The following is a 72,089-nucleotide window of genomic DNA, read 5'->3' as shown; positions in this document are numbered from 1 at the left end:
TAAAAACCTTTTTCCTAATGTCCAGCCTGTATTTCCCTTGGTGCAGCTTGAGGCTGTGTCCTCTCCTTCTGTCAGCTGCTGCCTGGAGAAAGAGACCAACCCCACCTGAGCACAGCCACCTTTCAGGGAGTTGTGGAGAGTGATCAGGTCACCTCTGAGTCTCCTTTTCTCCAGGCTAAACAACCCCAACTCCCTCAGCTATTCCTCACGAGGTTTGTGTTCCAAGCCCCTCACCAGCCATGGCGTTTTCCTGCTGCCCCAACTCTTTCCACTCAGGAATTTCAGAGGAAACTGAGGAAAGCACCAATGACATTGTTTCATCAGCACTTTGTCACCTTCAGCATTCAGTTCTCTGATTCCCTGTTTAACCCAGAGTAAAAATAAGCCAATGACACCATTCCTCATCTTAAATATCACTGGATGGCAAAGCTCACACCTGAGCTGCAATAAGCTGGGAGATGCAAATTTTAATCATCCTGGAGAAAACTAGAAGAGGACAAGGTCGCTGTGCTCCAGAACTCATGCCCTAAGCAAAATTGTCTCTAGATCCTGAAATTGGTTACATGTCAGTAGCTACACTTAATGAGGAAAAAAGTTTCAAAAGCCCCAAAAAATCACTAGGAGAACCACTTTAAATGGACCATGTTGCATAAAAAGCAAATCAAAACTTATTCACAAAATGTAAACAAAAAATATTTTCCAAAAGGCCTCTAATTATGACAGCTACCATGACGAGTAAAAGTAAAGAACATTGCCAATTAAAATCTAATTTCTCTACAGTATCTCTACAGGGCCTCATTTTATAAGCCTTTTTAATATTGAAATAGTGGTGGTAATTTCATGTTTCCTTTTTTTGTTATTAAAGATAATCATAAATACAAGCTTTTTTCAGGAGTAGAATTTAAAGTTAGAAAATGCATGATAAAATTTAGGGCTGTCTCCACAGTACAAAGAGAAGAGTGTAATAACTCTTCACCTTCCACAGTCCACAATATTAAGGCAAGCTTTATGTAGGCTTTCAATTTCTTAAGCCAAGTCACTATCAAAGTGCCTTTGTAGCAAAAAGGGATGGATTTGAAGAAAATATTTTAAGTGCCAATGTGCATGAAAAGAAATCATTGATAACAGCAATGCTGCCAACCAAAAATTACTCAACTCAGTCTCTATGCACAAAGACCTCTATCTAAAAATAAAGTCAGAAGCAAAGCATAGGAGAAAGAATCACATTTCATGCTATACCAGTGCATGGCATATTTATCTTCCATGGCAGGTGTTAAAGCGTGGCTGAAACAATAGTGTTGAAAATATATTCCAATAAATCATCTCTACTGCATCACTGAGGCAGAAATTAAAATGAAAAAAGAGAGGCAAAATTAAAAAATTTGTCAGAAACACATTAAAAATAAAATCAAATCAGTGTTCTGTTTAATGTTCTTGCCCTGAGAAAATCTCCCAGTGGAGTCAATGAGAGATTATCTTGGGCAGGGAGTACTGAGCTGGCCTTAACACATTAAAAGATAAATCATATATAGCTGATGCAAGTCGGGGGGGGGGGGGGGGGGGAATGTTACGGGAAATGTTTATCTTTTCCAAATCTTTCTTGAGGGCAGTGTTAAAAAAAGGTTGATGCGATTGAAGCATAATGTCATTACTTGCCAGAGGAAATGCAGGATGTTAAGAGGCTGATCAACCTGCCTTCACAGCGCAAGCACGTGGCCCTAAATTTGTATCATATTAACTTTTTGTCTTCTGAAGTTCTCCAAGTGCAAACACACAGGTAAATTCAAAAGGTGCAGGTAGAGGGTGAGATGGGAGCTGTGGGGCACATTAAAACCAGAGCTCAGCTGAACTTCTTGCAAACACAAGAAGTGTTTTTCCTGGTCAGCTCCAGGAATTTAATTTAGATTCATGCTTAGCTAAAGGTAACTGAGGGCAAATTATGGCCCCTTCAGCCAGAGGAACTTCAGAGCAATATTGCTTTTGTCAGCATTGCTTGGGCTTGCACTGAACTTCTTGATGTGGAGAACAGAAGCTGATCTAAAACATGCACATTTATAATCTGCTCTCAATGAACTGTGTGTATAATTTCTTTATGCTCCAGGATAGACCTACTGCTAAATACCTTTTTCTGCTCTGTAACTAACACTTTTCTTTGTTTTACCAAAACAAAGTTCTCACCCTTGGTTGTCAGGGCTTTCTATTTCAGGCTGGGGCAGCACTCCTGGAATGCAGCAGAGCACGACTGGGTGCTGCACCTTTGCTCCATGCAGGGAAGAGTTTCCCAGGAGCAGCATCCAGAGGTTTGAGGAGAGCCCGACTGCTCCAGCACGAAGCACCAGAGGCAAATACATGCTTGCCAGCTCATGCCTCTTACAACTGTAAGAACAGGCTGTTCCAGACATATATCATGAGATTCCCAACCTTGCTGACACCTCAATGCCTGTTGGAACACCAATGAACAGCATTATTACTCTTAAATTCATTAATAAGGTCGTTTACTCTAGGTTACTGAAAAGCTGTGAGCTTACCCACCTGTATTAGAGAATCCATAATTTCTCCCAGTGCCAGGAGGAAACAACATTATGGCAAAATTATATCAAATTTTTAATTAATAAACGTTAAAAATATAAGTTTATGAAGTCAAATGCTCCAAAGCTGAGAAATAACAGAATTAGTGTTGCCTTGTTTTTCACATCTGATTTTTCCCACAGGATGTACTGTGAAAGTAAGAGCTGAAGTTACGCTTCTTGCCCCACCCCTCTCAGTTGGCAGGAGATGAGCTTTAAAGACTCATGTCTTAGAGACATTTACAGGCTCTCAGCTGTCTCAGTGTTCATACTTCTTAACTAACTACATTACAACATCCATGTGAGTTGAGGTGGTGCCTTTGCCTCAGCAGTGCAAGCTCAAACCCCACAGTCTGTTTGGATGGACGGATGAACAAACAGATTTTTCAGGGAAAGGAGGGACACATTTCTGGAGACTATCACACTGGGAGAGCATGGCTCCTGAGCCAGGTGACTCAGACTGCAGGGCACATTCAAATTTTATGTTACTTCTCCCAGTCCCCATGGCTATAACCCCTCCAAGGCAGCTGTCATTGACCCTAAAGGCTTCTCTGCCCTTTGGACATGCAGATTCTCACCACACCCATTTATAAACACCTGCCTGGGCACACCAATTAAATTGGGTCCTAATTAAGCTTTTTAAAGTTCTCCATTACAGAATCCCTGAGATCTGTCATGGAGAGGATAATTTACAAACAAACCTGATCCTCTTCATAGGGACCATGCAGAACAGAACAGCAGGGCCAGAGGATGATTAGCTAATTATGTCCCCAGCCTGAAAGATGATGGCTTTGACTCAATTTTCCTTCTTCATTACAGTTTTCTGCGTGATTTGGGGCAAATCCCCAAAGCCATCACCTGCCAAAGCATGCAAGTGCAAAAAGCAAGAGAAGAATAAAATGTAGGCACAGAAGTTTGACTCCTCAGGTCACAAATGCACCCATGTCTTCAACAGAGAGAAATCCTCAATGTTTTCAGCCCAGCACCACCCTCAGCCTCTGAGGGTTCAGTGCCCAGCACTAAAACTATGCCAAAACATGGGTGGCATTGCCTTTGACACTGAACATTCAGCAGCAGTTCTTGCAGCTTGAAGGCACCAAATATCATCACTGCATTAGAGAACTGAGCCCCTGCCTCCTGCCTTTGCCAGTTCTGTGCTTTCTGCAGTGCTGGAAAAGGTTTAGCCACAAAGTGGAGTGTCCTTGTGCCCAGGACTACAACAGCCAGTGGCAAAAGCCTCTTCCAGGGAAGCAGATGGTTTGGACCCCAATAGAGTCATGCAGAACAGGACAGAGAAGCTGAATTTCTTACAGCTTGGCCAAGGCTTCTAATCACTAATGTGGTTTTCATCCTCCTCACATTCCCCCATCCCTTCATTAAAATTAAATTTTAAAAAGGCCAATATAACTTCCATTTTAAAAAGGAACTACAGAATCATCTTAATTAGAGAAGAGAGTCTAGCTGCATTATTATTTTGTGTGTTTGTGTAATTATATGCAAAGTAGCAATACACACGCACATTATTTTGGCCAAATCAATCAAAATACCAGCTTCAACATCTCATACTGTCCTTAGATTCATTTGCATCAATGAACAGTCTGCAGTGTATTGCAAAAGCACTTCTCCCCATAAGCCAGTGAATGTAAGAAAACTCAATAACCACAAACAAACTGTGTGGTGCCAATTAAATATTTTTTAAGTGAATCTAGAGAAACAGAAGTGGTGTAATTTTTGTGCTACAGGGTGCATTTATGTTACATGATTATCAAACCCTTTATTCCATTTGCTGTAACAAAGGTTCCAAAATTGGAGTGCACCCACGGGAACACCGTTTACAAGATTCATTCAGAGATGTATCAACAGTTCAAGTCCACGAGGTACAGGAGAACATTGTGGAACATTCACAGTTCATAAACCCTAATACAACAACTGCCAAGCCCTATAATATCTTGCTTTCAGAAGAACAATTCTCTCCTTTATACATCAAACAGCAATTTTCCTAACTGCGGTAATTTTATATGCAATGATAAATTCGTGTGGAAATTAGCCCAATGATTTCTCAGGAAATGTAATGCAAAGAAACTCCCTAAACTTACTGCACCTTTTTCAATATGCATGTATTATTTAAATACTTAACTATAATTGCATTTCTTTGGAAAAACTGGGTACTTGTGCTCTTGACACCAGCACAGGTCTTTTTCTCCCAGGATTAGTCTCAGTGTGGTTTGCAGGATTTACCATGACTACTTATAATCACCGGTTGAAAAATTGACAGGCAAAGTATTTTTCCAAGAAAAGTACTTTGTAGGGCTTAAGAAATAGATATCTTGGTAATCGAATTCAGAAAGGGAAGGCTCATAAATGTAAAGAAAGGTCATTGTTGGCTGAAGTGAGACAGACCCAGTCTGTATTAATTTATACTGACTTGATGAAAATCCATGACTTCCCCGAATTTTGGACTGACTCCTGACAATCGCAGATCCCAGCCAAATATAACAAGCTTTTAGCACAGTGACTTTCAGGTTGACCCATTTGGGATAATAAACTCCACAAAAACCGAGAATGTAAAACTTAGGAGTTCTTCCTGACTTAAACAGCTCCAAGGAATGCGACCAGTAGCAGTTTGAGCGCTGGTTTGCATAAGACTTTCTGATATCTTGCAGCATCAAAATAAATCCTCAATTTTTTTAATTACTATAACCCTAAGTGCCCCAAGTCTTCCTTAGGAAAAAAAAATTAGTCCATCAAACCCCAATTAAATAGAATCCATTCCAGAAGGAGCCAATTTTTACTGGACTCCAACGATTAAGGAATCCCCCAAAAGCTGGGTTAGGTATCTTAAATTTCATATTCTTTGTTTTGTTTCCCACTTACTCATTATAAATTTGGATGAGTAACTAAAGTAATTTAAAAAGTTAGATTTTTAAAAAGTTTTTCAAAAATAGTTACATTTACTAAATTCATAATATTTTTTAAATTTTAAACTAGGAAATAGTCACAGCAGTGTTATTTAAACTTTGAGAAAAAAGTTAAGCTACTAAGTTATTTGAAGTCCTGGCTAAATATCTATATCAATTAGTCAAAGTCTAATCCACATTTTGACAACACTATACTTTTGTATTGTATAAAAATGCCTTCCTTTTACCTCCATTTATTCCACTAGTTCTGATTAGCAATTAGCTCATCCACAGCTGAGAAAAAAATCAAACAGGAATTGCAAAATGGAAGAGATATTATTTTCTTCTTTCTGTCTGTGTATAACAATACAGTGTAAGAGGGAGAGACTTATCATCTCTAAAATTATGACAGATAAGGATGAATGTAAGTAAATTGATTCAATTTTCTAATTAAATAAAATATTCCCTTTGTTTAATAATTGAATTTAGATGAATTTATATTGTTTTCTTATATATCTAGCCTACCCAGGATAATTTATTTCAGTACCTTAAAGATTAATTCCTAGATTTTATATCCACTGAAATTATTATTTATACATAAATGAGGATATAAACATAATCCAGCCCATAATAAATGCAAATAGAAACAAATCTATACAAGAGCCTAAATAATAAAAACAAGATAAAATGTGGCCTATATATAAGCAAGTTACTGCAGCCTTAAAGCTTGTTTATCGATATTATTTCAATTACTTTTTTATTATTTTGGTTTAAATCAACTCAACGTGGCTTGGTCTTTCCAGGCTGCATTGCAAGCCTCTAATAGCACATCTCCATTCTTACCACAAGTTTGGGCTGGAGGAGCCTCAGTGTTCCCAGTGTGCTGAACTCACTATTTTGCTTCTGTTCCTGTCGCAGAATTTTCCATTTTCCCCTCCTTAACCTCATTATCTATCATACTTCAACTATGCCATTCAGACCTTGTTAATGAGCATTTGTACATCAAACTTGGGGATTGGTTCATAAGAGTTCAATAATAATACTTCCATATGACTTTTATATGTCTATGGTTTTTGCCAGTCCGAGGAATGCATTGCCTATCTTACACCGCATCCAGAGCTTTAGGGGATACCAGAATATGATTGTCCAACTTGCCTCCTGAATTTGCCCATTCACTTGTGTTCAAATAGTTTTTAGTTCTGTCAGCCCAGCCCCCTTTGTGTCCTCCGACTCTTGGGTAAACACCAATTAAATGCTAACCTCACAACATTTAAAATTATTTCCCAAATTCCATATTATTATAATTCCTATCTCTCTAATATCAGTAAGTCAATCAATCAACTGAATATTCCATGTTGTATTCTACAACTAAATCTATTTATCGACCCTACGTGACTTTCAATTTCCTGTCTCTTATTGTAAATGAGAACTTCCTTTGACAGTATATGTAGATAAAGTTTTATCCTTTTTACAAGTTTCCCTTTCTAACCTGAACCTTGAAGAACACAGAATCATGCAGGATTGTGTTATTTTTTATAAACTTGTCTTTATTGCTAGAGTAATAATTTTGGTGTTAATATTGCTTGACTATTTTTCATAGGAATAAAAACATAAAACTCAATATTACCTATTTTTAGAGTCCACATTAGCTTTTATTAAAGTTTGCTCTTAGATTTCTGGAAGTAGTAGTCATTTTTAACCTCTGTATAGAGACAATACCTACTTTTACACATCTCTGGGAAGTTCTGCAAGGTTTGATTTGAGTTTATTATTGAGTTCATAATTATCAGCTGACTAGAAGATGACTTACTTTCATTCCCATTCCTGACAAACATAGTCCTGTTAACATAAACAGGTCATTGTAAAAGTATAATGGATTGCAAGAGGTTGTGGTTTTTTATGGTTTGTTTTTACATATTAAAAGATGTTACTGAGTGTGATTCTGCATTTTGAGATTAAAAAACCATGAGAGTTGATTATGTTCCTGTGAAGAAACTATTCAATTAGCACAGATTTCCTGGAAAGGTGATGTTGCCTGAGGGTATGGGAAGCTGGACTAGATGATCCAGTCTGAGGTCCCTTCCAGCCTGCATTATTCTGTGGTAGACATCCCATCCCTGTGAGTCACCAGATATTTTTAAAACTGACTGGGAGCTTCTTTCCCCGAGTGCTTTGGCCATGAAGAAATTATTCAGCTCTCTTGGTCAGACTTGCCAATGGCCCTGTTGCACAAACTGTCTTTTCTGCAGTGGACATGAAAAAGAGAGATGCTTAAATTCAGCTTTTTCTCCTGTTTAGGGCTGTGTCCTTGTCTTCCCAGGGGCAGCTTCCCCAAATGCCTCACCAGACTGACTCCACATGAGGCACAGGGGGTAGAGGGAAGAGCTTTTGACATGAAGGAAAAGCAAAGGGGAAGGAAAAGCTGCTGATGTAGGAACAGTTTAAACCAGAGTCCACATGAAAGCTGTGGAAAGCAGGGGAGATGTCTTGGGGCTAAACAACATCCAAAGATGACAGAAGATCCCAAAAAGGGTGACAGAAGGATTCAGGGTTTGAATTTACCTCCTTTGCCAATGATTCAGAGGAATTTAAGTGATATTCCCAAACACACTGTCCTTGCATAAGCAAAGGTAAGTGTTTGGTGCAGTAGAACTCTTGCAGAATTAACTGGACAGCAAATTCCCAGGCACTCAGCTGATTACACAGATGCACAAAACTTTCCTTCCAGGTGCCTCAGCCCTGCTTGGTAGGAAGCATCCCTGTCAAAAACACTTGAACAATTCCTGTAGCAAATTTGTCAGTTTTGAAGCTCAGCTTCTGGCTTTTTTGAAAGAGAAATGCTCTGCGAAAGCAACACATCAGGTTTTTATCTCATCCTTAAGATATTTACAATAACTTACTATTTGTTCAAATGGCAAAAATCCCTTTTAATTACATATATTTTCTGAAAAACTTCAGAGCTACACTAGTTTTACGAGTCATTTGATAGAAAAGACTGAGGTTTTCAAGAGGATCCAGCTGTAACTTGCCCTGAGCACTGTATAAATTCTTCAGTAAGTACTCGTGTCTGAGTGATTTAAAAAAAATACCCAGTAGTTTTGTTTATCAATGCAAAAACTTGTTTAAACATATCTAGAACTGTGTTTCTGCTTTTGTTGAACATAATCTCTCTGTTTCTCTTATTAAGGATGCTTTCATACAAATGATCAAAATTATGAAACCATACAACTCAGATTCACAGAGAACTGTGTAATGGAGAAAATGTAATGGTGGTAAATTTTGATGTCTTCTGAAGCAGGAAGACTACAACATCTCTCTACAGTGTTTTGCTTGGGGATAAGTTCTTTAAAAGCATAGCACATGATGTTCTTTCACTCAGAAAAAAAAAAATAAGAAGAGGTAAAATAGACCTTTTTTGGCAAAATAATAACCATCCCAACTTCCACACAAATCATCCAAGTAAACCAAGTCTGATCTCTTCATTCCCAGCCTTTCTTGGAGTCACCACTTGGCACCACTGTGTGCTTGTGCTTTCCAATTACTGGAAGGAAAAGATAAATTAAAAATGAGGGGAAGTTAAGATCTTCTTTTAAGATCTTCTGAAGAAACACCTAGCTGTGATGGTGCTTGGTCTAAATATTAAGAACACAAACAGTAAAATCTGCCCTTCTATAGTGGGTCACTTGATGTGTCTCAACTGATTTATTTCTGGATCCAGAGGTGTCTCAATGTTCTGCCTGTGCAAACCAGTAAAATTCAGCCTCCCAAGCTTCGTGCGGGGTTTGCTGCCCTCACTGAAATGCACTTACTAAACATTCCCGGGATAAGAGCTTTCCTTTGCAGCTACTAACCTCAAAAGGAAAGCTGTTTGCATTGTTCTCTCTCAAGATAAAGGGAGAAACAAAAGAGAACCCCCCTGAAATTCCTCTGATATTTTTACCCAGGCAACCTCCCAGGTCCCAGTGGAGACTCGAGGCTGTAACTCAACACACGATTTTGCATAATTGGACCCATCTTAAATTGCTGTCTCCTCGTGTTGCTAACCCTGGAGTCTGACCTTGGCTTTAAATTTTAAAAGTTTACTTTGCTGATGCTTCTCCTTCTCAGCTTCAGTGATACTCAAAACAATGACAGAGCAGCTAATAACTACAAAGTGGGCAAACAACAGAGCAATCATCAAACTTTTTTGTTCTCAGATCCCATTTTAGACACCAGAGATATTAGGAACAGAGCAGGATTTAAATGTGCTTTGACATGGGAGATGATACCGGGGAAGATAAATGTTTTAAATCAAACTCTGTTTAAGATAAGCACAGCATACAAAGTAGGTACTTGACTCTTGATTTAGAAGTGCAGTTATTCTGATACATACTTAAATATACAGAACTGTCTCTGGAAAATAACTCCAATGAGCTATTACATGAGTAATGAAAACACAACACGCTTGGGCTGAATGCCATTTTATTTATTATTATTCTTCAACTAATTTTTACAACTTGCCAAATTTTATGCTCCGTACTTTTTTGAAGCCAAATACAGGTACAGGTGCACCAACATGTAAAAGTGTTATCAAATAGCTGGAGGAAAAGTTGATATTCACAACTGAAGCTGTGGCAAATCAACATCTTTGCCTGCTTAGCTGTGTGTGCCAGAAGAGGAAAAAGACTCAGAAAGCAACAGACCGATGCTGTTGCCAACTCACAGAAATCCTGGGCTACAAACACATTGTATTTTGTGCAAGTTTAATATTAGACAAGCCAAAATATTTCATTCCCAGGGACCAGGATTTATGTTTAGCCCTAAATTTTCCTCTTTGTCAGCAGAGCTAATTGCTACTTTGAAAACAGGTGGCATAAGGGTCCACTTCCTTGGATCTAATATAGCCATTAAAACAGGCAAAGTGGGAATAACTCTTAATATTGAGATTTAGTAGCCTTTTAAGCTCTTTTTGACCTGGTACAATGCCAAATTTGTGTACTAATGCCAAAGTTTGAAAAAAAATTACATTTATTAAGGATTCCACAACTTTATACTTAGTAAGGGTCTGGAGGAAAAAAAAAAAGAAGTTTTGCACAGAACTGAGCCTCCTGAGTTTTGCTGCTCATGAGCAGTGGTCTGATAAAAAGAGATTCATGTTTTTTAGCAGATATGCTGCCAGCTTTTCTCAGAGGAAGCAACAGGCATTGTAACCTCCAGGGCCACATTAAAATAAACACATTTTATACCTGTGGGAAGCAGGGAGGTTCACAGTTCCAATAGGCTAAATAATTAATATCCAGTAGTTGACGGAGTTGACAGATTAGGTATTAGGAAGAAATTGTTCCCTGTGAGGGTGGTGAGGCGCTGGCACAGGTTGCCCAGAGCTGTGGCTGCTCCATCCCTGGAGGTGCTCAAGGCCAGGTTGGTCTAGAGGAGGGTTGGAAGTAGAGGATCTTTGAGGTCCCTTCCAACCCAAACCATTCTGTGTTCCCGTAATAGAAGCTGTTCCAATGCACACATAACAATAATCCAAGTGTCGTGCTGAGATCCTCTCCTGAGCAAACTGCAAGGGCTATAAATTCTTAAAGGTTTTTTAGACACTGAGTGTCCTAGGCTGGCAATGAGAAAAATATCAGATCATGTGTGTTTTAGAACGTGATGATGATCTTATCCCTCAGCAATTCTCAACTTGCTCTAATGAGAAAGCATTGCCCTCTAAAATCTTCAGAGAAAGCATCACTTTGTACCTGGGACTTCAGGGAGTGGTTATTCCAGCTGGCCAGAATCATGCCAGTAACTCTTCCCGAGATAGAATGTCAGCTGCCTTGCGTGGGGATTTATTGAGGGAAGGACAGTCCTCAAGCAATCCTGGCAGAAGACCACTACTGCACTGAAAGATTTTCATTGTAATAATAGCAACTCTGCTAACCTGACATCTCCTCTTTAGAATTGCATTACTCTTTGCTTATATGTCAGTCTTTGAACAACTCCACTAGCCTTTAGTCAGACTAAAATCCACAATTTTTCTTTCCAAGTCAAAGGTAGAATCAAATAAAGAAGAAAAAAACCTCTTTTTTTTCCTTTTTTTTTTTTTTTTCCCTTTTTTTTTTTGTATATGCTATTGTCCAAGGGCTTGTACTTGAAACAATTTACTTTGGGAGAGAATTTGTGTGATTTTTTCCCAGGCACTAGGAAAATCTGAGAAACCTGTTACTGTTTGTGTTCACAGCATCCATCACTCTCCTGAAGAGTGATGCTTTACTGCAGCTAGCCAGTTATTGCCTCCTGGAAGGAAGCAGTTATTGCTTCTCATACCCTGCCTCTGGAAAACTCAGCCAGCTCATTCCTCACCTTTTATATTCTGAGAGAGCTGCTGTTCCCTTCTACAGCAACCTTATACATCAGCATTTGATAATCCTTAACACAACAACTACCCAAACCCCTCCTCTCTCTCTAAAATTAACATTTCTCTTTCCAGCTCCCAATTGCTACAGACCACCGTTGCTGGATGGTTTTCTCCAGCTATTTCTAACATCTTAAAGTCTTGTGACTTTGAGAGATGCCATGATTGTGAGAGAGTCTTAGGTTTCTCACAGAACTCTCTTTTTTCCAATGCCAGCTTTTTTAAACATGCTCTCAACCACAAAGCACAGCCTTCCACTCAGTTACAGCAGCTGGTTTTTGCAAGTCTGCATGTTTCTGTGAAGGATTCAGGGAAATTCTCCTTGTTCAGGTCTCCTCTTTATTCACGTGAACTGCATAAAACTAATAAACTGAGCTGAATGTTCTCACAGTTCTAAGTCAGCGGAGGAAGACACTGTGTGTATTTAACAGAACACGCCCTCAGACTTGGCAGCTTTTCAAGCAAGTCAGTGATGTCCCACATGACACGATCAGCAATTACCTTTCATTTTGAATGCTCTCTGGCTAACACACTTCTGCGTAGTTAACCAGATAGGAATTGCAAAGGTTTGTGGGCTTGCAGACAAAGAACATCCTGAGCAATGATATTTGCAATTATTATCATCCTGACTGATATTTGAAATTCAGCTGCTAATTTGCTTCCTTTCCCCTAGGACTGAAGTGACTTTCTGGTCTTAGGGGGGACACATTCAAGAAATCTGTTCTCACCTTGCCATTTATTTCACTGTGGTTTGCTCTCTTCAGAATGTGGCTTTGAGTCATCCTTCCAAAAGTTCAGGATAGTTTTCCAATGAGCTCCTCAGAAAGTTGCTTTGATCCCGGTTTTGGCAGTCAGCTCTCCTCACATATTTCATTTGTTACTTTAGACGTAAGTCCCCCGTCCAAACCAGCCCAAGAGCAAAGAAGAGGAACAGCCTCCAAATATGGTCAGAGCTAAGCCAGTTTCTGGAGTAGTTTAACACATGGGCGTGGGTAAGAATGAAGAGAACTGGAACAAGTTTTAAATAATGCTCTAAATAGACTGCGGTGAAATGTTCAGCATTTAAAACTGAACAGAAAATCCTGAAACAGATAAAAGAATAACCATGAGCCTGTCAGCAAATGTAACTGTGGTGATCAACTCCAGCAATAAAATTCTGGCTTAAACCCTCTGAAATCATTTCCAATGAAACAAAGGTTAAGCAAAAGACCCTTACTGAGTATTTGGTTAATAAAGAGCTAATAAAGTTTATACCATTACAAACAACAGATGAGGGGCTTTGGTTTTTGTTGTTGTTGTTGTTGTTTTGTTTTTGTTTGTTTTTCCCCAAAGCAATTATACTGGACAGTTATAATGAAAATACTTACCAGAAAAACTGCTCTTCAGTATCTATCAACTGAATCTTAATTCAGATCACAAAAATATTTTGCTTTTAATTAGGAGTATTTCATTTCTCCCCACTTTTGATGGATGTTCCTTTCATCGGTCTCTCAACTTCAAATTCACACTATTTCACAGTACTCTCTGCATGGATTATGAGGCCAATTACAAGAGGGTCTCAAATAGCAGTCACATTAATCAAGTGAAATGTTACATGCATTGTAGCCAATATAATCTGGCCACTAAGAAAAAAAATTCATAGAAGTTTTTAAATCTGAAAATATCAGAAAATAGGAAGTTTCCTATCTGATCCTGGAAACATCAACAAGCGTGGTACTCATGTGCCATCTACTTCACAAACACCAAAAAGCCAAGACCACATCTCACAAAGCATCCACGTTTTGTAACTTGGCCCTTACAAGTACCCAGCACCCGCAGCAAACAGATTCCTACTATTTGTCCTTGAGCTATTAAGAAAAAAAGCAAATTTGATGCTCTCCTGTTAGATAAAGGAGTGCCTGAAGCTACATCCCAAATCGAGCTGCACTGCAGTTCAACACTAAGGCTTATACAAATTTTTAGGAAAACCTTACTTCTCCCAGAGCTCACTTTTAACTTTTACAAAAGAGTCCATCAGATACTCTGGCTTTGTGTACTTTGAAAAAGAATAATTTGAAGTCTCACGATATATCCTTACCATTTAACATACGTAACTTTGGTAGTTTTTGAATAACAACTATGAATATTGGAGCACATATCTATAAAGGAATTAAACTATAAATTGCATAAACACTTCAAATTGTTTCTTGTTATAGAAGTTCAATTATTTAGTTTAAAATAGCATGTAAAAACTCCTTAAAAACTGCATATTTAAAATGCTTATCCAAATGCAATTGCTATGCACAAGGCAAGATTTTCTTTAAAAAAAACCAAACCTGACATTTTGTATTTTGTGCTTCAGTGTCCCTTAAAAATAAGAACTAAGTAATCTACAATTAGCAAAATATAAGCATAGTTAAGCTATGAATTATAAGTTAATGAAATAAGCTGCTTTAATAGGAAAACATTTTATTAGGAAATGGAAAATACTCATAGCTGGAGAGTCAGCAGTTGCTTTTAAAGGATGCAATTAAGCTGCCATTATTTTGGCAAAGCTCTGGTCTCAAAGAGGCAGATTTTCCTAATGCTTTGTAGAAGTCCTTGGCAAATTACACAATATTCATTAAATTTAAATGGAGACCCTTGATGTCTCCTGTAAAGATGTCCCAGGGAGTCAATTTTCAAGGAATTCATAATGTGAGCAGCAAGTTATCGGAGAAAGAGACATTCTGCACCTCGGAAGGCCGCAGATGAATGATTTAGAGATGATACGACACATTTTGGCCACTCCACAATACCCTGAGCCAGACACCCACTTCAAGTAACAGCAGAGGAAACCTGGCCAGCCACATGCTGCATACCCCAGATTTCCTCAGACACTTCCCAACTTTCCTAGGCATGTGGTTTGCTCAATCCCTGAATTAAACACCAAGTGTCAGCAGGGCGGAAAAAGCAGAAGTGACAGCACTGCTTCTGCCCAACACCTGTCCCACACCTACAACTTGGAGAATTCATCCCTCTATCAAAATCCCACTTTTGGGGGGTTTTCAGCCTGCCAATAGTTTTGTTAGTAAGGGATGCTGTGTTACCTCTTCCTGCTACAAACAGAACCAGGCACATACTGACAAAGAGATCCCTTAAAATCAGACTCCTAGCCCTACTAAGTTTTTCTTCTTGTTGGGTTTTTTGGATCCCAGCAGTGGAATTTCCCCAGTGTTCCTTCTACTCATTCCCAGCACGTCACACAGCAGACACTGTTTGGGCTGAAACAAACAAAATACATCCCACAGAATTTCTCCCCTTTTTAGTATTCAGCTGCATTTAAATGTTGCATGGCCCTAAAACCTTTTTAAGCTGCTTACTTTTAAAGTATAAACACGTCAGTGTTTAGCCATGGAGGGTACTTCTCTGTCCTAAATCATCATCCACTTATCAAAGACCAATCTACATTACTAAATGCTGAAAAAACACATTATAAATACATTGCAATAATCCCCATGTAATAGCCACTGGCTTCCAGCACTGAATATACTGATATTTATATAAACATTACACAGTCATCGCCACACAGTTTCCAGGTTGGGCTGCACTCACTGTGGTAGCCTTCTCTCATAATTACTCAATAAGTAGTACAGAAAAGAGAAAACAGCTTCCTTTAGTAGACAGCCTTATTCCTATCTCCTATAAAATGGCATTATTACAAAACAATCCAACAAAATAACCCAACTCTTAATTCATTAATTCAGAAAAAGAGATGCGGGTTTTTTATCATCATTATTTATAACTTTACAAACATGCCCAGTGTTGCACAAAAGGGCAACGTATCCCAAGTGAGCTGCAGCCAGACTTGCACAACACTCCCATAAAAACAAATTAAAATAGGGAAATGAAATCCTGATTTTCACTCTCTGTGGTTCCATAAAAAAGTAACTTCAATAAAAGCAACTGGAGAGAGAATTGTCCAAAATGTCCTTCTAGTTTACATCTAAGTTCAATGGTTCTTTAACTGCAAAACCATACTTAAAATATCCTTGAAAACCTTTATTAGAGGCTTGAGATGGTTAATAATGAAAACTCCACAGACAACTTCATGCTGGGGAAACTGGAAGCTGTTTAATCCAGTTGGGTTCTCATATCATCAATAGGATTGCGGCAGGTATCAGCTAACAGACATTATGCCTCTGAGGGACGGAAATGGTGTGGCTCCCTTTTCAAATGGGCACAGGAGCTGAGATTAGTTACCAGATGTGAATTACAGATGGAAACTGGTATTCAACAGGCAGTGTGGTGCTTTCTGAAACATGCCTTCCCCTCCTGCCCTCATTCCTCAGCTCCCACACACCAGGACAGTTGCAAAATCTGTGAGGCATGGGGAGACACAGCTGATGGAATCTGCTTAACAACATGTGTGGAAGTCCATGGGCAGCTCACAAACTGGCTGTGACTTCCCATAACCAAATTTCATGGACACCTCTAAGAGAAGAACCCTTTCTGAGCTTTTTAAGTCCATGGATGTGTTGACAAAGGACCTGCTCACAGAGCAAATGAACTGTGAGGGAAGGAATCATGTCCCCGTGGAAATCAAAACTCCAAGAAACTGGGTGGAAGACTCACAACGTTCTTCTCCCAAACCAGGACTATTGTCCATACCTCCTCACCATCCAGAAAACCTGATACTGTCAGGGGACAGATTTTTGCTGTTTTGCTGCTCCATGGAAGAGGAGAAAAATCTGTGGGAGCATTGAAAAAAATACTTCTGGGCGATGGGGGAGGATGCTCCAGTTTTCTGTCATTATGGTTGGGTCTTTACTCTGTCAAGTATTAAGAGAAATATTTGTCATATTTTCCGTATCAGAATTTGCACAGTGTTTGTTCTCATGCTAAATGCTGTTCTGGCCTGCAGTACAAAAGATTTCCTGGTAATATTTACAGAGCCATGGCATCAGAGGAATAGTGCATTTAAAGGGATTCTAGATACCATACTAAAAAACCATACAGATTAGGACATTTAAGAATACACCTTTTTTTTTTTTTTCACTAATTCTAAGTTTTGGACACTACTGAAGAGATTTCCCTTAATGGCTACCCAGCAAACATCTGGGATATTCATTTAGAACTATCGCTAAGGAAATACCACTCTCTGTGGTCTGAGAGCCTTAACACCGTGGAGTTTAGGAGTCACATGCTTTGCACAACACAGATTAATGTCACGATTCAATAAATACTGTGGTACTGCATTGTGGTGCTTTATTAGTGTTAAACATGCAATATTTATTTAATGAACAGAAATTAAAATATTAAGATAACATTTTAATAAAATTAAAGGATCTGAAGTTGCAATAATGGAACAAAAATAAAGCTTTTCATGCATTCTAAGTTTATAGTTCTCACAAGTGCATATAGTTATGATCTGTACCATTATTAAATGTAGACAAACTACCATTGATTGCACAAGACAAAATAAAACCCTTAAGTTGTAAGTAATGTTCCTATCTTTTACAAACTTCCTATACAACCTGGATCTTCAGCTTTTTTATAATACATTTTAATACAAGACATCTGGAAGCTTCTAAGATGAATAGGAATGGCTCGACCACTTGTAACATACAGCGGCTTCTTCAATGTAGAAATTATAGAAGATAAAGCAAATGCCCACCATGCTTTAGGAGACTGTGACCTTTTCAACAGAAACAAATCTCAAACCCCTTCACAAACAGAATAAAGTGCTACCTATTGCATATTAAATACTTCCAGTGACTGTATGGAAATTTTTAAGTTATAAATCCCTGAAGATAGGGCTTCCTACCGAAAGTGCTGACAGACCCTTGAATGTAGCATCAGGAATACAGCAGGGCTATAATCCTTCAGCAAGTACTTCAAAGAAGGGGAAGTTAGTCAACATGCTCTAAAGCCACCATTGTAAAAGCCCAGCTAATGCCTCTATCCTATCTACAACAGCAATGGTACATAAAGAGCAGAAAAGCATGAGCTCACTTTGCATACTTGATCTAGGACAACAATCTTTCTTTAAAGCTGGAAGTGTAAATAAACCCCCAGTGCAGCAGTAAACACATTAAGACAGCAGTTCTGTTTGTTTTAAGATGCATCTAAGAAAGGGCATCCTGTACAGAAAGAAATGCAGGCTAGTTATCTAATGAGCATGATTTTCATCAGGTCCCCAAGTCATGAAACCTTTCTAAATACAAGGCAACATTTCCACAGCTGGAAAATTACAAATAGTTCTTGACACAGAGCCAACAGCAATAAATGCAGTTATAATCTAGGGAGAATGCTACATTCATTAGGAGGTGGAAAACCAAGCTAAACGTAAAATACAGCAGCAAGAGGTAACATATATAAATATTAAACATCCTTCTTGAATGGCAGAAAGTTTACATTTCTGACTTACAACATTAAAGTATGGCCTTCATATTTGTCCTTTTAAGTAAGCAAAATACATGGCTGTGAGCAGACCTGTTTCAAAGGATAATTTCGAAGTACAGTACATGCATGGATGAACTCTTACGCTAATCTATGAAAGAAAATACCAAAATAATACGGAGATGTCAAAAAATTTCATCCCTGTATTTTAAAGGGCAAGAAAGACTGACCACAAGTGGCAAGTTTTTATGGGTTCAAAATACACTGCAAGAAAGTCTACGATTTCATCCTATGGGAAAAAAAACAAAAACACTTTCTTTGTTTTCAACATTAACCACTCTGCATGAAACATTTTTGTTTGAAAGTTGCATGGTCCAACCAGTACATGTGGGGTGAAGATGCTTTTCAAAAATAATCTCAGAAAATAGGAAAATGCTGAAATTTTCTTTCTAAGCAGAAAATGATGTGCATGCAATCTTTCAAGAATTGCTCCAAAAGCTGCATGTATTTTCACCCATAAACCACAAAAAATATCTTCATAGTTGTTAATGTCCCATTCTGCCTCTCTCAGTAACTTTACCTTTCCCTAAATTGCATTTGTTGTTCTCTCCTCTTTCTTGACAAATTGTTAGAAACAAAAGGTGCTTTTATTCACTAAGAGATCAGATAAAGGACTAGATAGCACATTCAAAGCTTCACTAAATTTCTCCACTAATGCACAAAAATTGATCTTTTCGCTACCTTTAATCTTCTTATCATTCTCGGTATGCAAATATGTCAAATGATCTGCTTTTAGTCAATTATGCAGTTTGATATTCTACATTTACATTCTAAAAGAAGTGATTTCAGAGGTGCTAAATATAGTTGAGTTTCATTTTAATAATTATAAGTTGGCTTGCATGTGCGAAGTCACTGGAGCACATTCTCTGGTTAGTGCAGTTGTTAATCCTCACTGGTGTGGATGATTTAAGCACTGTGGATACTAGAGATGGTCTCATACCAGCTAGCTGAAAATGAGTGTGGAATTCAAAACAATTGCAAGAACATTTCCCCACCAATGACATGAGAAAACCGCTGGCTTCGGCCAAGCATTAGAAAATGTTTAAGAACTTTTATGGAAATACTGAGTAACTGAAATACATCTTGGCGTAATTAAAAAATGAAAATCTAACTGAGTGTAAACCCCAACTTCCAACAGCAAGCGTACCATAAACTAGTACACAACCTTTGGCACTTGGAATGTATCACAACAAATCTACAGTCATCAAGACCTTCAGTGGGTCAAAAGAACATTCACATGGTTTCTGAGGTACCAAACTTGGTACATCCTTAGGCTGACAAAAGAGAGACTGCCTGGTGTGGGATGGATTTCTGCACATACAAATGCAGAGCTCTACAGCTGGGCAAGGTTGGGATCTCTCAGGATCCATCCAGGCACAGGGATTCACACTAAGGGATCCCACTGGTGGGTTGGAAACTCTGGCTGCACACATTTTAGGGACAATGCTAAATGAGGATGGGAGGCAGTTGTCAAATACAAGAATAAAGGAGAAAAAGTTACAAATAAGTAAATGAAACCTGAGAATATTTGTACAAAGAAGGTTTTTTGTAACTAGAATAATTCTGTGCTGCCCTACAATACTAATGATGTCAAAAGCAGTCAGACAGAGCTTTCTCAACCCTTCCACATAGAAGTATTCAAGATATTACCAATTTCTGCAGTTTTAAAAACGAAAATATATTAAAATCTTTTACAAAAACAACAAAAAAATTGGATTTTAATTTCAAGTTTTTTTGGTCACCTCAGCGGCAGCCATGTCATGGTGCTGTAAAAAACCCCAACAGATCAGGTGCAGAAAGAGAGGAAAAGACAGTTATCTTAAATCCAAATCAAAAATATTCTCTGTACGTGTTTTAATTAACATTTTACTGTCTCACAGCAACAGAAAATCCAGGTAAGACTCTTATTAAGGAAATTAAAATAAATTCATGTTAATATTTTGAGGGTTCTCCTACAGTATTTTCCCATTATACCTTCATCACTAGACTTTTCCAATTCATTGAATAACGGATACCTTTTTCAAACATATTTTACGAACAATTATTAAACGACCAGGAAGATATTTACCACATTCTTCTTTCATTTGCCTCAACAAAAACTGACTTTTAGAACTATTTACATGGAATAAGGATATTTTTAATGAAAAGCCTAAGTACTCTATATGTGTTTAAGCAACGTGGCCTCTATCTAAAGACATATACTTTGTTGTCATAAGATTAAAAAAGTTAAGACACATATATCATGTAAAACTCAACCTCAAATGGATTTATCGTGTCTATTTAAGTCAGCCTCTCCATTTCTGCTACATTTTCATCGCAGTAGACTTGGATTGAACAAAAGTATTCGTTTCTTTATTCCATATTTGAGCTCTCTAGTTGTTCTTCTGACTCTGTGAACACTGTTCAAAGCACTTTTAACACATAAAAAGGCATGCAGTAACTTATACAAAAAGATCCTCAAAACAACCTTATGTCATGAGCTCACTACCAAAGTTCACTCATCATACACACAATTCAGCATTTAAGTGTAAAATAACTGGTTCCAGCATGTGCCATGACAGAAATGGCACGGGGTGGTTTTTTTTTGTTCTTTTTTTTTTTTACATTGTTGTATAAAAAGCACATTGTATAGAATACAGCATTTACTCTGCAAGGATTGTGCATCACTGTTTTCCTCTAATTTGTGCAGAGCTACATTCCATTGCAACAAACCACACTCAGGTTTAGCAGAGTACTACACTGGATTGAAAACAGTGGTCTTGATGGCATGCTGTAAAAAAAGAATCAATAGATTTGCCTAATACCAATAATCATTCAAGAAAACATTCATAACAGCACAGGCTTCCCAGTTGAAACTGCCACATGGTGAACACTAAGCTATTATATAAACTGCATGGACATATTTATTATGTATTATTAACTCTATTTTAAGTATTCTGTACCTAAATGTGTTTTCAAAAAGAAAAGGTTAACTAGGTAATCTAACAGAAAATAACTTTTGGCAGCCCCTGCTAGTGTTTGGATTAAAAAAAAAAAAAAAAAAGGAAAAAAACCCACGCCACTGTCTTTCCTCCCCCTTTTCCTGGGATTTCTTAGGAGAAAAGGAATGAAGAGAAGTCGAAATATTAAAGTGTGATCTCCTTCCACTAGCATATCCAGCAGGAAGTTCCCTGGAGTATCTCAGCTCTTGGAAAACTTGCCAGCTCTGCGAGAAGGTTCATATGGCACTCTGAGGATACTGGGGGTTTCCTCCATCACTCGCACCAGGAGATTGTCAATGTAATCCTCCAGCTCACGGATGTGGCTGTCCTTCTTCTTCAGCTGCTCCTTGTGTTTCACCAGCTCCTGCAGAACCTCCTCATAAGTGAGGTTTCGGTATCCTGCAGTAGCATCAAAAGGATTTCCTTCCTGCAGGTGAAGTGTAGAAAAACACCTGATTTTATTAAGCAGTTCAGTGCTCCCAGAAAACTGATTGGTTGTTGCTTTTTCTGTTTCTCATGTGCATCTCTTGACATGAGAAGCAATTTCTTTCAGCAACACCTCTGTTTGCTGCAGTGCTTTTCCCTCCCACAACCCCACTGGAGCAGACAACTGGAGATGAACATTTTTCCTACTCTGTCATCTCAGGAAAAAATCTCAGAGAGGTGGACACACAGCCAGTGTGTCAGAGTTAGTGACCACAGCAACAGCTGGCATTTTGGGAAACCAACCACCTTAATTATAGAATAACAAGGGAAGAGCCCTGAGAATTCAACTCTTGCTGTAACTTCTCTGACTCTTTGCCTCTGGAGAACATCACAGCAAAGCATTTACTCAGCCCTAAATGACATCAGCCCTCATCTGTCTTTCATATTCGTATTTTTAGTCACCAGTGGTTCTCCAGGCCTTGCCTTCAGAATCACATAATAAAACTTTCAATTTTAAATTGCAGGTGAAGGTAAAAGGTTGCATCTTACTTGCACCAGAGCTTAAGGCAGAAATAAATGTGTACTAATAAAAGACCTTGCTTTCTTTAAAGCAGAAGAGGCCCAGAATTAAGCATTAGGGAAAACAGAATTGTTTCTGTAATGACTTCTGATGAGTCACTAAGTGGAGGTATTAGCAGAAATGGACAAATTAGTCATCTTAAAGAGGACAACATGTGAACCAAAAGACTGTAAACTTGAAAGTCTTCTTTTGTGGTGGTTTATAAAAGTATCAGCACTGTTAGACATGCTAAGGAGTATCCTTCATCTCATTCAGAAATTAAAACATTTAGAAGATAAGGAACCTAAAAAATCCTGCACTTCTAACCGGGCACCCAAAATAGCTTTTGTTTACAGCCAAAGCATGTCATTAAAAATTATAAAGCTCGCACAGCTAAGAAGCACACCACATAACAATCACATTCATTTCTTTTCCATGGCCCCTTCTTTCCTCTCCATACAGCTCCATATTTGCACATTGGCACGTGTCGAGCCATTAAAATATGCAGCTGGCCAAAGTTCTCAAAGGAACCTGACTAAAAGTGATGGTGGCCTGCAAAGAGGCTGAAGTGTGACAGATCAGCCTCCCTCCATCCATTATATCCTAACAGTAGCTCACAAAAATATGTGCTTTTAAGGGTTTCTCTCTGCACTTGAGATATTTAATGTCACATTTATGGATGTACATTCAGTATTTTAAAAGTACCAAGTAAAGAGACTGTAAGAAATCATTAACTCCCACTGTATTACAATGGCTAACCTGATAAAATTTATAAATTAGTTAGTAATCGATTTTCAACAAGTATAGAAGAGAAAATAAATTCACTTTGTGGTCATATTTTTAGCACGGTTTTTTCTACAAGAAGGAAGTAAACTTTCTCTTTATTAAATTTTATTTTCTTTACTAAATTTTTGTACGCACTAGAGAAAATATCATTAACACTTACATGCCTGAAATATAGGGTTTGTCTATTTTTCTGATTTGGGGAAGGAACAGGAATTAAGGTACAATGATGACTTTAATTATGCAATCACGTTTACTGGAAAATTGTGTGTAATATATATGCTTAAAAGATGTTCTGTCATATACATGCTCCACACATCTTGGAGGGGATAACCTATCACATTAATTATGCAAGAAAATTCTAGCTGAACTATGCCAGCATTTAGAAATCAATATTAGGAGAATTAAAAATTAGGAAGATTGGTATGTCCAGCTTGAGCCAATAGGTGGTATTTAAACGTATAAGGAACACTTACCTCTTCACCAAAATAGATACCACAGTTTTAATGCATAACAATTATCTCATAGTGAATTATTAAGGGGGAAAAAAAGATTCTAAAGAAGCCGTGCAAAGAATGATTGTCTCAGCCACAAAACCCTATTGGGGTACACACTGCCACAGCCAGCGGAAACAATGTTAGATAAACTGAAGGCCTGGCAATCCCTGATCATCTCTTCATTGTTCTAATGAGGAATTCTGCTCTGGGAATATCTTCTAAGGTACTTTCACATCTTTTGTCCTACTTCCTTCATCTTCCTTTCAGTTCTTAATTAGGCCTTAAAGAGCTCACACTGCCCTTTCAACTGGCTACTGCTCCCATTTAAACACTGCTTTCAGAGACAGGTGTTGGCACCAGAGGGGAAGACATACAAACATAATTACTAAATAATATGCACAAGGAAGAAATATAATAACTTGGTGAGGGGTATTATTACAGAATCTAATAATAAATTACTTCAAACACCTTAGAAAGCAATCCCGAGTATTTAAAAAGAAATTCAAATGGTTTCGTTCAAAACTACGGTTGAGATGGAGTTTCTTCCCCACCTCATTTGTATTTTGCATTAAATGAGCACCACCTCATAATCCTACAACTGACATTTAGGATGGCTGGTATTCCAAAAGAAAAACCATCAAGGATTTCTTTTATCACCTTCAAATCCTTTAAATAAAACAATTCACATCTTATTCCTTAAAAGAATTAAACCGATGCTTTTACCAGCAATAAATTACATGATTTGCAGTAGTACATTTGCAAGCACATAGAAACTGTAATTATGGTTACTTTACAGACAATGGCTGCTAAGTTAAATCAATTTTTTGATGTCTCTTTTTGTCAGAGATTAAGTAACTGCCTGGTAGAATTCAGTTTACTATCTGATCAAAGGCAGCCTTCAAATACTCTGACATCTCCCACTAGCTACTTACATTATAACAACTTGGGCATTTACAATAACATCAAATGTTACTACAAATCATTTACATAAACCAGCAGAAAACAAACAGTACAAAGTCATTTTTGCTTGTGAAACTTGTTTTCTATATATTTTAGAGATGGAAAATAAACCCACTTTTAAAGATGCCATCTATTCACAGCACAAATTCTAGCAAGACCACATTTTCCTTCAAAGACACTGCCCAGGCAATCTGTGGATTATTTTTTGTCTTACTACACAATTCATTCTCAGTACTTTTAGAAGAGCATTTTGAATAACACCTTCTAGTCTCTCTATGCTTTAGTGTTTTCATCTGTTCACCTATTATGTGTATTATTAATCCTACCATATATCAGGTCATAATTTCACTTTTTATCTGCCTTCTGAAGACTGTCCTCAATTCTCTGATTATAGTGATGGTAAATTCCTGTCTGGTCAATTAATACATCACTGCCTAATGCAGAGTCCTCATCTGACCATTACTTCTCCAGAGTCATCTAAACCACTCCCAAAATTTCAGGTTTTGGGGTTTTTTTACTTTTCGTGCAAAGAACTAAATATTTCCTTCTTCATTATATTGCAGCTAAACTCCATACTGAGTGCAAAACTCTTCTTTATTTCCAAATTTACATCAAGCCTGTGCTTTTCTATTTAAGTTTTCTGGATATATATATATATATAAAAAAACCAACAAAAAAAAATCCTAAAAAAAGCCCTCCCAACATTTCCATATAAGAGGTTAAAAAAGAATAAAAGCTTATGAACTTATACAAGTTGGCATTTATTGATGGCTTTCCGTAACATTTCATAACTCACCGTTTTTTTCCTGAGATCCTCAATGCCAGCAGGATTCACATTAAAACTGTGGGGAAAAAACCCATACCAAACAAATATTAGCAGCGCACACTTATTTGACCAAAACATCTCCTAGAATACAATACTGAATTAGGGACACAGCTACAAAGTATTTAATATGGTTTATTTTCTTGATTTGTTAAACTTAGGAAAATATTAGAAATTAAAGGAAATTTTAATATATTCTTTGCTTACAATTCCTCATATTTTTCATATTCTTTTTGTCATAAAATCTGAATAACTAATTAAGGAAGGCAAGAAAGGCTATTATGGATTTGGCTTCGTTATCTCTCTTCTTATCTCTAGACTTAGCTTGAGCTTTTAAGCATGGAATGCTCCTTTAAATGAAATATCCTAGAAACAGGTCCCTGGGATGAGACTGATAAAAAGCAACAACCAAACCCTACAGACTAACACAAATTCCCAGCTTTCATGGCAGCTCCTAGAGGACAAAGTTCCTGCAGAAATTCCAGTGAGATCACCACCTTAGGGCTAAAAGGCCATCTTCTGTCAAATACATTTCTTTTGTACTTCAAATTGAGTAAATAATCTATTATTTTACAAACCTAGTGATTACTGTGCAGATCCAGACAGCAAAGTTCTTTCATAATGTTGTTGACGCTGATAAAAACAGCCACTGTCTAAATGTCAGGCTTAAGAAACTGTCCACTCAGGCTGGTGTAATTATTAGCAAGTATCTTCAAAAATCAGTAATGCTGTGCTCTGATGTACTTGCTACAGCAAGCTTGGAGAGAAAACATTCTCCGAAAATGTGTTCAGAATCTGGATATGGCTCACAAATATTATTTAATTGGTAGCACCACAGCAGACATGTTCTTTCACATCACAGAATCTGTTTTGTTAGACTGCATACACTGGCTTTGAGGGTGATGTGCAACTGAGAGCTACAAATTTTATTTTTTTTTTTAATTTTAAAGATTTTTTATATGAGGGAACATGTATTTTGTGACTGTTTGCCACTCTGTTATCTGAATTCATAAGCCATACAGTTCATGGTGTAAAAGGAGAAGGGTAAAAATTCATGAACTAAAAATACGTAAAATAAAAATGATGACATTTTTCTGTAAAGAATTTTTTTTTTTACTTTTTTTTTTTTTTCCCCAGTCTGTACACGATTTTTAATTTCCAAAGCAGGCGAACTTCTGCTCACACAAAAAGTCCTGCAAGCCATCTGTGGGCTAAGAGTATTTGACAGAGACGGGATGGGAGGAACAGTCACAGCCAGAAACCAGAGGTGTGCGAGGAATCAAGTCCGGCTAATTCCCATTTCACCTGTTTGTCACAGTCTGCCCCGTTTCCCTGAGACCCCTTTGGAATGAGGGGCCTTTTTTGTGGGGTATTGTCCACCCTCCCAGCCTCCTTTCAGCCTCTCACTGATGTGTCAAACACATGATGAACTCGCTCCATTCACCGCTGCCTTCCCTTATCCCAGCACAAAAAAACCCCGAGTTAACTGAACTGGATCGAATTAGCTCGGTGAAAACCAAGAATGTCTCTATTTAACCAAGTGTGGCGTTAATTTGGGATATCTTTCTTTTGGGACTGTTTCCTCGTGTTAGACAAGATATAGAATAATACGGCCTGACTGCTCAACTGGGTGACTTTCTGAAAGGTTAAAAAAGCAGGATCTTTCACTGCCTTTGAATGACTTTATAGTTTCTGTGAAATAAGTTCTGGGACTCTTTCTCGTAGTGGCAGCTTAAAATGAAAGCAGCAGTTCTGACTCTGAGAAGCTGCGTTTCAAAATTAAAAGTATAAATCACTGGCAATATGGACTAGTTGTTTGGGGGTTTTTTAAGCAGTAAAAAACCTGCAATCGTTTCTGTAAAATTGTGGACATCATAACTGCAATTACAGAAGAGAACATCTGTGTATTTTGCAAGAAGAAATTTGAATACGCTTGCAAAAAAAAAAAAGAAAAAAAAAAGAAAAGCTATTAAAATATTCCCCAATAAAAATCCAAATGCCACGAAGACTCATACTTTAAGGAGATTTGTAGAAAATATACTGCTTCTCCAGGAAGAAACAGGTGCTGAGACTGAATATTATAACATTTTTCTCAGTCAAGGTGTCTGCTAAGTAAGGTGGGAGCTCGTCAGCCTCGCTGAGCCCTGCACGGTTTCCCTTCCCAGCCCGAGGCGAGTGTGAGCAGATGCAGATCCCCATCACTGCACCCCTGTTTCACTGTCTGACGAGCAGGGAACACCTCAAAAGAAAATCCTGTCAAATTATGAATGCAAACAGTTGGTGGATTTGTCTGGTGCATTGAAATTCACGAGAGCATTTATTTTTTTTAGTTTAAATTTCATCACAATAACAGACCCCTAAAGTTACCACCTCACTTGATTACTGGCAATAGTTACATAAAACAGGCCTCTAGGACTGCAGCCCACACTGTACAAGCCTCACAGGCTTCCTGGGAGCAGCCATTCTCCTGACTCCCTAAAAGCATTCTGAAATCATTGACCTAAATAATTATCAAAAATAACATTGTTTTCTCCTGTGTTACAGTCAGTTCACAGTGATAGTATTAGTTATAATCCAGTCTCGGGGGTTTTTTTCCCAGGGTTTGATAAACTGGCAGGGAACTCCTGCTATGGAAGAAGTTCACATGTTCACATCCTGGGAAAAAAAAGTATCTTTCTGGATTTTTGTAGGGGTTTTTTGAGTGAGGCTTACTGTGAACAGTGATTGTGAAAAACCGGCACTGTGGGATTCTATAATTATTATTTGTCAACCATGCCCAAACTAAATTTGCTCAGTTTACAAGTAAAAAAAGATATTTCTTTTCTAACAAATGGACTTTTCATGTGCCTTATGTACCACCAGATGATGTCTCACACACATTTCTAACAGTCTGTGTCTTACAAGTAATGAACTTTCATTCTCTCAGATCACCTTCAAGACAGCAGCTGCTAAAAGAGAGGTAAATCCTACCAGCACAGATTAAAAATCAGCTGCTGCAGGATCATGGAAGTGACACTGAGGCCCCCAAGTTGGACATCTACCCTTCTTTGGGTAGAACAGATTTCTCCAAGCCAGCACAACAATTAATCCTGTCCCCCATTTCACTCATCTGGGAATTCAATTTGTGTCTTTGACAGTTACTTTATAGAACAGACATTTTGACCAGATTAAATCATATCCATCATTTTATGGGTCCAGATTATTTCACAGCTTTGGATATAACTTTCCTTTTTACATTTTTCTTGAATAGTAAAGTTTGTTTCAATTTCTGGGGTTTTATTAACTTAGATTTTAATTTTAGCTCATCTGAGATGAGAATCCTTTTCTATCACCCTGCTCCTGAGGGGAGAAAGTGATGAGAAATAAAAACAGTATAAACTAATAATGGAGACAGATACACTGCAGTGCTGATTCTGTAGAGTGGTTTGGGTCACTATTTCATTATCATAGCAAGTATAATATTTTGTACTTTATTGCTATTTTCTCTATTTTAAAAGATTTCATTGAAACTACATGAAACGGGGGGGGGTTGATAACACATTTTTTAATGGTAATTAAATATTCCATTGCATGTTGATAATTTACAGTTTGTACAGGAAGAATACAGCGGAGTTGAGTTCAGGAATGTCTCACAAGCTCAAGTTTATGACTGCATCTTATAATTTTGTCTGTTGAAGTTTAATAGTAGTTAAAAATTCAAACATCAGGTCTAGTGGCTGCTTAAATATTTAGCTTCTGAATGCCTGAAGATTAAAACAATCTTCATCAAATCTTTTCTATAACTGATTTCAACATTTTAGTGCCATTTAGTCTGACATCATCATGAATGGGAATCAGACTTAAATTATGCTCCGTGGAAAGAGTATTTTCTTAAGGAGAAAAAGCTTTTTACTTCTCTTTTGCTATTCTTATTAGTTATGTGATAGTAGTGCATACTGTTAGCAATTAAAATGAGGATATTTACATTAATCATTACTATTCGAAAGCATTAAAATTTATGTTACTTAACATTCTGTAAAATATCCATTATACCAATGAGCTAACTGAGCTTTCAGTTTCTTTCCTTTAATAAGGAATGTCTGCATACAGGTAATTAGCAAAGCACTGCCATATTCATTTTTCATTAGAGTTGAAATTCCCATTCCTATCCTACTTCTTGGTCTTTGGACTGATTCTTACTACAGTGTTTATGCATTTCTCTTTGGATTCTCACAACATATATCAAAATCTTGAAATATTAGGATGCCATTTCGGTTATTACTATTGCATTAGGAAAAAAAAAATAAAAGAAATTAGTAAAATCAGATACAGTTAATGAAATTCAGAAACTTAGCCTTCCATAGAATACTGTCAGCCTGCTGTGCCTGGCAATGCAGAGCTCACTTTATATTCTGAGAAGGAACAACTGTCTTTTCTGGCAGCTAAAACAAGTACAGAACAAGAATATTACCATTTATTTTGCAATTAGATTCTGGGGAACATCACTTAAGACACTTCACTGTATAAATTGGTCTGATGTCAAGCCATGTTCCATGGCCTTTGCAGCTTGGGTAACCCCAGGAGGACACAAAAAGAGGATCAGGTTTTGTGGCTATCACTGCCTTTTCTTCATTAGTTAGAGTTTTAAGTATATAAACATTTCTCCTTTTACTAGGAGTTGTGCTATAGCAAAAAAGTTCTTTTCTCAAGAGACCACTAAAGAACTGTTAGGCTAAAAGTTGTGCCAGCATCTCCACTGGAAGACCCTATTATTAGAGATCTCTAAGTCAACAACGAACAAAACAAACAAATCAAACAATCCCAACATTACATTTTACACTGAAACTTACAGATCCATTTTTGAATAATTAAAAGAGTAGAACTAATCCTTAGCTCTTAAAATGAAGGAGAAAAAAAAAAAGGCATTGCTTTTACATAGTTTCTGAATTTATTAATAAAGAAACAATAGAACGAATTATTCTTTTTTAAAATAAAATAGAACAGGCAGTGCATTTTCCCTTGGGAAAGATAATATGCCTTATGTATCCTCTCAAAAAAGATTTCACATGCCCTAATGTGCACCAAGAGACAGTGAAAGCTTGAAAAAATCTTGTCATGCAGCCAGCAGGATGAACTTTCCTAACAGTATTCCTAAAACAGTCAACTAATTAGGAGTGACTGATTGCTGGTGAGGAGCCTGCAAAAGCCAAGATTAATACCAAGTATTTCTACAATATCCCTCAAAGAATTGATTGCTCCAGCCCACTTTAGTCATGTCCCAAATGCTGTGACCACTGCTTTGTAGGAGCTTTGCAAAAGATTTCATTATTCTCTTATCACATGCAGTGATCTTCTAAATCAGATGATAACAGTCCTGGCAGGACAGACTAAGGATCTCTGCATGACTTCTGTTTGTTTTGTGATTTCTCTTTACATCTCATGTACCAGCAATGTATTTCTCTTGTTGAAATAATGTCCCACTGACAGCTTTACCACACTGAATTAACAAATATTAACAGTCCAGAATACAATTAAAGCACCGTCATAGTCCATCAATATTCTGACTAGACTGTGGGTCACAGTTGACTAAAGTTTAGTCAAATTTCAGTAGAGAACTGAAAAAAAATTATTCAAATCAAGAAAAGCAATGCACAAGTACACTGTTCTTAAAATCAGACATGCCAACACTGACAGAGGAAACAAAATTCTGAAAATACCATAGTTCACCTGATGTCATTTTTTAACAAACTGAGAAAAATAAATGTGCTAAAATGTCTTAACAGACCTTATTGCTTTAGCAAGCACAGCGATATCTAGAGAGTAACATTTCTGAAAAAAGCATGTGCAAAGTAGAAAGAGTGAATTGTATTGTACACTGGATTTCCTATTTGGCAGAGAAATACACAGCGACTACAATCCTTTGCTCTCATCAGGCAACTTTTGGGGTTCATTCCAGTGGAGCTGTTGCCAGCAACTCTGCAAGACTGAAACCATTTAACACTGACTTTGATTATTGCAAATAATTGAAGTTATTGCACTAATAACTCACCCTCAGTGTGGTTTGGGATAACAGGTTTTACTTTAGAGCTTCAGTTGACTCGAGATAGGCACTTGCTCTACTGTCACAGCTCAAGTGACAAGGAGTCCAGAGGAACACTAGGACATTGCATTCTTTAACCACCTGACCATCACACATTCAAAACCTTAATGTTTGCTGAAATGTAGCAGACATCAGCTGTTCTTCAGATCTAACAATTTAATTTGATCCAAAACATATCACCATTATCAAAAACCTCCTGTTTTCATGGCACCTCACTCGTTTTTTAACAAATCCAATAATGACCATATCCAAATGCAGAGGCATTGCTTATTTCAAACGTTGCCTCCATAGGAAAAACAAAACTGCAGCCCCTGATTTGTTTGAAACACGTGACATTGAGGCAGCTCCAACAGCCTCATGTGATGAAGGTGAGAGAGGCTGAAGAAAACCACCACATTCAGAAATTACAAGCAGAAAGATGGAAAAGAGTTGAAGGATTGGGTTGGTGTTTCTTTCCTTTTTGAGTTGCAAATTTGAAAAACTGCTGAAGCAGTAAGAGAATAGAGAAAAAGAAACCAAGTAATATTTTCGTAATTTATGCTCCAGTTCACCAGTGATTGATATTATAAATATGAGCATTATTCATAATTGTTACAGTGAATCCTGGTTAAGACACAAGTTTCTTTCTCCTCCACTATTCCATCTTCCATGTTGCTTAGGATGTAACATACTTATTGCCACAACTTGAGATAAAGTGTAATCCCTGTGTAGACACAAGCTTTATCTTCTTTTCCCTGAAGTACAGCAATAGTTAGGTCAAGGATATGCTGCTTTAGAAGGGGTTTTTAATGCCTCTCTCCATTCATGTGTACATATATGTGTATATACAGACATAGATATTGTTTGTGTATTATGTGTATATTTTATATATATATATATATAAAATGTTTAGTAGAAAGCTCCCAAACGCTTAACCAATCCAGTTTCCCAGATATGGAATTCGATCTGACTAGTTACAACCTGTCAGCTTTAAATATTGGACTATTTGTCTCCCTGTGTCCAGTGCCTAAGATCTTGTTAATTACCTAAACTCCCTTTCTGTAGGTCTTGTTAATTACCCGTCTCCTGTCTCAGAGGACCTTGTTAATAACTTGTACAATCTCTCTAAAAAGGTCCTAATAACACATTAAAATTAAAGATGCTTTTCTTTTAGCACTTGTCAAGTGGTGTAAATTGAGAAATTTTCACATCCGTTTATTAGCCTGTAGTGTAGTGTCATGTTATTTTCCTAAACAAAAACAATTTCAGAAAAACGATGCACAAGCTTTGGTTATGGCACAAAACAATCTTTGTTTTCCAGGAGCACCCTCAGTTTCCTTAACTGTGTTCAACACAAAAGCCACGTGGCTACTGACTGCAAATTAACCTCCTGAGAGCCACGACAATAGCAGTAATTGTAAGAATGAGTGCAATTTAAGGCAATGTTAGGTAAAGGTTTCAAAACAGTGCATTAAGAAGTACAAAACCGAAATTATTATTGGTAAATGCTGGCTTAGAGCACTAGACATTGTTTGCTTAAAAATTCTTCATTGGCTGGATGATACGAAAGCTCTGGAATGAACAGATTTTGTAATATTTGCAAAGCCAGCATTTTTTGTTTCACTGTGAGACTCCTGCATTTTTAAATCGTCAAGGAATCAGCTCATAAATATCTCTACTACGCCCACAACAGACAATGGAACCCCCAATCTTAACAGCCACATAACACTGCAATATCATGTCTATAAAAACATCTTAAAAATACTCATTTATCCGCTCAGCATTTGCAGAAGGTAAGATATCATCCCTATTTTACAGATTTAGCCAAAGCCAGGGAATAAGCCTTTGCCAGATCACAGATTAATAGAAATTAAGGGTCCAAATCTTGTGATTTCCTGTCAATAAGTATTATATATAAACCAAGTAAGTTCTGATTTGCTTTTCCAAAATACTTCTAAAACCTTCTTGAAACAACAACAATAAATAATATCAATAAAATAATAATTTTCAAATAATCCTGACATACTTTCTTTTGCAAAAAAAAAAAAAAGTCCTACAAGTGTTGCTGAACCACTTCTATAATTTTTGGATCAGCAGCTGAGCAACACGTGGAAGATGTACTTACCTTCATTTCTTTAATTAGTAAGTAAGAGTAATTAGTGACAGAGCATGCAGACAGCCAGCTAAGCACTCAGGGATGGGCTGGTGAAGGGTTATGCAGCACCTCACTCAGCTGATGTTATGAGCTGTTGTTCTCCACATTGTTACTGCTCACTCAACATTACCGACCACAGTTAATTAGGATGGACTTAAGCCTGACCCAAAGTTCAGCAAAGTCACTGAAAAGCTTCTCACTAAGGTCACAGATGTGGCTCCATCAGCGCTGAGAACTTGACATTCACATTACAAACACGAAGGAGCTGGGTTTGGTTGATGGTTTTTGAGGGCTGGGAAAGCGAGTTGCTATGGGTTGGGTTTTTTCCCTCGCACTTTGCTCTGTGTCCAGCCTGGTCCCACAGACTGGATGTTTAATGGCTACAGTGGAATACATCCTCCAGCAGGATTTCATCAGACAGGAATCCAGCTCAGGGAGTTCCATCACCCAAACCAAGGCTCAGCTAAGTGGGGTTAAGTGGGAGATCCATCTGCAGAGCAAACGCCTGATCCACAACAGAACACTAAATTTGGACACACCTTAATAAAACATATACTGCCTGGTTAACTTGCAGAAATGGGCTTTGTCCAAAAAAGCTTAATAGCATGTTGAGTAAATAAGAAACAACCCAGAGACTAAATTCCCTGTCACACGGAATTTGTTACCCAGCCTCATTTATTTTGTGCCCACATATTCATACAAATTCTTTCTTCAGTATTACTAGTTCAAAAAATTAAAAAGGGATTCCATTCAAAAAATCCTCCACAGATAAAAGGTAAACTTAAACTGTAAGCTTATTAAATATGCACATTTTGTATTAGTTTCTGCTTCAGAAGAAAATAATTGTATAAGATACATTTGAAAGAAAGTAAACTAAGTCTAAAAGGTTCGGGCAGAACATCATAATGGAACACAGAAAAATCAAGAGCTTCTAACTTCACTTATTGCAGGCTAGATATTATGCCATAATAGCTGTCTCACAAAAAAGGTCAGAATGTTTACTATTTGTGGCTTCTTGAAAATAAAATTGTATCTATTTGTCTTATCAAAAGTTTATGTTTACATAAAAGTCAAGAACTAGTAAAAGGGACTCTCATACAAAGGCAGAAACAAATGACTAGAGTCCTTCTGAATGGGCACTGTGATGAGCTTTTTAATTACAAAACAAAGAAAAAAAGTCCATCATGATTACCATTAAGTTTTATATTTATCAAGATCTGCTGCATTCAAGAACTTCAAAAGATTTCACTACTTATATCTAGCATCTGCCTGAATACAGTGTTTCATTTTAAAAAAATCAAATGCTATGCAATTTTAATTGTTATTGAATTATTTTTCTTTAAAGGAGCTTATTTAAATAAAAGTTTAACTTCTGACAAATCAAGCTACAACCTAAACTTATGCTAATCCAGAGAAATACTTCATTAAATAAAAAATATTCTAAAATTGTCTATAAACATGTTATTTAAGACACTAGGAACTGACTGGACTCATAGAAGGCTCTAAGAAGAAGGATAATTTGTTGAGGTCGGATGAGCTTCTAGCAACAAATTCTTTTCTACAGCAGATCCATTTCAGTTCATTGCCGTAATGAAATCACATCCATGATTAGTTTTGTTAAGAAAATGATTCTAAGTTTCAATCAGGAGTGCATGCATCCTAACCTATGAAAAAAACTGAGCTGAGACACAGTAAGATTCCTCTGCTCTAAGAGAACAAGTTAACAAAAACCTTTTTTTTAAAAAAAGAAACTACTCTTGTGGCATTAATTAAGGAATTAATACACAGAAAAGGTGAATTTTTTAGAACCATGTTTTCCATTTAAAACAGTGACTGATTTTACAGCCTTTAGATTCCAGTTTGAAGCATTTCAATTTCAAATGCATTTTGTTCCAAATTTAAGTCATTACATAGAAATGAATCATTGCCTTGAAAAAGCAAGGACTGCTAATTTCTGGTATTTAAAAAAAAAAAAAAAGAACGCAAAGGAATGAAAGTTAATTAACTTCTTAAACATTTTTCTATTGTGAACAGTATACATGGGTGGCAGTGTATATAAATATATATATATTTACACATGTATAAAGAGAGACAGCCTATCTTTTTCACTAGCAAACAAAACCCAGGAAGGAAACTAACTGTGGGTTACACTTTTTCTTAAGGAAAACAAGTAAAGCATTGATAGACAAACAAAGATTAAAATGGATTATTTAAATCAAAGTTCCTTATCAGCCCTGTAACTTAATTCATTCTGCTCAAGACATAAACTGCTGCCTCGTGCAACAATTTCAATCCATAGAACTCAGCAAAGCTGCAGCGAGCCAAACAAAATTCAAGTGAGATAAGAGTTCATGTGAATGCTCCCATTTAGAAACAGAATGTTCTTTAATTCTTGTATTCTAACAGATAGAACCTAAATATTCTTTTTTTCCCCCCAAATAGTGACAGGATTTCTTTTCACTTCACCCACTTGCACCACTCTTTTAGTTGTTCAGTTTCATCTTCCCCTTACGCTTGAAACCTTTCCCTCTCAAAACCTGACTTAGGGCAATGTAATAAATCAGCAATGACTGTCCAGAGAAAGCAGAAGACTTCAGGGAGAGCCCACTCTGAAGCACAAACAAGGTCTTCCACAAACACAAGCACCCAAGAACCTCCACAGCACATAACAGCAATAAAAAAGTCACTTCAAAACAAAGCACAAAACGATCAAATGATATAAGAAGTTTGTGTTAGAAACGGACAAGCACTGACACAAACGTGTATAAAGCACAAAGATTGTGCTCCTCAACACTTCACATTTTCATTTATATAACATGTTCAAGATATCAGATTGAAATCCAGCAAAAACCTACCTTGAAGATGGCAACATGCTTGTAGGCTTGAAGTTTGCCATGAACGGATTAGTCGAATCGTAATCAAAACTCTCCTGATGAGCTTCCCCAAACGCACTCGGTGATTTCAAGTCAGTAGAACTCTCTGATCCCCCATTGCTAAGTTTATCTGACCTCTTGCTATCTTTTTTTCCAGTCACTCTTTCGAAAAGACTAACTTTCTCTTTTTTCTCTTTTTTAATGTCTTTTCTGATCTCGACAGGTTTGGAGAACAGACTTATGTTTTGATCCCACGCTGCTGGGCTTTCTTCAAATGGATTCTTCTGTCTTGGCAGTGTAGCAAATTTTTGGGGTAACGAAGCACTCACATTAAATGGGTCATTTTGTGCTTCAAGTGCAGTTTCATCAACTGTGCTGTCAAGTTGGCTCATTTTAGAAGTATCAACACTTAATGTCCTTCTGTGTGGAGATTTTAGACTCCCTGCAAACAATCTGTCATTAGTATGTTATCAATGAGACACTATATCACAGTTTATGACATGCAGAAAACCCATTTTAGCTTAGATCTAGAAGCTTTGCAATTGAGCCTCAGTTCAGAACTCTGGTGAGTAACTAAGCTATTAAAAAAATAAAATTAACAGCTGTGGCCTCAATTTCATGTCTCAGAAATGTTCATGGATGGGCACCACGGGAAATTTTTGTCTCCTGCATGAAAACCAAGTTCTACAGAGGAGACAGCTATGACTGGTGTGCCATTCCAGAAAGAGACAATAATGTGTTGCTGCATAATAACTTCGAGCAATGCAAAGTATTTTCAGTTGTTTGTATAAATCAGGTTTAAATTTTGGTGATAAAAAAGTTTTTGACTTTTTAATTAGACTTATTTCTCACAAGAAGCTGTTTTGCCTAGAGTCCCCTCTGGAATGCAATACACTCTCAGATGAGGACATAGTAAGAGAAAAAGCTAAATTATCAGACATCATGAGCAATGTAAGTTCCTTCTTATGCTCAGAAACAGCAATTATGAGTTATCAGCAATTAAAGAAAGCATAAAAAGTAGGCCAGCAATATCTCAACATTTTGGTCTTGTAAGTACTTCATGAACTAAAGTAACAGATTCTGAATGCTCTAATAATGAGCTGTAATTGTAATGGTCGTGAGTTTTACTTACCCCCTTCGTCAACTGAACCAAAGGACTCCAGCTGACGCCTGAAGAGATGGGTGTAGCCAACAGTGCCAGATTTCATCTTCTCTGAAGAGACGTGTGGTCCTGTTAGATCTGACATGGAGTGAGCTGAGGAGAGCCGCTGAGGTCCCAAGAGGAAAGGTTTTTTTGGTTTTGATTTCATTTGCACTTCACCACTACACACCTCTAGATTTGTATCAGGCGTGTGAGTGCTTGGGATGATTGCAGAGGATGTATCTGAAAACGTCCCATCGTTTTTCCGACCCTTCATTTTGTCTTTCAGTTTAGCGAATGGGGATTTGGTTTTGTCCTTCATTGACAAATCAAACATACTCGCTGTCATGTTATTCCTCATAAACTGAATATTGACGTTTATTTCACCTCTGTCCTTAGTTCTCTTCCCTTGTCTGGATTCTAGGGGAAACCACCTTAAAGGAGAAAGAGAGCAAGTTACGTTGTGTTTTCTGGAGGCTATCATTACATTCAGATGTTAGTTGGTTAATGCATCTTGTTAGCACAATTTACAGTATGAAAACCCAAATCCTGTATCAAAGACTCTACCATCCCTGTATGAAAAAACTTCTTTCTTTATATTTGTTTTCAAGGAGAAAACACCTAAGCAAGAGGAAGCTCTTTAGTGTTCACCTGTTTCAAAATCAAAATCAACTCTGGAAGCTGACCAAACACCATCAAAGTTAAGGGCTTCCATCTACTTATGAAGGAGAATTTGTACTTAACCATAAATACAAATACATTTTCTTTTTTTTACAGTTTTCAAGTGTCCTTTATTTAGTAGTGATGTATATTAATGCATTCTATGTGACAACTACTTGATCTAGTAACCTTTTCTCCTTGGACTTTGCTCAGGTTTACACACTAGCAAACATTTCCCCCTTTTTCCTTCCTTCTAAGCACTGGTTAAGATTTATGAAACTGCAGCAACACTGGCTAAGAAATATCTGAGAGTCAGCTACCATTTTAATTCTGCAACTGCCTCCCCTCTGGATGCTGACAGTAACTCCACAAGCTAAACTGTGGGCACACAGGTGTATCCAACAGCATCCTCTCTTTTGCAGGTCACCAGCAGGATTAACTTCAGAAATACTTCCTTTGGAACCATGACATAAATCCCCACTCCTTGAAAAGAGATCAAAGATGTGATCATCCGTCTCAGAAAGTCTAGTGTGCTTCTTTGCCAGGTCCGGCAAAAGCTTTATCATTATCCAAGTGTCTTATTCCTTCTCCGTTGTGCTCCATTGTCCCATGGAAGCATCTGCAGAATTATGGCTCAATCTTCCCTCCACAGCTTCACCTAAATGAATGACCAACACACAATTCCTTCTCCTCAACCATCACCAAGAGCCTTTCTCTATTTCAAAAGGTCACAAGGGCATATTTCAGATCCAGCAGCTCCAAAGAAGTGTTCTAAACCCACTGTCAGGAGAAATCCATGTGCACAAACTCCCACAACAGTGCCTTACCACCAGTAACTTTTCAATTGGAAAGACTAAGAAATTTAATTGCCTATTACACAGATACAAAATGGATTATACAGTTATACATACACTATTCAATCCTGACAAATATAGGAAAAAAGGTCAGGTCAGGAAAGAAGATATATAACCCTCCATTTGTTTTCAGTTTTATGAATATATTTTAAAGGTGACAGCTGTAATCAAATTTTCAAGTTTACATGTTTTGAGTTGAGCAAATACTTCCAAAAGTGACACACCAAAGACATAACAAAAGGATAAAAGTATTATGCCTCTTGTTGTTGTTGCTGCTTTGTGATATTTATAAGATTTTATATTTCATACTAAAGCAGAATAATTCCTCCTCTGTCTTCGCAATGAACAACATGAATCCAGACCAGTAGATCCAGAAGCTCAAGCCAGTAGAAGGATAATCAAATCTTTAGGAAAAAAGCTTTTCTTCTGTTGTAAAGTAACTTCATTCATATACTTTAAATGAAATACAAAACCTGGAATATGTGTCTGAGGAAGATGGATTGTTTTTCCTTTTAGTTAATAATGCTTCACTTCTTTGGTAACTGATTCCAGAAACACTTTAAGTCATCTATAGAGTTGTTAGAGAAAACAAAAACAGAACCAAAAGTCAATTGCCTTTGTGCTACACAATATCGCAAAAACTGGAAGACATGATAGCCTACTTTCATTCAAACTCTTCTTTAAAAGAAAATATGTTCACATATTCCCTTAAAAAAATACAAACAGTACACAGCCATAATGAGCAAGCCTTGCTCAGACAGCTCCTGTGCAGGTAAAAACCCCTGAACAAAACCATCCTGGACCTGAGAAAGTCCTTTGGCTCCTCAGCCACACACACCAGCACAAATAAGGCTCATGAGTGTTTAAAGAAACATTTAAAGGCAGAAAGGACTTCATTTTTTGACATTCAAATTTAATGGCTCAGCTTACACTGTAACAAAACATTCCCTTTCACCCTCTCCTCAAAGGGTTCAAACACTAATATTCTAACTGAAAAAACTGGTGAATTTTTCTATATTTCTGCTTCTGAATGATCAAAACCTTAAATTGACCCATGGCACTTTACTGGTTTTAGAACAAGAAAACATAAATTCTTACGCTTTAGCTATGGGGAAGAACGTCTTTTATTCTAAAAATTCATTTAACTCAATTATTGGCATTCTTATCACCAATCAACAACGCTGGGTCATTACCAGTACTCACCTGTTAAGGGTAAATGCCATGTACTATTTTGACATTTACCCCTTCTTAAAGAGAAGCCCACAACTACTACCTTGCCCTCATAGCTTCTACATTTCTTTTCAAAGTATATTTTGAAGAACTTGACCTTAAAAATAAGTTCAGCTGGGAAAATAAAGAAACTCTTCTTTCCCTAGGAAGACAACAGAGGGTCCTGCTGGAACCAGGTTCAACACTGCTACTGATTCCAACAGAATTTCATCAAAAACACTTTTACTCCAGCAAAATTCCTCTGCTCTTCAGTGGAATTTCTATTTGAATAATGATTGCCGGATCAAATCTTTGTATGAAAGACAGATATTTAATTTTCATAGGCATTTCAAGGAGGTTTCTTTGTTACCTTGGAGAGTTTATCTTGTTTTACTTATAATGAAGGTTCCTTATGCCTCAGCTTATAACAAGACAATATGAGAAGCAGACTCAAATCATGATTTTCTTCGAAATTCAAAGGCAACTAATTACTTTTCTTAAACAGATGAGAACAAATGCAGGGAAATGCATTTACGTGGAGCTGCACGTGAACGAGCAACTCAGGCTGTAAATGTTTCTTATTAGAATCTGTTTCGACAACACATGGGCGTGAGCAGCAAATAGAAAAACCAGGAGAGAAAAAAGAACCGGGAAATGAAGTCCGCTGTTTTCAGATAACAACATTTGGGCCCTAAAACACTAAATTCCACTATACTACTGCCAATTTTAAAAATTGAAATGTATTATAAAAGCCAATAAAACTTGCTATTTTGGTTTTGTTTACAGTACTTTTAGCCACAATAAATGCTCCATTTGTCAGGCTGCCATGAGCTTATTCTATAGAAAGCCTGTACAAAGTAGGAAAATAGCCAATAACATACATGAACAAAACAGGGTGGCTGTTATGAGAGCAGATGCCCTTTTACTTAATAACCAAATATTACATCCAGTCTTGCAGACAGTCTTTATTTAAACAGACCTTGTACAAAGTCTGGCAAATTTTCCCAACTTCAAAGGAAGCCCTATTGCCTTTGGAATCACATTCATTCTTCTTGCTCCCACCTTCAAATATTCTGTAGGGCAATGTCCTCCATACACCCTCCAATTTTGACTGTTTCCTTTTGGCTTCCATCAGAACAATCCTTGCTTCTTCCTCTCATCTGTTTTTCAGTGTGCTAATGGACTCTGCCTGTCTTGCACAGGTCTCTGTTAATTTTGACTTTTAAGTATTCCAAAAATTGCCGCTCTGCATGTTGACAATTTTCTTGAATGTGCAAAGAGAAGCTCAATGTGCAAGGCTAAATAGCAAAAAATCCTGCTGACCAGGCAACCCAGAAAAGCTAAATCCCTATGTGAGGCAGCATGGCTACTTTCTACCCATGACAAAATTAGTTGATTTTCGCCATACTTACAATTAGGGGTGGAAAAAGCAAACTCTGGTAACTTGTGCAGTCTTACCAGTAACGAACCCTTCACTTAGGGAAGACAGACAGGAAGGGTGAAGGAGAAAACCGAAATAAGCTACTATAAATGAGCAAGTTACAAAACCCTGGCCTGTCTATTTCATTTAAATAGCTAGTGATCTACAGACTTGCAGCTGTCTTTTTCCTCCTCTTTTCTATTTGTCCCCCAAATCTGCCACAGAATCTGACATTTCCAAGTCTTATCCCTCACTCTCCTCCGAAGAAGCACCACTCAGCCTGTTCTGCTCACCATTTAACAGTAAGCAGGATGGGCTGACAGCACGGGTAAGAAAAAGCACTACCTAATTTCAATTACATTTTAATTATATACTCTGACAGCCTCCAAAACCACTGGGTAACTTATCTACCAATTTCAACAGGAATTAAGTGTTCCAGCCAGCACATTCATCCTGTGCATGACAGACGATCTCCCGACTCTGTCTTCTGGACAGTGCCAAAGATGGAAAGTATGGAAGGAATTTTCCCATCTTTCTGCTTCTCAAAGACACCACTCTGCCTTCACTCTACCAGTAATTATCTGTTGAGCTGATGTAGTTTTGCTTTGCTGAAAAACCCAAAGGATTTTGCAAAACCTTTATTTCAATTCACAAATTACTGAAGAAATATCACAAAAAGCCACATAATCATCACAGCATCCACCAAGGCTCCTGACCTTGATTTTACAGGCAAAAATCAGCATCATGATCTGCTACACATTAATGAGAATTTTCTATACAGGCAGATACTCTAAATCCACCTCACTAAAAGACCATCAGAATCTCAATGATAGAACATGTCCATCAGCTGTCCCAAAAATGAAGTTGATGACTACTGCCAAGCTAGATACACAGAAGAAACCTGCTTCAAAAAAGTCCGCTAACATAAACACCCACAGCTAATTGATAAAAAAACAACACCCAAAGCCCAGAACTGTCTGACATTTGCATTTAGCAGCGTATGCACTTTGAAAAATGCAGAAGTATGTTTTGTGATAAATCATCCCGATGCCATACTGAGAGGCTGCCCCAAAGTCAGCAAGCAGGAAAATTAAGGCAAGGGGATGAGCACAGACTACATCGTGTACGAAGGGAAATTAAGAAGAAAACAAATTATTCATTAAAGTAAGTGATGACACTCACAAAGATGAATACTCTTACTTTCTGGAAGCCAACTGAAATGAGAAATTCAAAGCAGTTTCAAATAAATGCTACAGAGTGACATTGTAACACCACAAAACATATGGGATCCAACAGCTATCACAACACCCTCACTATGGGGTTTGCTAACATGAACTGCAATCAAAGTCATTAAAGTGGTCTTAGTTTACTTATTATTTTGGCTAAAGACTAGGTATGAATACTTCTATATTAGAAACAAACTAACTGAAGGTATGAGATTAAGGCCAGTTATTTGAGTGTGTGTGTGTGTGAGCATGTGTATGTGTGCACAGAAAATGGAGAAGCATTTCAATCCAGATGGCACTTTGGCTCAGAGTTATGACTTAGTAAGAAGATGTGCATGGTTTTGTTCTCAAAACGCAAATGCTGGGAATATTACTAAATAATTTGAAAATAACACTCTAAGTCCATAAAGCTACAGTTGGGCAAAACTTTGTTTTCACCCATAACCATCTTTCTCTTCAGTTCTTCACTACTCACATTCCTTTTTTTTTTTTTTTTTTCTTACATTTAATGAGTGGTACCACAAGACAACCTGTATGGAATCTCCAGCCTGCTCTTTATTTCTGTGCCTTTAACAAATTTCTCAGTTACCACTCTTCCCACTTTTGGCTTGAGAGGAACAAAGCTTTTCTCTTGCTTTAACCACAATAAAGACATTTTCTATTACACCCTGCCATTTCCACTACTATTGAAGTTCATCCCTTAAAACACATTTTTCTTGTTTAAACTAAATTTAAGACTAAAAATGAGTTAGTGTGTTATGTTTCGTAGAAATATTATTAAAATGGTTCCTACTCATTAACAAGCACTGAACCTACATATTATCTATTTACTAGTTGTTGCTTGTTCGTAATTCCAGATGTATTTGAAGCCTCCCTCTTGCTTATGCTGCTACAGATGAGAGGATAGAGCAGAGGCAGTAGAAGAGTGAGTTCATATCCAAGACAGAGGCTGGCAAGAAAAAATTCACATTAGTTTGGAAAAAGTCACACCATTTGCATATCTTCCAGGAAGCTCAGCAGCACTAAAGTCAATGCCTACAACACAGGGGCACTGATCATGGCCAACCATGAGTTATTTTTGTTTGCTTGCTGAGAAGATGGTTTTGACTCTTTTTTTATGATCAGTGTAAGTCAAGAAGTATCCTTAGAAAAGGCCAAGATTCCTTCACTGTATTATGCTCAAGCAAGCATTTTTTTAACAAGTGCTGCAATTTGTGTGTGTGTGTGTGGAGGGGAGTGTTGTGGAGGTATTAGAGACTCCTGGGAGAAGAGGAACTAAATCACAAATAGAAGATGTCTCCTCCAACATTTCCATAAGAAATAATAACTCTACATCACCTGCCTCCCCAAATTTATAGCATTCCAAACAAGTGTTACATCTTAAATCAGCTGAACATACAATAAAATGAGCCAGGAAAGCTCATAAAGGAATGGACAATAAACAGTGTGGAATTAGAGAGTAACAAGGATGAAGCAAAAGCTGAGGACATAAGTAACACTGGGAATGTTAACAGCAATTTGTTCTTCTAGTGTTGTGTTCGTTTAGCCCACAGGAGGAAAAAAAATCTAAGCTCAGTCATTGTAAAAAACAACTGAAAAATGCTTCAGTAAATTAAAACATGCCAGCAAACGAGTATTTTTTATTCCATAGTAACCCACAAATTTGTTTTGATGCTATGCAATCAGATTATCAGCATTAAGGCAACTGTGAGTTATGACTGAATTGAAATTACTACAAAAAAGCATATATGCATTAAAACCATTCATTGATCATAATTTACATTTCAAATGGAAGAGCAGAAGAGGTATATTTATTTTGCAAGAGCAGAGGGAAAAAATTGTCATGTATTTCTAAGGATGAATTAAAAAACCCACATGATGTTACTGCAAAAAATAAAAGCCACGTCAGAAATGTAACATTTGAAAACTTATGCTAAGTACACTTCTATTAAAGCAGTTTTTCCGAAGCTTTTTGAACTGTTAAAAAACCTCAGTAAAATCTTTCAGCATCTGGAGCTTGGTTTTCAGCACTGGAAGAAAGAGCAGAAGTAAAAAGTCCCTGTCCATTTCAGGGATGCCAGAGACACAAATTTATGAACTTTCACAGTACAATGGGCATTTCTGCACTAAGACAGAAAGAAAATGAACTGGGATCCTGCAGATGCTTTGGATGAAGTCTCTGGAAGAGATCTAGTGAGGGACCATCTGAGCCACAGCTGGATCTAACTGTTCCAAGAATTTTTACTTTTAAGAATTTGAAAAATCATCAGTTTCAGAAAGAAAAAGGACATTCTATGATGCTGTGGACAAAATTTTCCCTATCAAGTTATAGTAAATAGACTACATTGTTTCATTAAGTCTTGAGCCAGAGCAAGTTTCTTAGAACACAAGACAAATCCTATCATGAGGCCTCTGCCTGAAAACTTTACTGCAGGGAGTATTTGTCTTAAGATGTGACAAGTAACAAAAAAAGCACTCCACAGAATATTAAAAAAAAAAAAAAAAAAAAAGATTATTTTTCCCTAACATAATGTTCCTGAGTCTGCAATGATTTTTGAAATTTGTTTCTTCCAAATTATAAAATATTAAATTAAAAAAATATGTAAAAAGCCAAATGTCACACACCCCACGGCCTTCCTAGGAATTGAGAATCAGCTGGTAGCCTTCACTTCTCATACCTCCTTACTATGAAAGCACTAGGGAATTGCTGACAGGGTTCAGCATTGTGCAGAATATTAAATATCTTTTTTGCAATACCCTGGTGACTCTTGAGTCTGTCTCTTACAGCACCATATGTAGAGCTGTGTTGGAAAGAGGAAGCTATTAAATATATTAAAAAGTAGAAATATTACCAATAGACACTTCATCAAATAACTGGATCTCATTCATCCCCAAACAAAGCAAGAAATGTTAAGGTTACATCAACATAAGAAAATAACTCTGGATTTAATAAGAGCACAAGCCTGTTGAACATATTTGAAAGTAAAAACATTGCTTAATAAAACAGATTAGTGTTCCTGAAACAATGAATATAGCTTTCAACCATCAGAATGCTTTGGTAACAAAGACATTGGACTTGGTTTTGAAAGGTGCTGGGTGTCTCAGTTCCCACGCCATGGTCACAGTTACAAGGTCTTTAGGTCCAAATATATTACCCTTCGTTTACTGCCAACACAGGACTAGGAATATTTTCTATTAAAAAGGATTTAATAAAGAGGAGGGGGAAAAAAGAGCATTTTGCTTGAGATTGCATTCGTAAATCTACTCCTGAAAGTTTGCCCTTGCCCCACACACACGTACAAATCTTGCATCCACATCTCCAAGGAACGCTTGAAGGAGACGGCCGCGACACACCCGCGTGGCACGGGGGCACGCAACCACCAAAAGCCAAAAACACCTCAACTCAGGAACTCAGAGCTACTTTTTTCCAAAAAGTGAGTTTTTGAAAGGACATCTCTGAGGTTTTTGAAGACGCCAAAGGGAAAACTGGACTTTCAGTGGCTCCTTCCTCGTAAGAATTTAAACCGGCGTTAAGGGAGAACGCACTGCCAAAAATCCCACTTGCCGCCCAGCCGCACTTTTACACTTACATAAGACTTTTACAAGTACGACTGCTCGGCCCTGGGAGCCTAACACCCATCAACTTTTAATAAGATTTGCAATCTTAAATGCTCAAGTAACTTCTGAAGAAAGGACTCGGGCTGTTTGTAAAACTTTCCCCACAGGCCCCCATCTTGCGCAGTGGAGCTCGCAGGCAGCACGCAGCGGTCCCGGCGAGCCACGGTGATTCCAGCTCTGGGGGGAACAGAGCAGGAGTTCCTCTCTCACACCTCAGAGACAGAAATGAGAAAATAAAGAACACCTATGGAGCCCTGCTAAGCATAAATTCCTATGAAAACACTGCAGATCTGAATGTTTGTTTAACTGTCACGAGGACTGCGTTACTTACCCCACTTAAAAATTTCTGGAATAATTCTGCAAGACTCCAGTGCTGCGTTTGCTAAAACTGGTGCCTATGTTTCTTCTTCTAGGGAAAAGTTGTTTTCTCACTCACAGTAATAATGGAATAATTTCCATATTTTACTCCAGTTTCTGAACACATATTTCTATCTAGATTTACAGTCATTACTTTTAGTAGCATTCCTCCTTCGTTCATTTGTTTTTCACCTTGTTGCTAGGTGTTGCAGCTAAGGCAATTGACTGCTGACTTGCAAGATAATTACAACTAATGATTCAAGAATTTTTAAGATAAGTGTCTAAAGAGCAGTGAAACTTCTTAAATCAAGTGTTAACAGAAATTAAGACCCTAAGGCTACAGGCATTACCATGTATGACATCAAGAAAACTAGTCTGTCCCTAAAAAGGTAAGCAATTAGAAAGCGTAATACTCCAGACAGCGAACCCACAAGAGATACTGCACAGACTTCTTCTTTCCTATCACATGGTTTGTGAACATACCGTTTTGCAAAAAAAATTCAGTTTACAAAAACAAACAAACACCAGGGCAAAGATAGCTTTGACTTGTCTTTGATGCTCTTCAACCTCAGCCATGCGCTTAAGTATGACCAGGTTTTGAGGTGGTTTCAGCAGGAACAGTTGTCTGACCAAGAAGCCCTGCCTGGTGTTAACCATATGGATTTCCACCTCCAACTGCCAACGCTGCTGGAGGTTCAACCCCAGCACAGTCAGAGACAGACAAGCAATGCGAGTCCTTCAGTGGCTTGGACGCAAATCCCAGCACCTCACCACAGACCCACCATCACCATGGATACCCGACTTTAATTTTAACAGCTGGGATTTGGGCACAGCAGCCTTTGTACTCTACTGAAGAGACACCAGAGGAGGAAAGGCACCTGGAGCAGGAACTTCTTAACCGTGCTGCAGCAAGATCTGTCAGCGTTCATGTGTAGCTGCCAACACAGAGCTCACTTGGAGGTCTCCACGCTGTTCATGACTCAACTTCTGTGGGACAAGCACATCGAAACCAAGGCCAAAGCATGGAGTCATAGGCATGTCTGTAGTACTCTCACACCTACAGTCTGAGTTACATGTACACATTGGAGGATAAATTACGCTGGTACCAAACACCTTTGTGCAGCCATGTCCTGTCTAGGAATTATAACAGCTTTACTCATTTAGTTGAAAAACTCAGAGAATTAGATAAGTAGAGTTCAACTTAATACAACGTTATGACACCTTTTTTTTTATAATTCCTTTTTTTTGCATTCCAGTGCCTGAACTTCCTGGCAAGCACAATTTTATTTGACAAAGGCTTATGTAGGTAGTGATGGAAGCTACCACAAGAGCTGAAATTTCTCCTCAGTCTTCTCAACTGAGGCCTGCTGTACAGTGCAGCCTGCGGGATCATGGCCTAAGATTAATCAGGACCAGCAAAGCACTGTGCTTTAGTGGCAAGCCTTCATTAAGTCACAGTTCATTGACCACTAAAACATAAATATAAAATATTTAAAGACACGTGGTTGAGGCAAGTGAAGGAAAACAATTTTAAAGAGAAGCACACTAGGTTTCAGGGCATCATGGTTCAAACTGAGGTAGGACATGAATGGGGGTATGGACCTGTGCAGAATAAAGAAAAATGCTTAGAAAAACAGACTGTAATGAGTTCACGTTACACACAAGAATTTGTCAGAAAAGTTAATGTTATTGACAGTCCCTGTGCACAGTAAGCACTTTGATTACAGTAAACTTCTCTGGAAGAGGTCAGGCCACAATGACATAACTGTATAGATTAAGAGATTTGAGCACAGAATCCACGACAGAAACGTACTCATTTCATTTCAATGTACATACGCACGTTCACAGTAAGGCTCCCATTTCCCACCCTCCCCAAGTGCAACTGGCCAAGGAATACAAATCATAATGAAAAAAACCAACCATCACTTACTCTGTTTTCCGCCTTTGCTTGTCTTCAAATATATCATTCAGACTTATGGCCACCTGTCCCAAAAACCTGTCCAGCCCCACCAGCGACCTGTGCATGACAATCAGGTACAAGATGTACTTCTCTGGATTCTCCTGCATGAGCAGTCCAGGGAGCTCGAAGGAGGCCTCTTCTTTCCAGATGGGATCCAGCGTCTTCTCAGCCACCGAGGTGGAGTACTTCTCCTTGCCCAGCTGGATGATGGTGTAGGCATCGTTGCTGCCATTTTTACCTTTTGGCTTCAGACCTTTGGCTTGAAGGACCGTAACTTGCACGTGAGTTGGGAACCACTTCTGGGCTTGCTCTGCCAACATCATCTTTGAAGATCGCAGCAGCAGCAATAACAAACGCAAAGTCCGTCAGTCCTCGAGTGACTGCGTAAGGGCACTTACGGCGGGGACACCTGTCAGGGGGCTCGGCTGGTCCTTCCTCTAGCGCTCCCGGCCGCGGGTGGCCCTCACCGGCCCGCGGGTCCCCCCCTTCCCCGGCAGCCCCACCCGCGGCTCCATGGCCGGGGGCCGCCGCTCCCGCCGCAGCCCCGGCCCCGCCGCTGTCCCGCGCCCGGCCCGGCCCTGCCCGCCGCTGCCGCCGGCCCGGCCCCGCGCCGCCCCCAGGGCATCCCCCGGGCCGGGCCGGGCCGGGCCGCTCCGCCGCGGGGCCCCGCCGGCCGGCCGGCCGGCAGCGGCCTCTCCCCGCTCGTGCCGGCTCGCTGCCGGCGGCGCTTCGGTGCCGGCGGGGGGCTCGGTGCCGGGCCGCCCTCCCTGCCTCCGTCAGCCCGCCCGTCCCCGCCGCGGCCGCCTCAGCCTCTCGCCGCGCTGCCCCCCCGCCGCCGCCCGGCCTGACGGGCCGGCTCCGCCGCTTCCGCCTTCCCCATGCTGCGGGCGGCGGCGGCGGGCAGAGGGCAGAGGGCAGGGTTCGCCGCCGCCCTCTCTTCCCTTCGCCGCCGTTCCCCGGCCGCCCCGGCAGGAGCTAGCCGGCGCCCCGAGCACCGCCGCTGCCCGCGGGCAGGGCCGGAGAGGCCGCGGCTCCCCCGGGCGTGACGGAGCGCTGCCTCCCGGGGCCCCCTCCCGGCTGAGATCCCCGTCCCGTTAATTAATTCGTCGCTATTTTTGTTTCTGGAGCGGGCAGAGAGCCCTGCAGGAGCTGTGGAGAGGAGGGAGCGTGGCTAAAGGCGTCAGTTGCTGGTTTTATTATTCAATATTCGGGGCTCGGGGGCGGCCATGGAGGCAGCCGGCGGTGGTGCTGCTCTGGAACCCATCCTGCTGCCCACCGCTTCGGGAACTTCTTTATTTTTCAGCCCCATCCACCCGCCCTGGCAGATCTGTTGGATTTAAATGAGAGAGTGAAAATTACGAAATACAAAAATATTAATAAAAACTGTTATACAAGATGTTTTGAGGACCTAATTTTGCTGATGCGTACACCTACGGACTGCACGTATTTACGTGCGCACCTGTACGTGGAGTCACAGGTATTAATGTCGTTTCTACCAAAAAAAAAAATTTTTAAAAAGAATTAAAAAATTAAGGTTGCAAGGCTGTGTATCCCATCCCTGCAAGCCATAAAAAGCAGGAAACCAGCAGGCAGGTCAGATAATACTTCACCCACCACCTCTCTCACTCATGAGTGCCCAGTCCATGGCTCACAAGTTAGTGAGCAAAGAAACCTTGGGAGACCTCCTCACGCAGCTGAGACCTACAGGAAATTAAAAACTTAAAGCTGAAGGCCATTAGGGAGAGTAAAGTATGATGCTTCCCACAATATTTAATTCCAAGCAAGTTATCATCCAGGGTCCGAAAAGGTGGGATCACCAGTCTACCCACGGTCATTATTAGCCTGAGTCTCAGCTCATGTCATTTCTGTACACAATTTTAATAAATACTTCATTGATGCTCAATTTTTTTGGCTGGCAATGATATCTGCCTGCATGCTGCGATAGTTAACACAGAGCTGGCACTTTTTTCCTCTTCCACATTGGATCTGATTTTTCTTGATAGGAAAATAGATGGTCCAGTTGGAAATGGCAACTTCAATACATGTCTTGGGATCATATTTAGGCAAAAAAATTGTAAATGGATTGTCTAGGATAGTAGTTTCTGAAAGCATTACTAATGCTATGATTGTCTGCCTTGGTTTGTGATGCTGAGATACTAATGATCAATTAAGGCTGCACATCAACTCTTTGGGATAAATCAACACCCCCTTGCCTAAAAACCCCTTCCCCTACTCTGCAGCTGTCATTCTTCCACATCCTCAGGTATCTTTCCCTAATGTTTCACAATGAAGCTCCCAGGAGGAGCTGCTGTGGTGGGGAAAGAGTTGCAGTATTTCAGGCTGGAAGAGCCAGAAGGGATTATGGTGCCAGTGTTCTGCAGGAGACTTCGGCCCTGGGGGAAAGCCATGAATATTTCTGAATCAGAATATTTCTGAATATTTCTGAAATTAATTTTACCACATACAAATTCTGTTTTAGTAGAATAATCTTCGTTGCACTAAATAGAAACCAAGCATGATGAACTCATCAAATGAAAACAAGAAATGAATTTTAGGTAGGCAGAATGTATTTATTTAATAGAAATTTAAGTCAAACATCATGTCTTGCATGATGCATCTTAGGAAAACTTTTATGAGCTTTTACAACAGGCAAGTTTTGTACTTTTTGTCTTGCCTTTTATTTCTATTCTCTAATTTCTTACTCTTGTCTCTTTCTAAACAGGAGCTGACTGGAATACATGGGCACACAGCTGAAGAGGGGAAGGTGGAAGAACTTTTGTACTGTTGCAGACTATATATCAATGCAATACCCAATCTGCCTTTCCTGCTTTCAAAAATAAACAGATTATTAGTCCTCTGCTCCTTATGTGCAATCTGGCATGTGAAAAGAGGAGTGTGGAACCTTTCCCCTTTCTCATGTTTCTCCTCTCTGCTCAGCTGGTGGAGCAGGGACTGGGGAGATGCCTCCTCAACTCCTCCACTCCTGTGCTTGAAGAGAATTCTGCTCAAAGGTCCAACAGATTTATTTTATTCCCTCTTACACCCCTCAAGGGTCAAGCTGAAACCTGGCCTTTTGGTTTTGTCCTCATTGGAATAGGGTAATTGTCATCTTCTGGAATGTAACATAGGATATAAATGACAAAATATCTCAGAGAAATAATGATATCTCCAGCAACACAGTGTCCCCTGGCACTGTGTTAGAGCATTAATCCAGAAATGACTCAGATTTTCATTCGCTAAGCCACCACGACTGCTCAGTGCCTGTATGCACTGTAGGTTTTGCTCATCACTGTCCATGATTTAGTGAATATTACATTAGAAAATCCATTTTATTTCCTTATGCACCATTTTGGTTACAGGACTGTACCATTCCTTCAGTGCACCATAGACATCCAGTGTTGTTCTCTAATAATAGTGTTTTAAACTCACTGTTACTGCTGTATCATGTTTTTCTGTCCAAGTCCACTCACTCTGAGGATGTCTCATCACAAATTTTCTAGTCCTTAGTTTCTTTTAGAGGATTTTGAGCTCAAAACATTTTATTTGGAGCTTGCAGTCAAAAGTGGCTCCTTTGTATGCTACACTGTGGTAAAAAGGATTTCTCCCTGTGGATGGTAGGTAGTTCCTGTAGTGTTCTGTGCCGTGCCCCTTTCCCCTCTTCTGCCACTCCCTGTGTAGCACTGGAGAAAGCTGAGAAAAACAAGCCCAGAATTCTTGGTGATGAAGAAAAAGCCATCAAAGCTGGAATATGTGGCCTCAGGAAATTGTTTCTGCCTTTCTAATTTGCAATAGCTGTCCTGTGTTCCTGGTGGCTCCTCCAACACCCCATCTCCTTGTAGATAGTGATGAGAGCGAGCTGAAGAAACAATTGTTAATCACAAAACAACAGAGGATATCTATGGTATATTTAATACAGAACCATAAAGCTCATGTGTGCCATCTATCTCTACTACACGTTCTTCCAGTCACTTCTGACCTAGGAGATCAACATTATTTTCTTTTTTAAAGAGGGAATTCCAAGAACTATGGTGGATTTTTTTCAATTTCAGTAATTTTTAATTTTCTCATTTCTCCCTCCTGAGCCTACAGTACATCTGATTAAACATGAGCCTTGATATTCTGGCTGCCCTGTCAAAAGAAAATGCATGAAAATCTTTTTGCCTGTGCCACTGAGACAGTTCCATGTTCTGCTTCTCGTTTCCAGTTGTGTACTTGCTGAAGAGGATCAGAGCAGTTGTGTTTACACTAGTAAACTGTAGCCGGTAATTTGGTGATTTAATTTCTCCCTGATTTCTGCTTATGAAGTAGGAAACATTTTGTTATTTTTTAATGAAAATGCTATCTCCTCTTTGAAATTATTTGCTGAATAATTCTGAGTTGGCAGATTGCGGGCGGTGTGTTTGCTTTGAACGTTGCACTGCTGTGAGGAACAGGCTGGTTTTGTCTCGACATGTGACAAGCTTCTGCTTTCTGCCTTGCTGAATAACTTTCAGTAGCTGTTGCAACTGTCCTGACTGTTTTCTGGAAAGACTGTGCAATTTTTGAGACTGAACATTGTTGCCTTTTAGCTTTATCTTAGCTGTCGTTATTTTTTCAATTAGTGACTTCTTCAGAAATTCACTAGAATTAATTGACTGCAGAAATCAAATAGCTGGGCTCAAACTACTGTGAATTGGAAGGTTCTTCTCAAGCTACTGGTTTTGTCTGCTCTCTTGGTTTGAGAAGAATTCATCATGCTGGAAGTATTTTGATGTAATTATTAAAAGCTAGAAGAATATTAATGAAATTTCTGTTCTGACCCCAGATTTTGCAACCCAGAATGTTCAAGGTTTGCTGAGGCTGGGTCAGTTAGGGCACTGTTCCTCTCTGTGTGCTTTCTTTTACCTTTCACTTTCACTCTTGTGGAACATCTGCTCAGAAGGAAGAGAGCTTTGGCCTCAGCTCTAGAGCTGAATTTTCTCTGGTAGGTTTTGAAAGCCCTACAGACACCTCAGTGGTCCTGAGCTCTCAGGTACTGGCCACTGTCATTTCTTCTGTGCTGTTCTCTCTAGTCAGCTGTGGATTTGTCTGCTTGGGGTGCAGTTTGTGTCTGCCCTGCCTCACTCTTCACCTGTCTTTCTTACATTAATGCAAAGAACAGGATCATACAAGAAACAGCAAAGGAAATGTGTCTCTGAAGAGGGGAGTGGGGGCTTGAAATCAGGCAAATGCCATAGAATTGTCCATCGTTCTGACAGAAATCCAGTACTTTCAACTGGAAGCCTGGAGTCAGGGATGTGGAAATCCTGTGTGCAGTATCAGACTTCAAATAAATGCCAGGTACCACTAAGAGTGTTGGAAGCATCATCTTTTTTGTTCATTTTTAGCTGAATGTGTTTCACAGCCTTTCAACACTCTCATCCATTGCGAAGTTCAAAGAGGCTTAAACGCTGTAAAACAGTCATCAAATACTATAATTAAACTTGCCAGTCACCCAGATTTGACCCAAACTGCCTGTGTCTCAAGATGTTAGTCAGCTGTCTGGGTTAGATTTCAGTTCAGCCTTTTAAAAACATGAAAACACCTCATTCTCAGCAGCTTCTGCACAAACCATTGTGCTCTTCTGTGAAAACCTCCATGTCATGCAAACTCCTTCACCTCTTCCAACCTGACACAGCCATGGGGTGCAGCCTGCCCCACACCTGGTAGAATTCAGACTGTCATCAGCAATACCTCCCCAGGGAACAGCACCAGTGACACAAAACTCTTCTAAAACTAACCTCTAAGGGCTAAATTCAGATTTGCCCTTGGCTTACCTGAAACTTCATGGAAACCTCCAAACTGACCATCGGGGAAGTCCCTTTTCAAAAATCACAGAAACACAATCTGAGGCTCAAATTGAAGAGTTAAATTAGGAATGGGAATTGACTGTATGACATCTATTTTTAGACTTACAAACATTTTTTCTTGTTTTTGACACATGTCCAATGATTGAACATCTTAAGAAACTTCTATGCATTGGAAATGGAAATAAGTAATATAGGGAGAATCAAGGATGATTTTGTCATCTCTGCAGAGAATATTTTTTTTTTGAGCTTGACAGAACCTAAGAAACATTAACAGTAGAAAAAAACAACTTCAAAATGATGACCTTTCTGTTTTTTTAATGAACCGGGAGAAGAAAAAAAGCAAGATTTTTATCATTTTTTGAGTATGAGACTTCTTCAGAGGTATTTTTCCTGTGTTTAAATAACTCCTGCATTTATTTTCTAGGTCATTTATTCTTTATGGGTCTCCAAGGATCTCAGAGACCATTACTTCACAAATTCTCCAAAGTTATCAACTCCCTTTAAGGAGAATCTTGGCAAATATCAGAAAATTATGTTCTAAAAAGAGTTCTTTGTGAGGTAACTTCTGAACTTCTCTAATTGTTTTCCCTCTCTAGAAACTCAAAGGGCTTTACAGGACCCACACACTCAACATCATTAGGTTCCCATATGAGGACAGACTGAATGGAATTATTTGTACGAAGATTAAAGTGCTATATTTACACCATTTGTTTGTGCACCAAGTTAGCAGTCACAGCAAGTGGGTAAAACCCACCTTCAAGCATGGTGTACCCCTTTAAATGAATGAGTAAATGGGTCTTCATTGAAGTCTGGCCTTAGCTAAAACAACACGCTTAAACTTCCTGCTCATTCCCAAGACTTTTTCCCAGGCTTAGCTGCCCCCAAAATCTCTTCCCAGGGATTTTGTTCTACCATAGGACTACCCTGTGTCTCTTCTGTTGTTGAAGGGTGTAATGGAATCCACCTGCAGCACTGAGACAGATGATTAATCTGCATTTAACCACAGGCTCTCACCACTTCCTGCATATTCATAACAGGAGAACTCTTCTTCCTCGATGATACAAAAACAACCACACCCCAACCAACCAGCCAACCAGTCAACCAACCAGTCAACCAACCAGTCAACCAACCGACCAACTGACCAACCAACCAGCCAACCAGCCAACCAACCAGCCAGTTAAATAACATTAAAGATGGATGGATGGATGGATGGATGGATGGATGGATGGATGGATGGATGGATGGATGGATGGATGGATGGATGGATGGATGGATGGATGGAAGGAGGGAGGGAGGGAGGGAGGGAGGGAGGGAGGGAGGGAGGGAGGGAAGGAAGGAAGGAAGGAAGGAAGGAAGGAAGGAAGGAAGGAAGGAAGGAAGGAAGGAAGGAAGGAAGGAAGGAAGGAAGGAAGGAAGGAAGGAAGGAAGGAAGGAAGGAAGGAAGGAAGGAAGGAAGGAAGGAAGGAAGGAAGGAAGGAAGGAAGGAAGGAAGGAAGGAAGGTTGGTTGATGTGTTTGTTACACTTGGACTTAACAGTCCAAGGTACAGCAGAACACGGATTTTCAAACTCTTCACATGCCACATTGCAGTGCTCGTACAAAGCCCAGAACAATACTTGGTATTTTGGCAGAATTTTTTTCTCTTGTTGAGCTGGTGAATAATTCAGATTTTTATACCATCTTTCCTTCTAACAATATTGATTTCAATTTGGCTTCAGCAAGGTCTTAGATAAATATGTGATTAGAGAAGGAATCTAACTTAAATTGCTGTAGTTAAGTTTTATATGTGTTAAATGTATGTACTCCAAGCACTCTTCTCCAATGTTACTTAAAACCCTCATATCTTTCAAGTGTGGTTTATTCTTAGAAAACTCAAGCTGCTCCTAGAATTCTGCTCCCAGTAAGAGACAAATTAGATAAAAACAACTTCTTGAGAGGAGAGAGCTTGCAGAGCTCTTGCAAGTAGACATGGAGTGCTGCTTAACAGCCTTCTCTGCCCTTTTGGTAAGAATTATCCAATAACTAGTATATAGCAGATAGAATTTCGCTTTTCAAAAATGTGTGTAGTGGATCTTCTTCCCAACCCCAGAAGTTGGAAGCATTGTGAGGGCTCTGGGAATACTGCAGATTTATTTTGGCACTGCCTAGTGCTTTAAGCATCCTGGAAATCAGCACTGGATATGTTCTCATAGTCTGGATGTAAATTAGCCATATGTGCATTAGAGGCATTATTTACAGATTGAACTGTGCAACTAACTATACTTAGGGCCTTAGATAAATTATTTCTATATTGGGTCCAATTTTTACTGTCATTTACAGTAATATAAATCTAGGATCACTACACTGAAGTCAGTGGGGTAATTACTTTGAATTTTCTCCAATGTGATGGAGAGCAGAATTTAGTCTCTGGTTATTATTTGCATCTCTGAAGGCCTTTCCCCTACACTAGGAATCTACTGAGGCTCTTCTGTCACTTTGTTCACTCTCACTTTAGAATTATGCTCAGAAAGTCTACCTGCATGTGAAAACAAAGTGACACAGGCAGAGTTAGTTGGTTTTGGCATCTGAGTAAATAAAAATGAGAAGGGTTGCTGCTGTTAAAATCTCTTGTGGCTTTGCTCTTCATATTCCTATGTCTTTGCTTCCGAAAGTTTGCAACCAGAGTTCTTTCTGGTTAAACCCCACTTAAAAAGTCACCACTCTGTTAGGATATAGACATCACCCTCTGAGCCTCTTCACCACCACTTTAAAAGGTGCATTAACGAAAGTGATTTGTCATTACCTCAGAGTTTTCACTATATGTTCACAGTTTAAACCAATGATGCATCCTCATTTTCTGTTGACATTTGACAGCATTGCCTATCTAAATGTGAAAAAGCAGTGAGTAACAGTAAAAGCTCTCTACAGCAGCTCTTTTGAAATTCCCATCAGCTAGAAAATTATGAAGTCAAAGGCGAAGCATACTAATCTCAATAGAAAGACAGAAACCATGCTAACACATCAGCAATTGTTCTCTAGAAACACTCTCGCTGCTGCTGGGGTGATGTGATTGTCCATATAAGAACACAGATGTCTCATCATCCAGCAACATCTGATATTAAGGCATACCAGTGTTGGATGCAACTTCGTAGCTGTGGTTCAAAAGCTCATGTTAGGGGAACACACTGGGATACTGGTTATATCTTTTTCAACTCAGTGTTTCTAATGAGAAGAAGATGTCTGAATGTATTTTCTGTAAGTCATAGTCATTTGAAAAAATGCATTAGCAGGCACAGGTCTCATAAGTGATTTTAAATCATCTCCATATTTTGTTTTCTTTCAGCTTCTCCTTTGTTTCTTTGCTGCTGCTGCTCAATCTCATTTTTTCTCTCCCCATATTACTGTAACAGCATGTCTGCTTTCATTTCCAGTGATAGAAAAGCCTATGTGTTTAAATGCTTCACTTTGGCAATCAGATATCCTTGGTGTTTATTTTTTGAAGGGTCTTTTGTGCAGCATCCTGCCACTACCTGGGTCCTTCCATTGCTAGTGACAGTATCAAGAGGCCACAGAAGGTGATAATTGCACCACTGCTGAGTTTGAGCAGCATGGTAATGGCTGGACAGTGCTGAGTAAAGAGGCACAAGACTAATATAACTCTGCAAATAACCTTTACTCAGCAAAACTCACAGCAGCTGTAAATACTAACTTAAATATCATCCCAGCCAAGGTACAACTTCTCAGGCTCATCCCTGGAATTACTTAAATTGCAGAAACAGAGATTCGCTTCAACATTTGAGTATCCAGCGTATGTTCCCCAAGGAAGACTTTTTTTATCCAGTGGCAAGCCTGAAATTTTAAGTGTGAGAAAAAAGAGGCAAAGGGGTAAAAGAAAGATTAGAGCAATTGGTTTGTACATGGCACCAGGGGGATTGGGCAAAGCAGATTAACTGGGTCCATCGTTATGTTTTCTACAGGAAAGCAGACAGGGAAGGAATCAGGATGGAAAGAGGGGGCAGTTTACCAAGCCAAGCACGGGTGACATGGCTTCCCAGAGCATCAGCATTGCTGTGCAGAGGGAACTCTTCAGGTAGGTTTTACCTTTGTTCATATACTGATGTTGGCTTTGCCAGTTAGTTCAGCTGAAGAAGACTGACCTGCCCCAGCATGTCCTTGGTCATAGGGACCATCATGGTTAACACATTTGCCCTGGCCAGAATGCCTCACCTGGGAGACCTGCACCCAACCCACTTCCCAGCTCTCCTTAGTCCAAGAGCCATCCAGTCCTGACTGAAAAGTCTCTGGGGTGAAGAACCCACAATCCCTTTGTAAAACTAACCTCACTGTTAATAATCCTATATATTTTATCTATAATCAGAATTTGACCATTTCCAGCTTCTAGGTCTTGATTCATTTTTATATTTTAAATCATGGAGCCATTACAAATTTTCTCCACATGTAGGTATTAATATATTGATCATGTCTTTTAGCCTTTTTTCTGATAAAGTAAACAGATTAGGCTGCAAACATCTATCCCTACAAGACAGATATTCCAGATCTTGAAATCATTCTTTTCTGATCTATTTTCAATTTTCCGTGGCTTCTTTGAAGTGTGAACACCAAGACTAGTAATGATATTCCAATAGTTTTCCCACCAGCTCACACACAGCTGTACTTCTTGTGCCAGAATCCCTGGCCCAGTAATTCTGCTGCTAGCTTAGGTTTAGGAAATTCAATCTAGGGTATTAAAACACTTGCTATATATTTTCCCTGCATAATTGGAAAGCAGTGAGAGATCAAGCAATGGATCAAATCTGCAGGGGGAGAAAAAAACATTCCAGTTCTCAAGTTAATTGTCCTGAAAAGTTTGGAGAAATTTACTGCAGAGATACTCTCCCATAGAGCAATCAAGTGCTGACTGTAAGTCTGTTTATGCTTTGGACACATCTGTATGGCAGCAGCATAAAGAGTGTGGCATGCTGTTTAATATCTGTCAGGCTTCTTTTTTAAACCACTTAATAAGCATGTATGTAAATTCTACGCAATAAAAAAGTTCTAACAACTAGAACAAGAATAACCTTTTATGTGGTGGCTCCCACCCTTAATCCCAGCTTCTACATGCCAGTTCCTCCCCCCACTTTCACATCCCCATTTCTTGACAGGTGCCAGAATGTTTCAGAATTTTCCTGCGGCTTCACCATGGGAACTGCCATTTCACCAGGAATGAATTTGACCCGCTGAGCAATAAAGCTGAGGCAGAACACTTACACTCCAGCCAGGATGGGGGGAATTGCTTGTTTTTCTGTTGGCATGTTCTCCTCTGGCAATTTTTTGTTTCACCAAGGAGCGTTCCATGTTCATTCAACCTTCCTCTAACTTCACCTTGAGAAAGAAACAGGGCTTTGAAAGTGTCGTTTTCCCAGCAACAGCTGCTGCTTTTAGCATCCAACAGTCTTTAAATCCATAGAAAGCTAGTTTATATGGACAGGGAAGCATTAAATGCTAGGAAATGAGGGTCTTTAGGTAACTATTCCAGATCTGCTATATCTGCAGTTACAGCAATTGGTGGTGTAGGTGGTGTTCTTTTACTGGCTTTTAATGAGACACATTTATTACTGCCTTGCGATAAACCAAAGTACAGCCATAAAAGTGACTTTCATTGAACATTTGTTTGAGTTCTGCCTGGGTCTTATAAAGCTTCATTTGTTCAAGACTTCGGTTTTTCTTTTACATGCCCGCCACCTTTTTGGTAGCAGCTGTTATCTCCTTCCCTAGCTGAGTACAATAGGTTTCCCTTCCACGACACAACAGGAACTTGTTTCATGACCTGTGTGAGACAGAGTTGGGATTTGATCCTTCATAATCTGCTAAATCAGCAGAGTATCCCAACCCCTCCATACAACTAGGCAGAGTGTGGGTTTGAAACCGCTCATGTTTATTTGTTAAAATTTCACAACAGTTTAAAACGGTCACTGTGCAGGTTGGTAACAGAACTGAAATTTTAGAACAGCATCTAATCCAGCAGTCTTTGTTCTGAGGACTGAAGACCCATTGACTTGAGAGATCCTTGATAGACCCAAACCTTCAGCCACAGCACGGTGATAAAAATAAATGTGCTTTTTTTAGGTCCAGCAGTGAATTTAAAGCTTATGCATTTTCTTCATCTACCGGGCTAGTTCACATTTCACTAAATATAATTTCCAATATTGCAGCTAAACTCTCTGGAAATATTCTGCAAGAAATGTTCTTAACAATTCACCTCCGCAAGTTAATACCTATTAAAACCTAAAAATGAATTAGATTTGGAATTTCCTGGATTCTTGTGTTTGTCATGCAAATTTTCAGTGCTGTTCTTTTTATGATAATATGAAATAAAGTAGTTTCTTATAGTAACATTGTAAATCATTTGCTTTCTATTACATGCAGCTGGTTTTGTTACAGTAATGATTTTGTATGGGTGCACACTGCAGTGCGTATTAAAGGCAATGAAACATTCTTTTTTCAGGGCTCACATGCAATTGATGTTTGTGCAAATAAAACCAGATAATGACAAAACTGTAATTTATTATAATATATTAACGAGGTTGTTTTTTCTCTCTTCTCTCAAAATGCACCTTCTTCTAAGCTGCCCTCCCCCTCCCCCGTAGCAAATCCTTTTTTTTTTTTTTTTCCTTGTTTACAAAAACGGCTCCCCACCCTTGCAGATGCAGATTAGAGTTTTTCAGCTCACTAGAGATCCAGAATCAAAATCTAAACCAGCTGGTGCTTTTACGCGGGTGTCTTACTTTAGCTTACTCAAAAGAGCACAAGATGAACGGTAAGAATTAAATAAACCACAAATTATTTTGGGGACTGCCTGGTTTATATTAGAAGTAAACTTTTCACTGCTGGCTGTTGTTTCAAAACTATTGCCTCTATTTTTGATATTCATCCTTGGGATCTTACACAAACTATGTCTTACTAGTTTAATCCATTGTTAGGCCATGTTTAAATATCTTTTATTATAGTCATGTGCTATAAAATAGTTCTCACTGGAGTTTGCTGGCTCGAAGCCAAAGGGTAATACAGCTTCAAGTGGCACAGCGCAGTATTAAAGGAATTTTTTCCTTTGGTGTTGGTACTTACCAATTTCACACCTTGAAAAGAGCCTAACTACATCAAAATGTGATGTATCTACTTTGAGAGCAGGGACTAGAAAAATATTACAGCACGAAAGGAGAGCAAAGAAAACATTTCAACTGTATCAACAGCATATTCATTTTGGTGCCTGATTAGCAATTTGTGTAATTCCTTGCTGCGGAGCCTAGAAATTGTATACATTGGTTTTTCAAGCTTCTGCTTTTAGAAGTAACTTTGTTTTTAACTTTCTGCAGCAGGACCACTTACAGGATTACAATGACCATTATTTAGCTCATAGTTAACATTAAATTAAATCATTTGTGTTTAGAAAGATTCTTTTTTCCTCCTCTGAAATGATAATTGAACGAAGGTTGTAACATCTTCAGTTCAGCCTCTGATGGCATTACTTTCCTCATGGAGAGCCATAATCATGCAAACACTACCAATAAAGTGAATGAAGAATGATAATAATGCTTAATAACGTGGACCTTCAATTCTGCAAGCATTTTGGCAAGAGCAAATTACTTCTCTGATACATATCAAAGTATTTCCAGGTATGGATCAGGTTCCACTGGTGTGACCAAGAATTAGAACAAAAAAATTGCCACCATTATTTCATCACTGTGGTCTGTACCAGCACCTTCATTCTAGGGTATTATGACATTTAGTTCTGTTGTCTCAAATATTCGTGGGGAAAACATTTCCAGAAAGGAAGGAAAGAGACTATTAGGAGCAGTTAACCTCTGCAGCTTCCAGGGAGAGCGCTAACATTCAATATATGCCAAACCCAGCCCATTAGGTTGAATAATGAGTGAGTATATCTGAAGCTTTGTACCAGACAAGATGAAAACAGATTGGGCAGGCTATTGTACCACACTTTATTACCTAGTGAAATGTAATTTGATCCATTTGCAGGAGGAAGAACCAGAGATGCTTGGTTCAGAATTCAATTGTTCCAGAAAGATGTAAGTACCCCAGTGTTGTTATTTTTATATCGATTTTTATGAAACACATGTAGTTACATTTTTACAAGGCAGGAGGTTCTCTTAATGATGGCAGCAAGACAAGCAGTGCAAATGTTAGGGGGCTGAGTACATTCCTCTGTCAGATGACAGAGGGCAAGAATATATGGTTTTACTTCAGTCTTACAGGAGTAAAACCAGAACCAGACACTCAACACCAGACAAGCTGCAGTCAGGTTGGTTCCTGGAGAGGTGACTTTCTCCTATTGCTTCAATCTCCCACTCCCCAGGTGGGGATGTTTGGAAAAATGAATTTACAGACAAAAGCTTGGGCTAGATTCACCACACAGAACATTTAGTGGCGGAATTTCAGCTTTATATATGAATTTGGCTATTGATTTCAAGGTGTGGTGCTCTCCACTGTGATTTAGAGATTTTTGCATATTGATTTTATTTTTGAAAGTGAGATTAATTTTGAATTTTGATCCTGCGTGCCTGAATTTACAACAAGCATGTTAGCTAAAGATTATGCTTCTATCTTTAAAAGGGAAATAGAATTTCATTAGCATAATTTCCTTTCCTTTTTTTTTTCTCTGAGACCCTCTTGAGTTGAAATTAGGAAGAAAAAAAAAGAAGATATTGTCAGAGAAAGAAAAAAAAAGGAAAAAGGAAAAGAAAGAAATGTTCCTGGACTTGTCTATTACATAAATCACAGTAGAAATGCTGTTGAGCCAGGCATTGTTGTGTTTGGGAAAGTAGCCATTAAGCCAGTAGCAAATGAAACATATATATTTGGATATAAAACTCAGCTTGCTGCATGCCTTTGGGAAGAAAAAAAATCCCAGATGTCACACTCCATTATTATTATTATTAAAATATTTAATGTGAAACAATAGGTTATAAATAAATTAACCCAGGAAATCACACAGGTACCCAGGTGTCTTAGACTATCATTTTATATTGAAGGTGTATGTGTAAATGGACCTGTACATTTTTTGGATATCCGGTCATAGCTACTGGTGCTTTTATTTTGTATTTCTCTTTCAACATCAGAGGACATTCTGCTTTTTTAGGAAGCCCCTTCTGCGTGGGTGGAAAGTGTCAGCAACTTCCCAGATTGAAGTTGATTCATTCACTTTTCTGTCTTGGTTTCTTTTTCTTTTGTTTAAAAGCTGTGGCCTTTTTGTTTTGTTTTGTTTTGTTTTGTTTTGTTTTGTTTTGTTTTGTTCCATACAGACTCTTCGGCGACTCCTGAAATGTCTAAACTCATATTAACTGCCACACTTTTTTTTTATTTTATTTCTTTTTCAACCCAGTATCTGTAGCATCTTTTGTAGCGACTCTTTCAAACACTGATTTCATATTGTCAACAGCACCCCTGTCCCTCCAGTAGGCTTAACCTCTTCTCACTATTTCTGATTTTGTATTGTCCTGTCTCGTCCCTGGAAGAAAAATCCCCCTCTGAATTTCTTCAGCTTTACTTGAACATTGTTCTGTCTGGTGCTCCTTCCATCACTTTCTCCATTCCTTCTGACAGAAGACCTCCTGCTTTCATCCAGCTGTTTTTACCTTTGTATTCACAACTGACAGTGCTACCCTTTCCCTCTGCTCCCAGTTGCTGCAGCAACCTGGGCGTGAAAGCCACACACCTCCTGCATTTTTACTCAAGCTTTTTTTGCTGGGTTTTGTCTCAGTACGGAGACAAAGGGAGCTCTTCTCAAGCCAAGAGCAATCCCATTTTGCAGTACGTGACAAGCAATGCTGCAGTTTGCACAGGGAGTTGCTAGAAACATCGTCTTCCCCTATAGTCCAGTCTCCAAGAACCGGCCTGGAAGCTGCAGCTGAAGGTTGACATCCCTTCTACCCCCACTGCAGCTCTCAGAGGTCACTGATATTGTTTTATTACTTGAAATGGTGCCTTACAAGGGTTACAAGAGTATTCAAACCTGGACGTAACAGGGGGTGACCACAGCTGCAACATTCAGGTGGGGATGCAGAGCCAGAGGCTGGCTGAGGAATACCCCGAGCCAGGCTTTGGTTCACACCCATTCCCAATGCACAATGTTTGTGTGAAGGAAGACTCTTCAAAGCTCTTTGGAATGTGTCTGAATGCATGAAGAGATTCCAACCCTTTAAAAATGCTTGAAAATCCCAGATGCAAAGCAATTGCAGTACATTACACCTATCACTTCCCCACTTCCTTGTTTTTTCAGTCTGTTTTAAATGAAGAAGCATCTGAAATCCATAAATTTTATTTCTTTATCCTCCTTTGGACACTACTGTAGACACCATTAAAATACCCATACATGAAAACCTCAAGAAACTGTATATCTGTATAATATGCTTTAAAATTGTCGTTTTGCAGTAGTGGATAGAGGCAGAAAAACCTGAGAATCATTATTTAGAAGCATGTAGTTATCGTGAAAAACTTTATGTGTGGTGAAGTAGTAGTGCAGTTTCTTCTCTCATTTGCACAAATATGCCAGCTAAATATATAAATTAAATAAATACTGTTTTGAGTCAGAAATCTGTCCTATTTTTTTGTTACCTTCCTATTTAGAAGATGTCAACTGTCTTTGCACAATAGTTGTTTGACTTGTCCTGTCCCCAGAAGCTGAGTGTCTTTGTGAACTGATCTTTCCAGAATATTTCTGTATGTGGGCTCATCAAGCTGCTGAAATCAGGCATAAAAGACACTGTTAACCTAAAAGGAATAGGAAGATCTAAGTCTGCTAACTTCAGCTGTCGGAGGAGAAAAAAACCCAATGTATCAGAGGATGTCCTTCTCCCATATTTCCTGAGCTGAACTGGATACAGAGACAATAGAGAGGTGATACTACACCCCAGAGCCAGATCTAGGGACACTTATCAAGCTTAATTTATCCTTTTCTCACACGATCTTCTCAGTTTGTTCTGTTCTGAGGAAGACAGCATCCAAAAAAATAATCACGGGATTTTTATTCGATAATCTGCCTTTGACAGTGATACAGAATTTTTAGGGCAAGTGATGAATGGCAGGAAAAAAAAAAAATAAAAGCGCAAGGAAACAGCAACAATTGAGTGTTTATATAACATTAGACTCTGCAGAAGCTTCACCCTGGGGATGAAGGAGCCTTCCCTGGGAAGTAATAACTGTTGGGCCTCTGGACAGAGCACAGCAGAAGGTTCCTGGAAAACAGAGGCCATACCTGTAGATAGTATCTGAGTTTTATCTGAACAGCAGATAGCTTTACAACTCACCTGCAGCAGTCATTGTTAAGGGTCAGATAAGCTCGTAGTTCATAGTGGAAAAAAAAAACCCAACCACCCTGCCCAGCCCAGCAGAAGAGGAACACATCTGATAGACATATGGATGGGAGGGTGATCTGGAAGTTAGCTCTTCACAGCATGGGGATAAAAACAACTTCCAGATGAAATCACACGTGTTCATCAAATTCTTTTTTAAAACAGCCCAAAATCTAAAAAAAAAAGCCCCAAAGCGAGGTTCTTAACTCTGTCAAAATAAGGGAAAACATCTCGCGGTGTCACGAGAGTAGAGCACGGAAGGGAAAGGAGCTGTGAAGTGAGCAAGACTAATGGGTTAATTAACGATTATCCCTATCTGCAGTGGAAAGCTTCTCTCTCTACTGAGCCAGGCTGGAGATTATTTGAATGACAACGGGGCTTAATCTGGCACATCCTCCGAGACAGTGTCAGAGGCTGGCTGAAACACTGCCCTCCAGGCTCTGCCATGGAACAGTTATGTGGTGCCTGCTCTGGCTATGGATAGATTCCCCCCCCGACCACAAACTCTGCCTCCGTGTACTGATAGTAGCCACTGCGGGGATTTAATTTTACTGGTAGAGGACATCAAGGTGCTTTAGAGCCGAAGATCCCCCAGCTGGAGCAAATGGGACTGCTGAAAACATTTGGTGGGGCAGAGCAGTGTTAATGCTGAGAGGGTGGAGTGCAGCTTTGGGTTTGCTGCTTTTACTGTTATGGCACAGTCGGCGTGGTAGAACTTGAATCTTAGACACCTCATTTTACATTAAGTTTGGCTCTGCCATCTCTGAGGGGCACATCAAGGCATCTTGAGGGCAATGAGCCCTCTTCCCACTTTCCATTCAATTTAAATATTTTCTTTGTGCAGTTGCCTCGCCTGAATTTTATTTCCGAGGCGCTGCTGGTAGTTTTCAAGGTGATTTTCCAATATGAGAGCAGATGGGGACGAGATCAGGCCGTGGTCACCCCACGGTCCCTTTGTGAAGCAGTTAACTGATAGCCAGGTGTAATGGCTTTATCTGCTCTGCAGTTCACTGTCCCATCAGGGAGCTCGTCCCCCTACAAATGGCAGAGCTGCTGCTCGCTGACCTTTGCTGCAGATCTTTGCAGTACATCAAAAAGATTAATGGTGCGAGCTGGTAGTTTCAAGACCCAGCTCTCCAAATAAAAGATATTTTTTAATTACTGTCCAACCCTATTAGGTAGAGGATTGTATAACATGTGTTTCCTTTTAGGGATGAACTGCCCCAATGGCAGTCGCAGAGCACTTTTGCATAACTCTTTCCCCCTCCCCCTGGCCCTATCTTTGTGCTGATGTGTTAACGTGCAGACATCCTGCTAATGGCTTGGATATGCTTAATCTTAAAAAGCAATTTTGAGGACGGGGTTGAGTCTCTGCTACATCCCTGGGGGGGGGGCTTTTCCCGAGAGCAGGGCAGCACTGCCAAGTCGTTTTGGGATCTTAACTCCTTACTGCCAGGTCTGATTTTCCTTCAAAGATAAATCTCTCTCCCTTTACCTCACCAAGTACCGTCCCTGTTTTGACTCAGAGGTTTGGTTTATTTTCTGATTGGGTTCTCATCAGTTCTATCCGTATTTTTATCCTTTGATGGAAGTCTAATCACTTAAGAGAGGTTCAGAAGCATTTACAGCGACAAATTGGCGTTTGTATTTTAGGGCACTTTCCAGTATTGTCTGAGGTCACAGCGTTGGGACAGTGAAATCCATTTCTTTTCCACAATGTGTTATTTCTTGAATTCAAACAATAGTTTTCATGGGGACAGAAACGTTTGAAAAGGTCTCTGCCAAGCAAAGCTTTCCTCACTGGCTTTTAGCCTTCCATTAAACTGGGATGAATCCTTCAGCCTTTACCTGTGTGAGTGATTTGGAGCCCTTCAGGCAGACTTAGATTACTTGGATAATTACAGGTTTTTCAAATGTGAGATGGTTTAGGAATGGACCCGTCATTTCCAGTGAGTAGGGTTTGCAGGGTGAAATCTTCAGCTGTACTTCAGAAATTATCTGGCCTCCTCCTGCTTTCTTTGCTATCCACCCCTGCTGCTGGTCAAGCAGAAACGTTCCGCTGTTCAAATACCTGGTAACAACTATTTAATTTGACAATTTGTAGATGGTATTCCTGTATTACCCTTTAGGACCTTAATAATAGGTTTTTCTTTAGTGAAGCATTAAAACATTAAAGGCCATAAATTCCACAGTCACCTGTATCCATTTATTGCTAATTTATTGTGGAACATATCATAAAACTTTGCTTGACATATAGGCCTCTTCATAACTATAAATCTTTTTTCAACTGTTTAGATAACTTACGCTTAAGTTCAAGGAAAGACCTCTATGAACAAATATTTTAAACATCTATTTATTATGCAGCACTAATACGTACAAACTATGTGGCAAATACTGAGAAATATTACTCTATAGTCAGATTTATTCCTTCAAGTTTTGGGGGGATATATCTGTTATAGAAATAAAATAAAAAAACTTTGTGTCAAGTATCTGCTTTATTAAAAGGTTTAAGAGCTCTAACTGAATAGAGATGTTATTGCAGTTAGCATCAAATTTATAAACATTTCTCTTCAGATTAAGTTTGCCATTTGTAACCTGGAACTGCAGAAAGGATTGTAAGTGTGTTTCATGGAGGAGAGCAAAACCAAAAGTTACCTGACTTGGTAATTCTGTATCTAAATAATGTATGTAATGCCATTGTTGCTACAGAGCTTGACCTTGCTCTCATGAAGCCATTTTTAAAATCCAGTGATGCTGGATTATATATGTATATAGAAATAATTTGGGCATTTAATTTATTCTTATCTCAAATAATTGCTTGGGATTGGCACTGTTTATATTTGTTGCTTTAAATTACCTGCTGTTGTTTCATATGCAAAAAAGAAAACATTTTCTTCCTTGTGGTGTATAAATTCAAGTTGCTTGGATAAACCAAACCAGCATTCTACAAAATACTACTCTTTTTTTTCTTTAACATTTTTACCCTGGCTGAATTATTAGCATATGTATTTGCTAATTATACATATGTATTATTAGCATATGTAGTAAAGTAATTTGTTTTAGCAGCAATGCATGTGCATACACCCAGACAGCTTCTTTAGCAAGAAGTTGGTTTGTAAAAATATTGTTTGGGTGCCTCATTAAAAAGCTCTGTTTTAATATCCCTTTTTCTGCAAATGAGTTTGTTTGCACATGGAAAGTCATTTTTATTTTTGAAAAAATTTCCCCTCTTAGTGCTCTCCCCATCAGTTCAGCTTGGTGTGTGTTTGCAAATGCTCTGTGGCCTCAGGATTTTCTTAAAAACTGCTAAACTATGTGACCAAAATCACAGTGCAAGGCCAAAACAATGCAGCAAGCACAACTTTTAATTGGTATAATAAAGTCAGAGAAAAGGGATGGAAATCTTCTATAATCTACTAAATGCTACTCTTTAAAGTGAGCTTGTTCATAGCAAACTAATTAAAACTGCGCAGATTTTTTGTGTACTTGAGAAAACCCAAACCCAGCTTACTCTAATGCAATCACAACATCATTAACATCCAAATGAAAGCAAAGCAACTGATTCATCCAAAATGTACACTAATTGTTCACCAGTTTTCTGCTGGCTTCATCACTGGATCTTTTAAGGATTGTTTCTTGGGACAGGACGGGGAGGATTAATGCTACATGACCATTTTATCCAGTCACCAGCCATGTAGGGAAGAGGATCAGTTAATTGTCTGTTGCAATTGTCTGTCAGTTAATTGGCCCTGTCTCAACCTCCCAATCACACTTGCTGATTTCTGCTTTCAGAATATTTCCGTATTTTCCTCTCCCAAATTTTCTCCCTGCTCTCTCCTTAGTCTCTTTTCCTTATCCTTTTTGCCAATCCTTTCCCTTTAGTGTCCTTGCACTGTCCCCCATACCCCTGCTCAATATACAACATATGGAGAGGGAACTTACAGGCAGACTCATGCTCTATCCTTAGTACAAGAAAATCATCAGCTGCTGTTTTTGATAGACTATTTGTGCCCCAGAATCTTTTTCTGGGGTTTATGTGTTCATAAAAATATCACTTTTTCGTGTCTTGCTGATAAAAATAACAAATTTCTGTAAAAATGGTGAATCAATATAAAAAGCTGGTCAAGAGAAGAATGCTAGCAATTTGTAGGCTTAAACAAAACAATTAGCTTTTGATTATATAGCAGACATCATTTTAATATTACCTAAGGACTGTGTGTGTCTTTGCTATTGGCTCCCAGCACATCTCTAAATTCCACAGTTCCACGGTAAACAACTTTTTATATTGCTTCCTGAAAGTTGACCCTGATGGATTGTAATTAATTATACTCCTGATATCTGACAAAATAAGCAACTTTCCCGGTTATTTATGGTTTTAGATTTCACTCAACTACACAATACAATGTCTCTTTAAACGTTGTCAGGTGCTGTGAAAATTATCAGCCTCAAGCAGCGAAGCCTGGGGAGCAAGGCAAGGTTTAAAACTAATACCATGAGTTTCAGTTACTGATACCATCTTACCACAATAAAAGAATTACCTTTAATAAATATATTCCAGGACAGCCTGTGATGGGACTCAAGGAGCCAATTAAGTGTTGTATTCAAATGCTTTGTTTTTCTCTGCAGAGAAACTCCTGGGCCAGGCTCCCTTCTGGCACAAGTCTGCTTAAATCAACAAATGGAGTTACACCCGAGATGAATTTGCCATGCTATGTTTTTCTAAATAGATTAGGGGTCATTTGAAAAGCTGTAAATAAACCTTTCAAATTCTTTAAGGCAAAAAGAAACAAATCTCCAAGAGGAAGAGAAAGGGAAAAAAAAAGAGAAAAAAGGGGGAAAGAAAAAAGATTTATTCTGCTTTCCCAGAACTGCAAGTTTCCAGGTGTTCACCTTTTGATCTGGCTACAGGCAATGATTTTCTGAAGTGGTTTCTGATGGTGCCTGACATCATTTATGGCACTCCTGAACAATCTTGTAATGTGCTAAACTACACAAAATTAAGTGAGTTAGTGGCTAGCTAAGAGCAGCAAAAGGGCCATGGATATCACATGCACTTTGCTACTTACAACATGTGTAACTTTGAAGCAGCGTTATTTCTTTGATTTGATAATGAGAACAAGATAATTACTGGTCTTTGTTAATAGTACAGTGGGGTGATAGGCCCTTGGATTCTCAGCTTATCGATTGATTCTCTTAGATTCAATGCTGCACAAACACAGGGGGGAAAAAAACAAACATGTTTTTCCTAATAATTTACAGCCCAGCTTAAGGCAAAACACAGCGACGGAGGCAGCAAACCATAGGGAGGCAAAAGATGAGTGGTGTGAACCTCCATTAAACCAGCACAGTGTTGTGTGTGGTTGGATAGCCCATGTTGCTCGTGTTTGATTTCGTTTCATATATATCTTATTCACAATCTGTAATTAAAAGACAGAAGAATCCTTTCCATGAGCAGAACTGGACTCAGCTGGCAGAGGCTGCACCACTGAGCCAGTGGGAATTTTGCTATTTATTTTCATGGGTGAGAACACCAATGGTGCTGTTGAGTTTAGGGCAAGCCGTCACCTCTGCAGGACTTAGGTAGGAAATCAAACTCAAAAATGGGTCAAGAGTCAAAACTGGCACAGCTGGTCACCTCTGGCAAGTCAAAGCCATTCACTCAGCTTCACTTTTTTTCCAAATGAGCTGCAGTTTATTCTTTTTTCTCCAGCAAAATACTGTCAGAGAAGAAATTTTCTGTTGTGCCCAAGGAGAGAAACTGTTGGCAGTGGATTTAACCTCTGCATCTCTAGGTTTTGTTGATTGTTTTAGCTCTAAAGGGCTCAACTTAGTGAGCTCTGTTGAGAAGGGAACTGAACTCCTGGGTGGTGAGAGCAGAGGGCAGATCAGATCTAGAAAACCTGAGGATGTGATCTATAACTTCTTTTAGCTGGAATTCTCTCAGAACCAAAGGCCTCTTGTGCAGATTTGCTGTTGTCCAGGCAAAGGGTGATTAGGAAATGTGATTATCTTGTGTCCCAGTGTGGTTGTCAGCACGTGGGATTTGTTTCCTTCTGTGAGACACAGAAATCTGTGCAGTGCTTCAGTACCC

The 72,089-nt window shown here is 38.9% G+C and overlaps 1 protein-coding gene across 1 annotated transcript; it reads right to left on the bottom strand.

Moving 5' to 3' along the window:
- Window positions 1-17,050: 17,050 nt before the first annotated feature.
- On the bottom strand, window positions 17,051-49,374 carry RAB11FIP2 (RAB11 family interacting protein 2). The gene is made up of 5 exons (XM_066190847.1): window positions 48,797-49,374; window positions 37,514-37,956; window positions 36,364-36,823; window positions 25,269-25,314; window positions 17,051-21,674 (listed from the first exon to the last, which is right to left on the bottom strand). Exons 1-5 carry the CDS (start codon window positions 49,147-49,149, stop codon window positions 21,447-21,449), a joined length of 1,530 nt encoding a protein of 509 aa, XP_066046944.1. The 5' UTR covers window positions 49,150-49,374; the 3' UTR covers window positions 17,051-21,446.
- Between the last annotated feature and the right edge of the window lie 22,715 nt (window positions 49,375-72,089).

The sequence above is a fragment of the Chamaea fasciata genome, unplaced genomic scaffold, assembly GCF_029207755.1.
Source record: "Chamaea fasciata isolate MVZ Bird 193981 ecotype frontalis unplaced genomic scaffold, bChaFas1.0.hap1 SCAF_9, whole genome shotgun sequence".
NCBI lineage: Eukaryota > Metazoa > Chordata > Aves > Passeriformes > Sylviidae > Chamaea > Chamaea fasciata.
Note: the sequence above shows the minus strand (reverse complement) of the source record. Positions and strands in the feature narration are given on the sequence as shown.

What these genes read in the sequence shown, in the direction of transcription:
- RAB11FIP2 (XM_066190847.1), bottom strand. Translation starts at nt 49,149, where the DNA reads ATGATGTTGGCAGAGCAAGCCCAGAAGTGGTTCCCAACTCACGTGCAA. An exon ending in TGGTTCAGTTGACGAAGGGG is followed by an intron (nt 36,824 to 37,513) that starts GTAAGTAAAACT and finishes GATTGTTTGCAG; the next exon opens with GGAGTCTAAAATCTCCACAC. An exon ending in AGGATCTCAGGAAAAAAACG is followed by an intron (nt 21,675 to 25,268) that starts GTGAGTTATGAA and finishes CTTCACCTGCAG; the next exon opens with GAAGGAAATCCTTTTGATGC.